Source organism: Molothrus ater, chromosome 14 (assembly GCF_012460135.2).
Source record: "Molothrus ater isolate BHLD 08-10-18 breed brown headed cowbird chromosome 14, BPBGC_Mater_1.1, whole genome shotgun sequence".
NCBI classification, from domain to species: Eukaryota; Metazoa; Chordata; class Aves; order Passeriformes; family Icteridae; genus Molothrus; species Molothrus ater.
Genome location: NC_050491.2, coordinates 3777192 through 3847131, shown reverse-complemented (window position 1 = coordinate 3847131; position 69940 = coordinate 3777192). Strand labels below are relative to the sequence as shown.

General features: G+C 49.8%; 2 protein-coding genes across 2 annotated transcripts in view; one reads left to right on the top strand and one right to left on the bottom strand.

Annotated features, from left to right (window-relative positions):
- Positions 1-842, top strand: part of LOC118698741 (zona pellucida sperm-binding protein 3-like) — a 2875-nt gene extending 2033 nt beyond the window's left edge. The window contains exons 7-9 of the mRNA XM_036402234.1: positions 1-3; positions 415-534; positions 709-842. The exon at positions 1-3 is cut by the window's left edge and continues 143 nt beyond it. Of these exons, the coding sequence (XP_036258127.1) occupies positions 1-3; positions 415-534; positions 709-842 (257 nt within the window). The remainder of the gene's footprint in view (positions 4-414; positions 535-708) is intronic.
- Positions 843-27613: 26771 nt separating this feature from the next.
- Positions 27614-69240, bottom strand: LOC118698577 (gamma-aminobutyric acid receptor subunit gamma-4). Its single transcript, XM_036401971.2, has 9 exons — positions 69137-69240; positions 63097-63245; positions 62832-62899; positions 41325-41545; positions 40823-40905; positions 39101-39238; positions 37535-37687; positions 34274-34476; positions 27614-33223 (listed from the first exon to the last, which is right to left on the bottom strand). The coding sequence occupies exons 1-9, from the start codon at positions 69190-69192 to the stop codon at positions 32930-32932; spliced, it is 1365 nt and encodes a 454-aa protein (XP_036257864.1). The 5' UTR covers positions 69193-69240; the 3' UTR covers positions 27614-32929.
- Positions 69241-69940: the final 700 nt, after the last annotated feature.

The window sequence follows — 69940 nt, the reverse complement described above, 5'->3', positions numbered from 1 at the left end:
GAGGTGAGTCCCCAAGGTGTGTCCCCTCGGGACGGGGCAGCGGGGTTTTGGCACAGTTTAAGGACAATCCTCTCTGGTGTGTCCTTAGGGGAAGGGATTTTAAAAGGAAAGAGGAGAATTTTGGGGAAAAAATTCTGTGTGGGTGAGGAGGTCCTGGCACCGTTGGTCATCTCTGGAAGTGTCCCAGGCCAGGCTGGAGCCACCTGGGATAGTGGGAGGTGTCCCTGCCCATGGCACTGGATGGGCTTTGAGGCCCCTTCCATCCCAAACCATTCCATGATTCTATCCTGACTGTGTCCTTGCATTTTAAACCCCTGGAATTCTGCTCTTCTGGTGTCTATCTTCCTCTAATTCCCAAATTCTAGCCCAAGCAGGAATTCCCTCTCCTGGGTACTCATTCCCACCTTTTTCCAGGTGAGCCCTCAGGGCCAACTGAGGCTGATGTCTCCGTGGGACCCCTGCTAATCCTGGAGCCTGCTCAGGGATTCCTGAGCCCCTCTGGAAGTCCAGGAGCAGCTGGGAACACCCCCCAAGGTAAGGGGTCACTGTGGGTTCTTTGTGGGGTTGTGTCTCCAGGCTCACCCAGGGATTTCACAAAGGGATTTTCTGGAACAGTCCCCCAGACCTGCCCTGTGGGATCCTTCCCAAAGATTGGCTGGAGGCTGGGAAGGCGATGAACGAGTGCTGAGAGGGTTTTGTCCCTTCCAGATGCTGCTGGTGGAATTCCTGTGCTGATCCAGGGGCTCCTGCTGGCAGCAGCCACCCTGCTGAGCCTGACTGCCCTGGGCATGCTCCTGTGGATGTGCCGGAAAAGGCTCTGCCCTCCGGGAGTGTCCCAGTGATCCCAATAAAGAGAAGAAGCATTTGTCACCTCCTGGTCTTCTCTGTGGGGTGGGAGGTGCCCCAGGTGGCTTTGGGTGGGAGCCCATCCTCTGGGAAAGAGGTGGGATTGGGGATCTGGAGCTGTTGCCACCTGGAAGGGATTCCCAAACCTCCAAGCACTTGGGTTTGGGAAGTACAGGTGGATTTTCCAAAGGTTGTGTCATGGAAAGGAATCCTAAGCAAGGTGTGGCTCCTATTTTAGGGGTTTATTGGTGTTCTGAGGTTCTAGCTGATTTCCTGATTTTGGAGTTCCTGTTTTCCCTTCCTTAGCCAGTGGAATGTGGGAATTATGCTCCAAGATCCCTTGAAGGATGCAAGAGCAGCTGGAATTCTGGGATTTTGCTTAGTTGTAGTGCTGAGTTTGACTTCTCTACAGGGGAAATCTTGGAGGAACCTCAGGGATGGGAAAGGGCTGGATGGGAATGAATTCCATTGTTTTTATGGAATGTGAGAGCTCTGGGATGAGCACAGCAATGGAATTGCATTCCTGGGCCATGGTGGGAGCTGGGGACTCTTCCTGGGATGATCCCAAAGCTGGAGATCCCCTTCCAGGGCAGCTGCAGATGCTGTGGGTTCTGGGGATGTGTGGGGGGGGAGGAAAGAGCAGCCTTACTTGGGATGGGTGCCTTCCACACCTCTGCACTCCTCTTCCCCTGGGTTTTGTCTCCAGAGAGTTTCTGGGGACGTCCTGGACTCTTGCTGCCAGTGCAGTGCCAAACCTGGTTGGGAAAGCACGAAATCCTCCTGTCATGGTGCTGTGGTCATGGTCCAGCCTTTGAGGCTGTCTCTGCTCCATGCAGGTGGAAGGCAGGACTGAGATTTGTACACCTAAATCTGCTGGTTGGAACTCCATAAACTAACCACCAGCTCACATCCACCTGAGTGATCTCTGGCTCTTCTCCTGTGACGAAATTGCCACAGTCAGTAGAGTGGCAGATTCAATTACTGGCATGGAATAAGATCTTCTCAAAGACTTTATGAGGGTTGAACATCCAAAAATTGGCATAATTGGAGTAAAGATAGAAGGAACAGTGAAACTGCTTGAGAGAGAAACTGAAAAATGGTAAAGAAAAAGGAATAATATGCACGATGTTGTAAATGTGTTTGGAAGCAGCGTGCCATTGTAAGGACTACAAAGAAAAGGAAATGAGAATGTTGCAAGATGAGTTTGAACAAAGAAAGTGACAAAAAGAGCTGTTATCTCTGTGAATAGAACAATTGCAGAAACAACTGGGGTGGGGGGAAGGAAAAAGAGTGGAGGACAAATTAGAATTTATGATCTGATATATTAGGTTCCATAAAGATCCATTAGTTAATTGCATCCCCAGAAGATTGGGATGGAGATATATGGAAGGGAATCCTGACTGGGAATTTAGGGATGAGAGTAGTGAAGAGAGTGAAATGTAGTTTAAGGTGGCCCCTCTTATTAAAATTGAAGTGTCCCTTGGGCCCTAAGAGGGTAACCAAAGAAATACCACCAGAACCATTCTGTGGGACCTTCTTCAACTGAAAATTTGCAAGGACTATATGGCTAGAAGGTTGGCAGGAGTGGAATTGGGTATTTGTTGTGTTTCTTTGATTAGGGGAGATTATCTGAAACCCAAGGTGAAGCAGAGGTGGCTTTTGGGGACCAGGGGGGTTTTTTAACAGGGGAAGCAGATTCTAACAATGAATCACATTCTATCACACGCTGAACAGCTCACTGTGCAAGGGAAAAAACTTTTACAGAAAGGGTGATAAAGTTCTGGAATGCTCTGCCCAGAGAGGTGGTGGAGTCACCATCCCTGGGTGTATTTAACAAAGCCTGGATGTGGCACTGGGTGCCAGGGTTTGGTTGAGGGGTTGGGGCTGGGTTGGACTTGATCTTTAAGGTCTCTTCCAACCTGGTCATTCTGTGAATAGATCCTTGGGAATGAGACCAACAACTGCTGTCCCTGTACATTCACTGAACATTTTAACCCTGTCTCAGCTTCCACAGACCCCCAGGCCTTGAAGGTGGAACCCTTGCTCGTTTAAAACTCTATCCCATTATGAAAAGAGATCAACCAAAAGACAACAATGGAGTTAAACAGCACATTAATGTTGGGTGGATACACCTGAGCCACTCACTAGAAGGGGTAACCAGTTTGGAGTCTCCCCACTGAGACTTGTCCCATTTCCCCTTCCAGGACCCACACTGGGTTATACCAAAATCACAAAACCCAGCCCTTTTGACCCAGCTCTCGTTTATCCCTCAATAATCCTGGTGCATGGAGTGAAAACCCCCAGGTCTTTTATTTGTACGAATTGGTGTGGTAATGGTTGTAATCATGGTTAAGACTGAGTGCACTGCAATGACAATCACTAAAAAGCAAGCTGTAATCGTACAAATTCAGGAGTCCCACCCATTAACGTGGATTTGGCAGAGGGAAACGTAAGTGCACAGTATGTGAAAGACAACCCCCAAAAATGAAGTGGAAATTTACTTGTTTAGTTTTCAATGTGGTTCCTTTGAAAAGGGATACAGATCTAAGCAGACTGGTAGCTGTTTAATGAGTGTTACATAAGAGGAACACACAGGAAGAGACATAGTATCAGACATAATTTATCTGTTTATCTTGGAGATATAATTTAAATTAAACTAGGATTGTTCCTATCAACACGGCAAAAATCACCTTAACTCTCACAGTGTATCCTACTACCTCTTGGACCTGTTGCAATCTCCACAGATTTCTGAAATTGAGCCCAATGGTATTAAAAGACAAGCCAGCAACAAGTGATCCTTAATCCCTGATGAAGCCCCAGGCCTGTGGAACTGTCACTGCAGGTTAATATCTCTGCACTTAAACCTACTTGCTTATCATTCCTAAATACATCTGCCTGGGGCGGCTCACAGGGCTGCACAGTGAGCCCTCACCTCTCCAAAACGAGCCAGGAGAGCTGTGACTGGCATCCCAGGAACAGGATTAGGAGTATTAAATAAACAGCACAGATGCTGGAGTTCTGGCAAATAAATTAAGCCTGGCAACAAGTGATTTGTGTGAGCAAGAACACCAGTTAAAGTCTTCTTTGTTGGCATTAGGAACTGGTCAATGTCTCCTGGCTGGTATGTTGTCTAAATAGCAAAGAATTATTGAAAAGGACCCCCACCTAACTGTGAATGCACTTGGCATCACCCAGAATAATGTTTCCATAGCTCTCAGCTGTATCCAAGCTCAGTTGCAGGTGCAATCCACTACAGCAAAAAGGGAAGGTGATGAGGGCACCTTACCCACTGAGGTTCAAAAGGTGATTTGGGTAAATAATTTCTACTCACAGAGTATTTAAAATATTTATTTTAAATGACCACACCAGAAATAGGGCCACAGCTTTTATCCTAACTCTATGCAATGTTTAATGGTTGGACTTGATGATTTTTAGAGGTGTTTTCCAGCCTAAATGATTCTATAAACCCAATCATTGCATTGGGATTGAATCAGCATGGAATTGTACTCTGTTAGAGCCTGGAGTATGGGCCCAGCAAAATGGGAACAAATGGCAAACTGTCACTGCTGCCACATGTATTGTGCAGAAACAACAAGGATTTATTTGTGAGTGTAATACTCTAAAGACCCAAGACATTTGTCTTGACACTGAACACAATGTTTGTCATTTTGAAATACATCCCAGAGAGACCTCTGAGACTGTACTTGGGTGTGTTGGGAATGGCTGTATTTGCATGAGAGCCCTTTGTGATTCTCTATAAATAGAGAATATGCACAGTCCCTCAAATACCTGCATCTGTAATTTTATTAAAGTTATGGGATGCAGCTTTAACTATGCAGCCACAGCCCACCATGCCACAGCAAGAGTGAAGAAAGGTGGAAAACTTCACTGGAGAGAAAATCACTCAGGTGGTCACCAACAGCCACCAGAGCTATGAATTCCACCTAATTGTAGTCTTGTCAATCATTATAGTTTTGTGTTCATTGTTATACTTCTGTTTATATGTCCCATTACAGCTTATATCAAAGTATAATAGCTATGAGTGGATGTGTGGGTATTAAGGGATCAGCAAATCTGACATGTTATCTCATTTACCAGCCTATTACCCACTCAGTAAATTAACTTCCAGCTCAGCTCTGCCTCAGTGATCCCTGACTCTTCTGCTGCAGCACAGGGGGTGACATTCATTGAGTGGAAGCTGCACTGTGGGGTTTTAAGTCATCTTTTCTCCTGTTCTGCTCCATTTCCCCCCCTTGCTGAGAATCTCCATCCTCTGCTGGTTCATCTCACTTTCCAGCCTGCCATGAGTGGGATGGGGTGGGTTTGTGTTCAGTGGCTTTGGGGTCAGTGTTAGCTCACATCGAGCTGAGAGGGGACACTGAGACATGCCCAGCACTGAACCAGGGCAGGAATTGGCATTTCACTCATTCTACCTGGTGCCTTCTAGGTCTGGCGTGGGGGGAACAGGAGGGATGGGCTGTGAGGTGCAGAGCCACCTCCAGATGTGCTGGAGGTAGGGATGCTGTGGTTGTTGCTATTTGCAGCTGGGTTAGGGCATGAGCTGGCTGTGCAGAGCACCAAAGAGAGCCCAGAGCCACCTGGGTGGCCAGACTGGGAGTGCTTAATGTGTTTATATCCAAATTTCTACAAACTCTTTGCAGAAGAACAACCCGGATCCCATAAAAGTAATGAACTTTAAGTCCCTCAGTCCTTCTGGTGCCATTGAAGACTTCTGCCTGTGTTGCAAGTTTAAAGAAAAGCTGCCATTCTGGGGCTTAAAAGGGGCATCTAAGGGACAGTCATGAAGCATTCAGGGACAAACCCAAGGTTTAAACAGCTGCAAAGACAGCCAAGGGCTGGGAGCTGAGTGCTGCTGCCTGTGTGTGCAGATCAGCATTGGATTAGACAGTGGCCTGGCTTGTTTGCCTCTCTGATGATACCAGATGACTTCTTGGCCCACTGCATCATCTGGAGAAAAACAGCTGAACAAATGGAGATGTGCAGGTGAGCTGCAGTTCAGGGACTTGTTTTCTGTCTTGTGGGCTTTGGTATTTGTTTTGTTTTGTTTTTCTCTGCTGAGCTCTGAGGGGATTTGGATATTTGACTCTCCCCAGCCTGCTGGCCTTGGCAGGAAGGTTTCAACTTCTCAGCACTGAGTAAGGTAACTGTGAGAGGGTGAGTGCTTCAGCCAGCTCGAGGAGCTGATTTATTCCTCAATAGAGCCTTTGAGGGGCTGGAAATAGGATGTGATTTGTACTCAGGGCCGGTGCTGGCTTGCTGGGATGAATTCTGTTCAAACCATCACCTGTGAGTGCAGCCCTTGCCTCCACTGGGATCTCACTGCTGCTCCCCCATTTTCTTCTCCCTGCCCACACAGGATTAGCCAGCCCAGATATAATCTCTTCATCCCTCCCGAACCGCTGAGAAATCCTGTGCCAGCTGGTTTTGAGAGGGGGAAAAAGAAAAGAAATAAAGGAAAAAAAAAAAAAAAGGCAGCTCTTTTCCGATTTACAAACCTTAGAGAAGGGGGAGGGAGGAAATGGGGGAGAATAATTGGGCAATTCCCGGCATCCTCGATGGCAGCTCTTAGGCAATTCCGGGGACTCGGCAGCACCCTTATCGCAGTTCTGGGAGATGATCCGTCTGCTCAGCCGGCAATTAGAGCTGGGAATGGGAAGCTGCCACTTAGCCCTGCCTTTGTAGGGCTGTTGGCACTTCTGCTCTGGAGGCAGGATTATTGTGAGCTGCCTTTGCCGTGCTGGGACAGAGCCTTGCGGGCAGGGTGGCTGCCAGGGAATAAAGGCTCTGCTCTGTTTTCTTTCACAGTTTTTTCTGTCAAACTGGAAAGTGTAAGCTGCTCCCTGCTCCCGTTTCATCCTGGTCTAACTTTCCTTCCATCTTTCTGTGGAACTTGGCTTGCTGGTGCCATCTGTGAAGGTGCCAGTGCTGTGTGTTTATGTGCACAGGAAAAATGCTGAGCTGAGAGAGATATTTGTCTCTGCCTGGGCCATGGACCTCCTGTAGGAGCCTGCTTAGGTCAGCAGGGTGCATTTTGGGGTGTCTGTGCTACTGCAGAGCTTAATGAACCTTCCTACATCCTTGCTGTGGTGCATCCCTGGTTTTTCCACATCCCACAGCACTTGAATGATGAAATATCCTTGATCCTCAGCTGCTTTGGTGACTGCTGCTGCTTTGTGCAGACACACCGGCCCAACTGGGAGGGTGGCAAGCCCTGGTCTCTGGCCCCCACAGAGCTCTGTGGGGTTTGGTGCTGCCCCAAGGCAGTGCAGGGATGTTTGCCCAGCTCCTCTGTTGGTGTTTGGGGTCTCAGATAATGACAAGGCAAGGAAAGGACTGGAACATGGAGGCAAAGACAGGTCCCTGCAGGTCCCTTCAGCCCTGCTTGCATCCCCCAGGCACCGGAGGCTTGGCCAGGCCAGGCTGGTGAGGGTTGGGCAGCCAGCCCTGTCCTGCCCAGCAGGTCCCCTGCTCCTGGGGACAGCCAGCTGCTCTCCATGGCTCTAGCCCTGCTGCTGGGAAGGGCTTGGTGCTTTTCCAGCTTTCAGAGGTGGGGCAACTGAGAGGTGTTTTAAAAGATTTTATTCCATTATCAATCTCAATGATGGGTAAGACCTAAGAGATGTAAAACTCAATGCCATTCCATCAGAAGTTAACCTATTTCCTGGTTACAATACCTTAGAAATGTTTTTCAGCCTATTAGCTTTTGCCACACAGAGCTGCTAATACTTCTAACACCAATCACCTGTATTTTTACCCCATGTGGTCCTGCTACAATGCATCTTTCACAGCTCTAAGTCTCTAAAATATCTGGTCTTTTGGCAAGGCCATATTTTGAAACTCATTGAAACTTGTTTCTGGTTCAACCTCCCTCTCACCAATGCCATCTCTATTCCATGGCCTTCCTAAGCCAGCACACCTTATCTCAGTGTTTGCATACACATGTACAGAACAATGTAAACTTTCTATCAGATTTGAAAAATCCCTTTCAAATCCATTTCTCACAGGCTGGGGCAGTGCCCACTGTGGCTGTGCTGGCCACAGGAGTGCTTGGCACTGTGCTGGTGTTCACAGGGGTCCCAGGAGGAGGGAAGAGATGAGGATCTGACTCTGTGTTTCAGAAGGCTGATTTATTATTTTATTATATACATTATATTAAAAGAAAATTATATATTAAAACTATACTAAAAGAATAGAAGAAAGGATTTCATCAGAAGGTTAGCAAGGAAAGGAAAGGAATGATAATAAAATCTTGTGATTGACCAGACAGTCTGAGCCAGCTGACTGTGATTGGCCATTAATTAAAAACAACCACATGAGACCAGTCCCAGATGCACCTGTTGCATTCCACAGCAGCAGATAACCATTGCTTACATTTTGTTTCTCAGGTCTCTCAGCTTCTTGGGAGAAAAAATCCTAAGGACAGGATTTTAAAATGTGTCTGTGACATGGCAGCAGGGATGAGGTGGGTGCCACCAGGTGCCTCTCTCCTGTGGGCTCAGCAGGAACCTCACGCTTTGGAATTAATTTCGGGATTTATTTTCCCCCCCCCCCTTGCTGATTTATCTCTCGAGTTTTCTAGGCCAGCTGTCCTCCTTTATTATCCTCACGCTACCTATTTATCTCGCCTGTCCCCTCTGCTCCCCGCTTCCCTCCCCTTGCTTTGCCTGGCCCTGGCTCAGCTCCTGCCCGCCAGCAAAAACAAACCAGGCTGGCAGAGCAGCGTGACAGCTCCCGTGGAGCCACATCACCCCGACAGCCGAGTCAGCAGAGTCCCCTCTGCTGTCGCCCGGTGCGGCACAAAGGTGCCCCAGCCCCCTGGACAGCGCTGGCCGTGCTGCTCCGGAGGAGCGGGAGGGAGGCGGTGACATCCCCGAGCTGTGTGCTGGGCTCAGGACAGCCCTGTCCCCACCCCTGCTGCCACCCATCCTCCTCTGACACCCCCGGGCAGAGCCAGGGCAGGGCTGGCCCCAGCAGCCGCTGCAGAGCGTCCTCTCCGAATGCCCCGGCTGTGGGCACCGCGCCTCTGCACGGGGCTGGGGCGGGGACAGAGCAACCTGCTTGCTCCAAATGGTAATAATTATAACATAAATTGTATTATAAATGTATCATATTATAAATTATATTATAAGTAAATAGATTATATACATTTAATATATATTATATAGAAATATATTATATATAATATATAAAATTATATTATAAATAAATTAAATATAAATATGAAATCAGTAATAATAACATTTTGCAGTTCTGTCTTCTGTTCTGGGCATTGTCTGTTCAGAGAGGTGGGTGGGATGGAGGAGATGGAAGTCCTGGCCAAGAGTGGCTGTGGATACAGGGCAGAGCCCAGGGGCTGATATAGGGACAACCAACAGCAATGACAAAAAAAACCCCAAACAAACAAAAAAACCCTCCCAAAAAAACCCCAAAACAAAAAACCCACCCCAAAACAAAGGAAAAAAACCCCAAACCCAAAAGCCAAATCAAACCAACCAAAAAAAACCCACCCAAAAAACCCAACAACAAAAACCCAAACCCAGCCAAAAATAATAATAAAAATAAAAAAAACCCCAAACCAAAAAACAAACAAACAAAAAACCCCAAACAAACAAACAAAACCCAAAAAACCCCCAAACCACCAAAACCTCAGTCTCTTGTAGCTGCAGGTATTACAAACCCAGCCTTTGCAGCGCCCTGCTTTAATTTAGCCCTTGCTTCCCCTTCTGCTGCCCTGCAGCCTCTGTGCCCAGCCATGAGCAAACCAGATGGAGCCTTCAGTCAGAGGAGGACAATGGGAGTAGGTGTAGGAAACCCTGCACCAAAATACTCTGTGTATAATTTTATTCCCTCTTATCCCACATGCCAGCTCTATCCCACAGCAGAGCTCTCATCTGAAATCAGGCACGCTGAGCAGAAATAGCCTGATGCTTCAGAGATGTGCCTTCAGAGCCTGCAGAGAAGCTAACCCTTCATTGCCCACAGCTGCAGGACACAGATGTGCCTCAGCCTGGCCTTTTCCAGATCATGGTGTGCCTGTTTCAGAGCTTCTGGGGAGCTCCAGGCTGGCGTGTGTGCTGTGTGCCAAGGCAGCAGCACACACAGGTGGAGGGAAGGGCCACGGGGCTGCTGTGGGTGAGATGGTGCAGCCCAGCTGAGCTACAAGCTCCAGGCCTCTGGGGCAGGGCTGTGCAAAGCCACAGCTCAGCCTCCAGACGTGCAGAACACCACCCAGCCCTCTGGCAAGGGGAGCAGGGAGGAAATTGAGATTGAACTGCATTTTCCCAGTCACACTGACTCCTTCTCCATTATTCTGGCACTGTTAAGCCATGTCATGATCCTCCTGACAGGATTTTGGGGTAAAGGCAAGGAAAAGCAAGGAGTCAAATTTCTTTGAACTTCTGGAAGCAACAGGAAGGTGGCAGAGCCTTTTATGCCTTGCTCAGCTTAGTAGGCAGAGATGTTCCAATGGAGAGCTGGAGAGCTTTGTGAGCCACATGTGGCGTGTTCAGGGTGCCCACAAAGGGCTGTGGGCAGTGTCCCACCTGCTTGAAGGCTTAGACAGGGACAGGAGGCTTAATCAGCATGAATCCCACTGGGGGAAAAAAAAATCAACAAAAGCTGCTTGGCAAAGGCCCTGCCTGATGGTTTGAAAGTGTGGATGCCTGCCTTGGATGGGCAGGGAGGGCATGGGAACTCCTGCAGCATTTGGAGATATGAATTGTCCACCAGGAAATTAGAAAGACCTGGAGGGGAAGGCAACCTTGTGCTGCTGAGCTTAAATCTGCTGGGCTGGTGGAAGTAAACAGGGTAACTGTGCTCCTGCCTCCCAAAATAGAAGCAAATTTGGGGCCTGGAGGGAGAGAGAAAGAGAGCTGGAGAGGCATTTCTGACAAGGAATACCCTTAAGCTGAAGGAAGGTAGATTTAAATCAAATATTGGGAAGAAATTCTTCCCTGTGAGGGTGAGGAAACCCTGGCACAGGTTACCCAAAAAAGCTGTGGCTGCCCCTGGACCCCTGGAAGTGTCCAAGGCCAGGTTGGATGGGGCTTGGAGCAACCTGGGATAGTGGAAAGTGTCCCTGCCTGTGGCAGGGAAGTTTGATCAAATGGCCTTTAAGGTTCCTTCCAAGCCAAACCATTCTGTGATTCTCTAAATCCATAGGTTAGTCTGTGCAATTGCAGTGAACCATTCCAGTGGGCAAATTATTCCCTGTTCTTGTGGGACCTGATCTTATCTGGGATGCTCCACAGGAGAGACAAAAGCTCAGGAGAAAAGAGTCAATGGAAAGTGGCTCATGCAGTGCAGAAAGCAGGACCTGCATCTTTTGTTTGATGGAGGAAGGTGCCTCCATCCCTGTCCTCAAACTCTAATTCCATCTCCACAAAACAGGCTGAGTGCACCAATGAAGACATCATTTTTCAGGACCCTTGCACACGATGGCCTGGTAAAATTGCTATTTTTAAGACAGCCAAATTTTGGAGAGAGAGATAGCAAATTTTATATTAGCAGGGGACTGCAGAGGCTGTGAGTGCCTGCACTGTTTGATGCTATTGTGCTGGGCTCGGGGCTGAAAGGGGCTGGTAACCTCCAGAAGGATTAGAGGCAACATGGAAAGGAAAACCCTGAATTTGGATTAAAGATGTTTTAAAGTCTCTTGTATCAGCAAGCTCTTTTCTCAGGGAGAGATTAGGAGCGCAGTTTCTCTCGACAGCTCTGTTAATCTGGTCTCCATGGAAACAGGATGATGTTAGTGGTGACACACTCCCCTAAATGGCTTCCCAGCACCACTGTTAAGGGGGAGACTGGCTTTGGTTTGTCACCCAGATCTGGGTAGTTTGTCCCCTGTCCCTCCCTGCTGCTGGGGGTTTTTTGCTGCTGGTTTTGTGCTGGTGTGACCTGCAGCAGTGCCCCCTCTCTGCAGGGATTTTACTGGAGAATTCCCAGGCTCAAGCCCCCACACCGAGCCCAACCAGCCCAGAAAAAGCCCCAGACTTTCACACAATCCCATTTTTGCTGTGCTCCTGAACAGGGCAGGCTGTGGCTGTTTTACAAATGTGTCCCACCCCCTTACACTGCAGGGTGACCAAGTGACCTCCTTGTGGTGAGGGGACATCTCTGGGCTCTGCTGCAGTGACCATCCTGAACCCATACATGGACAAGGCACTGAGCAAGGAGTTGGGAATGTTCCCATGTTTTAAAGCAAGCCCAGCCTTGCAATGCCCAGCCAGCAGTGACCACTGAGGCAGAGCTGTGCTCTGTGCCTGACTGTGCAGGGGACAGAAGAAAAGCCTGTCCCAGGGATTTGGCTCCAAATTGGACGTGCTAATGTGGCCATCCAGGCTGGGGGTGAAAGGGTGGGTGGCTTGTAAACGTTCCCTGCATCTTTCTAAATCCCTTTTCATCCTGAGTCACACGCAGAAGAGCGTGGGTGAGCGTGAGTAGGCAGAGGGAGAGGGGTGGTGGGGCTGCATGAATTTGGATATGCACATCAGCTATCAAACACAGTGCAAAATTGCTGTGAAAGCAATGAAAAAAGATAAATTTCGTGTCACAGTATTCAGATGATGAGCTACTGCTGCTACTGCTTTCTGTGTTAGTGGAGTTAAAGTGGGACTTGCTTGTTGAGATTAGCAAGGAGTCTTCTCCACCTCTTCTTCTCTTCTCTTCTCTTCTCTTCTCTTCTCTTCTCTTCTCTTCTCTTCTCTTCTCTTCTCTTCTCTTCTCTTCTCTTCTCTTCTCTTCTCTTCTCTTCTCTTCTCTTCTCTTCTCTTCTCTTCTCTTCTCTTCTCTTCTCTTCTCTTCTCTTCTCTTCTCTTCTCTTCTCTCTTCTCTTCCCTCTTCCCTCTTCCCTCTTCCCTCTTCCCTCTTCCCTCTTCCCTCTTCCCTCTTTCTCTCCCCAGTGCTCCACAGTTGCATTTCCCAGTGGATCAGCCAGGTGTGTGGGACTGCTGCTGCTGCTGCCTCAAGTCCTTTCAGATCAGTCATGGGTTTGGCTAAAGAAAGTTGAAACAAAGAAAACAAGACCTAGATGACCTTTATGTCTGTCTGACTCCAGCTCATGCTTCAAAAACATTTTATGGCATCAGCTAATTCCACCTAGAGCTGGAACTGTGTGCTTAAAAACATCAGGAAACAGAAGAATCGAGGGAGAGACTTTAGCAGTGGTCCTGTTGGCCTCACTGTGAGCTCAGCCCTAAATCAGACCTCAGGGATTTTCATCCCAGAAACTCCACAGCAATCCCAGCTTCCCTGGCAGAGCAGCTCAGTGGCTTTCCTGGGGCCACCTGGAATTGCACCAGAGCCAGTCCCTGGCTGTTCCCTGTAAATCCCGTTGATTTTCCAGCCTATGTGACAGTTTTCACAGAAAACAAGTCTAGTCCAAAGAGCCACTTCAGATTTAATCTATGAATGATGACTTGAATTAAAAACCAGCTCCAGCAGCCCAGCTAACACCAGGAAGCCTGTGAAAGCCCTGGCCTGGCAGTGAGAGACAGGGCTCTGCACACCTGCCCAGGGAGCCCTTTCCCAGCTAGAGAGCCCTGGGGAGGAGCCCTGCAGCCTCATGGATCATGTAAAGAGTCATTCCATTCCAGACAGCAGCAGCAGCTCCCGTGTGGGCTATACCTCAGCAGTCATAATTCGTCCCAGTTTATAAATAAGATGCTTTTCCTGGACTGCCAGGTCCCAGTGACATCTACAAGGCAAGCTGTGATCTCTGTGGCCTGTGAATCATCTCTGATAATGGAGATCCTGCTGCCTGACTCCTACTTTGTCAGCTGTACAGAGTTTGTGGATGCACCCAGAGAGAGCTCCCTGGCGCTATGGCAAAGGAAATGATTTATTCCCTCTGGAGCAGAGCCCTGGTGGAGATCACCTGGGAGGGATGCTCTTAAGGTCAGAACAAGCTGGTACTGTTCACTTTTGCTTCCCTTGAGAGGTTTTCCTACCTCTCTGACCCAGCCTGGGGAAGATTCAGCCTTTTCCTTCCTCTCACCTCACTTTCATGCCTTTCCTAGCACCAAGGCCATATTAAGTCTGAATTTTCCCCTCCCTTGCCCTTGGAACTGTTCAATGCCTGGCCCGTGTGCAATAGCCTCCAGCAATAAGGGGAAAACTTTGGGTCTCAGCATCTATTGCTGCTTCTCCCTCTGGAACATCAGCACCTTGGCCTCCATCCCTGGAATCAGTTCAGAGCCCAGATAAATCTGCTCTGTGCACCACTGTGCTCTTTACTGTGGTCACAGGAGTGTTGCCCTTTGTCAAAGTGAAGATGGCATCAAAACCCAATGGGGAATTAGTAATTCCCACTAAAAACAGTGGGAATTAGTAGTGGACATGAGCTACACCCTGGAGGGTGAGAGCCTTTGCTGGGAGCAGCTGCCAGTGATGGTGCTGGAGGCACTGGCTGGTGGGTGAAGTGTCTGGGGTGCTCTGCCTGCCTCCACCCGTCTGGCACAGCTGCCAGGGTGCTGCTTCCTCACTCTGCATCTCCTTTGCACCAGGATAGCAACACCTTGTGGGGGTGAGGGTGGATGTTCTTTGGCATTTGTCATCCACTCGCCTGCGAGCGCCCTGGGGAGCCCTATAAATAAGTGAGGGGCTGTGATTCAGCAGCCACTGGAGGAGAAGCAGCTGCCACCGTGGCCATTTCATGATCAAAAGCCTCGAGACTTTATTTGATTTGTGGTTTTGCATGACATTTGCAAGAGCCCCCTCCAAGGTGCCCTGCCGGGAGGGGGGGAGGATGCTGTGGAAGGAGCCCCGTGGTGACACTGCAGCCCTGGCAGTGATTGCAGGCTCCAGCCTCCCTCCTCATTGATGTGCACCTGCTTTCATGAGTCTCTCCCCTTCTGTTTGCTCTGGTGGGTTTTCCTGATGCCTGTTATTGCTGGGCAGAGAGAGGCAGTAAAAGAAATTGTTCAGGCAGGGCTTGTGGAGAAACAAGCAGGTGTCTGGCTGTGTCATCAAGGTAACAACACTTTTGCATCTCAGTGATGGGACTAAAATGAGACTGAGTGATCAGAGCAAAAAGCACAACTGTGTTCACCTCGAGGCTCTGAGCAGCAAAACTGCAGCTTGGATTTAGGTTCAGGTTGCTGAGCTGAACTTTACTCATTTAATTCACCCAGTGCTTTGGGGCTTTATTGGTTTTGTGGGGCTGTGTGGGACTGCCCCTGCAGGGACATGCTGAGGTGAAGCTCCTTTCCTGTGTGTGTATGAATTCTGGATGAAAGTACAGAACTGAAGCAGCTCTGTTTGCTGCAGGATTTCTGTGGTCTGCCCTCTGCTAAAATAGCCCTGATGGAGGCCGTGGCTCTGTCTCTGTGTGGGAGGGAGGGTGTTTGTCTGTCCCCTGTGTCAGGGTGGGTTACCATGTGCTGAGCAGGGCTGTCCATTTCCACACTGATGCTCCGTGGCAAGGGGAATCAGCTGGCCCACAGGGTGGTGAACAGTGGCCCCAGGAGCACGGCTGCCCTAGGAGATCCCACTGACTCCATGTCAGAGCTCCACTGCTGGCTCAGAGCCACCTGAATGTCAGTTCTGTGACGTGTCTGCAGCTCAGTGGGTGACAGCCCCCTGTGTGCCCTGAGTGTGAGTGTGGGAACAGCCACAGAGGCACCACAGGCTGCTTCTGAAGCACAGCCAGGGTGCAGGGAAGATCCCTGAGCCAGCTCACCCTGCAGCTCTCCCTGTTTCTAATGAAGCCTCCTTCCTGATGGCCACTCAGCCCCTTCTGCTTTCAAGTCAACAAATTAAAAAAAAAGTAAAAAAAAAAAAAAAAGAAAAAGTAAAAAGCAAAGAGGAGGAGAAAAAGACAGAATGATATATTTTTGTTCACTCTCCCTCTCCTTCTTCATTCCTTTGAGCCATTTTTAACCCAAGCTAATTCAGCTGGAAATATTAATAACCCCAGAAGGACGCCACCTCCTTGTAATGAAGTGTAAAGGTCACTTCTGCTCAAATCACACAACTCTTTCATTTTGTTCTCTGCAAGGAACAGCTCTTCTCTTTAATTATTCAGTTTGCTTTTATATTGCAGCCGCTGCTCTCTTGTCTCTAATCTCTGACACCTCCCCATTATGCAAGTCCCCATGAGGCTGGGCAGTGTCACCTGCTGGTCACCCCCAGGGCCTGGATGCTGGGACCTGCCTGCTGGGGGGAGAGGGGCTGGATGTGGAGAAGAAGAAGAGCTGAATCTTGGGTTTTGGTGCTGTTTCTTTGCTGGTGTGAGTTGGCTGGTGTTTCCTCAGGGTGTGGGCATTGTGAAATGTGTTAATTTCTGGTGCAGTTGAACCCTTGTGCATGAGGTGCCAGTTGATGGGATGGATAGGAGAGGGGCTGGAGGGGGTTTTGGGCATTCCTGTCCTCCCGATTTACCTAATGGTGGATGGAGGTAGGGGCTGTGGGATGGGATGGGGCCTCTGTGTGGTCACTCCTCATGAGGAAGGTTACTGCTTGTGAAGCCCTAAGGTGAAACAAAACCTCTCAGAGCAGTGCAATGCCCTCTGTTCTCAGATGTTCTTGGGCCGTGATGTCCACAGCCAGGGGGAAGAGAGGGAGAAATCACAGAGGGAGAAACCACAGAGGGAGAAATCACAGCATCCTGCTGCAAGTGTGAGCACTCCTGGGACAGCCCATGGGGGTCACCAGCACAGAAATGGGCAGTGGATTTGGGGGAATCCATCCTCTAGGGATGAATTTGGGGTCTCATGGAGGTTCTCCCTGGACAGAGAGAGGGCTGGGGAACAGGGCAGTAGGACCACACTGGTCAGCCTGGAGAAGGGAAGGCTCAAGGGAGACTAAAGGGGCTCCAAAAGAGCTTGAGAGGGAATTTGGGCAAGGATTTTTAGTGATGGAACAAGGGGTAATGGCTTTAAACTGACAGAGGGCAGGTTTAGATTAGATTTGAGGAAGAAATTGTTCCCTGTGAGGGTGGGGAGGCCCTGGCAGAGGTTGTCCAGAGCAGCTGTGGCTGCCCCTGGATCCCTGGAAGTGCCCAGGGCCAGGCTGGATGGGGCTTGGAGCAGCCTGGTCTGGTAAAAAACATCTCTGCCCATGGCAGTGGGGTTGGACAAGATTGTCTTTAAGGTCCCTCCCAAACCAAATAATTCTGTGATTCTACAGTTTCAGTAGCTAAGGTGATTATTGCACTAATTATTACTTATTTATGTAACATCATAAATAATTAATAACCATAATTAATTGTATGGACCTAAGAGAGCAGAAACAACTTTTGTGGTGGCTGTAACCCCTCCCTCCCTCGAGCACTGCTCACTCCAGACCCTCTCTGCAGTGTTTTATCTCCCTGAATGTTTAAATGACTGGAGCAATTTGGGGTTTCCTCTCTTTGCCCATGGGATCCTCCCTCTCTGCTCTATTTCTGACACCACAGCAGCTGGTAATGCCCACAAACAAACACAGCTCCTCAGTAGCTGCAAGGAGTTCAGGTTTATATAATCATGGGAAGATTTGAGAGCTGAAAAGCCTTTCTCTGTGCGCTGCATTAATCATTTAAAAGGAGCCTGACTGATGATTTTTGCATGTGTGTGTGGTTTCCTTTTTTCCCCTGTGGAGTCCAGCTGTTGCTGGCTATACATGGTGTGCTCAGCACCAACCAAACCATTGCCAGAGCCACCATGGCCTCTGAAAACTCCTGCTCATTATAAGTTGTGAATATTTTACTAATAAGTTATAAAATGCCCTTTAACTTCATTATAAGGTTTTTAAGGTTAAATTATTTAATTAAAAATGATACTTAAGTGATTTTTATTTTTAGTTTAATAATTAATTACTCAAAGTTTGTAATGTAGACTTTTTTTGTTTAATTACAAAAAAACCCTTAAAATTATGATGAAGAAGGATTAGTTACTGCTTTAAAAGTTTTATTTTAGTTTTATATATATTATTATATTCTAAAACTAAGATTTAGGTGTTTATTATTTTTATCATAAGTTGTGAGTTTTATAGTATTTTACTAATATGTTATAAAACGTTTTACTATTTTTATCTGTTTTTTAAGGTTAAATTATTTAAGAAATGATACTTAAATTATATTTATTTTTAATTTAATAATAAATTACTCAAAGTTTATAATCTGGATTTTTTTGTTTAATTACAGGAAATTACTTAAACTTATGAAAAAGAAGGTGAAGAGGAAGGGTTAGTTACTGCTTTAAAACTTTTATTTTAGTTATATATATTATTATACTCTAAAACTTTAAACTTTGAGTTTTCTACTTTGTGATATTACACACTTTTAATTAACTACACACTTGTAATCTTAGTGTTATTAATTAATTTTGGAAGTTTTCTCTATGGTGTTAGGTTAAATGTGGTGTTTTCTTGGGAGTTGGGGTTTGTTAGCATAGAAAGTCTAAAACTCTCAACACCCAGAACTCCATTCTCAACATCCATTCTCAACACCCAGAACTCCAACATCACAGGACTGACAGGGTCATTTCCAAATTACAGCTGGCAAATGCAGCACAGAGACATGGGAGGTGTAATCAGGAGCACAGCACTGATCAGCTCTTTGGCCAAGCATGGAGAAATGCTTTTCCAAGCTGAGCTCGTGCCAGGGGTTTTCCCTCTCACTGCCCCTCTTGGACATGCTTTGGTGTGAAAACCCCCCCCGAGGATCCCCTGATGGGGAGACCCCTAAATAGTTCTGTGCCAGGATTGAGAAACAAACAGACTTTTAGTTTTTTTTGGTCTTCAGGTTGTTGTTTATTTTTCTCTCATCAACAGTTCAGCACAGGGTCTGCACGTCAGACTTAGCACACAAAGAGAAAGGCACCAAAAGTCACAAGACACACAGGTTCAAGGTCGTTTAAAACTATTTTGTCCAATTAACTCTTAGAACAAATTTTATTTCTACCTTTCCAACAATAACTAATTATTTGTCTGTTCACACAACATCTGCATTGGGGCTCTTTCTAACCAATCCCCCTGTGGCACCAACACTGCAGAAAATGGAGCAGATGAAGAGCAAGAAGGAGATCAGACAATGCCCCAAATCCTCCATCTTGTCTCCCATCTACCTCCATACTAAAACCCCAAAACTCAAAAGTTTTTCACCCTGTGGTAAACTGCACCACTATCTATTTCACACACTTGTAGATTCCAGTTCATCCCAAAGCCTTGGCAGCTTTCTCCATCTGTGAACGTTAAAAGCAGTGTTCTCCTGGGGGTCAGGACATCTCAGGACAGGCAGAGGAACATTCCCTGTGCCCTGGGTTCCAGCACTTTGGAAACAATGGTGCTGGGGGTAGCTATTGCCAATTCCTCGACTTCTGGGTCTCAGGCTGGGCCCTCCCTGGAGGCTCCCCTGTCTGGGGAGACCCTCCTGGAGTGGTTTTGTGTCAGGAAAGAGAGATGCACTGGATTTTTTTGGTCTTCGGTTCTTGTTTGTTATTATCTTATCTAGCGTTTTGCACACTGTCCACACCAGGCTCAGCACACTGAAAAAGCACCACAGAAATGGCCAACAATCTCTTGTTACGAGGTCTTTTAAGATTAAACCATCCAATTAAGAACTGACACCTGGATTATTTTCCCTTTTAACCCAATAACCGATCCCAAAGAGCCCCCAATGGGCACTTTTCTGCCCAATTACAAAATGCCACCCAAACCCATGAAGAAGAAGGAACAAGCAGCATGAAGAAGAAACCCAGGACAGCACCCTGTGCCCTCCATCTTGCTTCCATCCACAACACACTAAAAATCCCCAAACCTCAATTTCTCACCAAGTGACACACCTGCACTACTCTCGATAATCTATTTCACACTTTTGTGGGTTCCAGTCTATCTTGAAGTCTGGGAAACTTTCTCCATGAATGAGGGTCAGAGTCAGTGCTGCCCTGCGGGTCAGGGCACCCCAGAGCAGGCAGAGAAATATTCCCAGTGCCCTGGATTTGCCCACAATGGTATCATGGTGAAATCAAGATACCAATTTCAGCTTTGAAGCTGTTTGCTCTGATGTTTGCCTGAACACTGGGCAGCCATCCCTCCCACAAGTGGCTCCAGAAGGAAACTGCTGTCCACAGTTTCTGTGCCAGCATCATCCCTCCCTCCCTCCTTCCCTCCCTTCTGTCCCTTCTCCCTCCCCTGCACTCCAGTGGATCATTAGCAGCAGTGGCACAGTTTGCTCTGTGTGCAGCCACAGTTGTAGCTTGGTTCCAGCTGACAGGCTTATATGACCTCATATCTATAAAACCTGATCTTAAAACATTCATTTGAAAAGCTCACACGGACATAAAACCCAGAGTTCAAAAGCTGCAAGTTTTCAGACACAGGGGAGGGAAAAAAATAGCTGTGAGGTTTTAGGTTAAAAAGCAGAAACATTGGGCTGTGGTTTTGCAGACGTGATTTCCATGCTGCCACCATCAGTGGTGGGGACAGTTCAGCACCTCTACTGCCACCATCCTCCTTCCAAGCCCCTAAGCATGGCTCAAAGTAATGACATTTAAGGATGTGAGAAAGTTCTGGAAGAGCTAAGGAAAGACAATCAGGGCTAGTGTGCTGACAATGAGGGAAGGGGCTGAAAGTGGCAGGGGGCTATGGACTGGGTGGTTGAAATTTGTGAAAAATGCCAATCACTTGTTTTTAAAATTTTAAAAGTTTAATAGTAATAAAATGGTTATAAAAATAGTAATATAATTAGAGTAATAATAATTTGGACAATTTGAATAGGACAATATGAGACAATAAAACCAAAGAGTTATGGACAGTCCGGGTACCTCTTTCTGGGCAAAATAGCCCTGAAAAGGACCCACGTTAACAGAGGATTAACCCTTAAAAGCAGCAGCCTGTTGCATATTCATACACCTCACACATGATGCATAAATTCCATTCAAACACAGGATTCTGTCTGGGCAGTGTCAACTTCTTCCTCTGAATCCTGACAGCGCCTTCAAGGCAGAAAGAAGTTAATTTCTTCTGATAAGGGAGCAATAAATTCTTTTCTCTGAAAGATTCGGGTGTCCTGTGGCTGCTATCTCAGTGCGAGTCCTTTCTTTAAAAAAATATCCTACACAGCATAGTTTCTATTTTAACATTTGTTATAACCTAAAACTATATTTAACACACTACTTAAGAGAATTACTACAGCATGACTATCTAACACAATACATATAATATTCATTTTAATATTTGCGAAAAGCCAATCATAAATACATGCATTCTTCACAAAATTCCACTTTCCAAAGGAATTAAGGCAAATCAAGTCTTCTGGCTGAAGATGTGGCTGTTTTAATGATTAGAAAGAGGAGCTAAGACCGGGAGGATTGCTCAGGCCTATAGGCAGCAGTGCTGTGGGTGGTTCCTGTCCCAGACCTGTTTATTTGAGAGCATATCTGCAGATCCCAGCAGGAGCTCATCATTGACCAGGCATGCTTGAGCCTTCTGCCCCCAGGCAAAGGCACTGCAATTAAGGAAAATAAATGCCAGAAGTTTCTCCTGGCCTTCCTGAGCCCCCCAGGTGCCTGGAGCAGGCTGTCCTGCCCTGTGGTGGGTGGTGTGTGCTGCTCAGGGCCAGCCCTCACCTGGGAGCCGGCACTGAGCTCTCTGCAGCCCGGGGAACAGATGGCTCCCCTGACAAATGCACCCTTTCCCGCACTTCCCTGCTCCTTTCCTCTGCAAATTGAGGCCTTAAAAAGGATTGATGGTGCTAACAACAACCTCATCTAGGAGCACTTCGGGAGGGATTAATGAGGAATCGCTGGGGAAAGGTTTAATGGTGCAAAGAGATCAGCAGTCTCAAGCCAGTTTATTAATCAGCTCAGGCCATTACCACTTAAAGGCTTAGCCTGGAGGAGGAGGTGGTGAGGGGTGGCAGTGATCCATCTCTGCAGAGAAACAGCCAGAGAATGCGAGGAGATCCCTGGAATCCAGTGCACAACCTGGTCTTCATTTGGTGTGGACTGGGATTTAGCAAGGAAATGCAAAGAGGGAAGGGAGTGATGGCCTTGCTTCATTTATTTCTGATAACTGCACCCATCTCATGCTCCTGAGCAAGCCCAGGGGCTTCCAGCCAGCTCTGTCTCCAGCAGTGGCTACCACACACCCCTAGATCCTGTTCTGTGACCTGGGCAGTTGAGGACCACTGTGGTGAGAGGAAATTTATTTCTAACACCTTGTTCAGAGATCATTTTTTCTGCCCTGGAGCGTGAAAACTGAGGTTCTTATTATTTTTATCACAGCAAGTCAAAGTGCAGAAGCTATTCTTATTCATATAAATGTCTAATCCTACTCTGATTCCTTCTGAGCTGTTGCATTTGCCTTGATTACTTTTTCCAGTTTTAGCTAAGATAAAATTTGCACTAGAATAATCTGCCCATGCAATGAGCCATCCCTGAGATGGGGAGATGAGGGTCCTGCCAGGGACCCTCTCCCATTTCAGGGTGCAGGAAGAGCTTGGCTGTGTCCCGGCTGCCCTGGGTTGTATGGAGGAAAAGCAAAGTTCCTCTGTTTTATTTATTTCCTCTTCACTTGAGACCCCTTGGGGGTCATCTGAGTGCAGCATGGCTATAATGTCATTTTCTGGGGCCCGGTGAGGGAGAGCAGTAGGATTTCTGGGGAAGGAGACAATTTTCACCTGTCTCCATGCAGTGGGACTGTGTAGGGCCAGGCTGGGTCTGGGAAGTGTTACAGCAAGCTGCCGTGGGTGGCTGGGGGTCAGGAGGCTTTTTAATTGCTTGAAAGTGAGGTCCTTGTGCTTTATCCTCACAGAGGCTGTTTTAGGCCACCAACAAAGAGCCTGATCTTCTGAGGGGAGCTCTGGCTTTGGTCTAGAATCTGATCACAGTGAGAAGTTGTTTCTGTTCCGATGCATTTTTAGGTGGCCGAAAATCTATATTATTTTTGGATTTTTTTCTTTCTTTTTTTTTTTTTTTTAATTTTTTTTATTTTATTTTGCCCTCTGTGCTCGTTCCATCCAAAGTCATGAACTACCTGTGAGGTCAGGTGACTTACCTGAGTAAAAACCTCTTCTGCTTTTGGAGTAAAAGCTCTTCCAAAGTCACATCCTGCTTTTCTTCTTTCTTCCTGCAAACTCACATATCAGCCCAATGGATTGCTGCTCCTGGAGAGCCTGGAGCTCTGGCTGGCCCAGAGTGGTAAAAGCCAGCATGGTCCATACACTCCAGAGCTCCAGCATGCCAGGTCTCTTCTCTTGGCTTGGTATTTTCAAGAGGCAGCAGAAAAACCAACCCCCCTGGAGAGGAGCTGGGACAATCAGCAGGTGAAAGAGGACTGGGTGTCAAAAAGTGTTTCTGTGTGTGGATGTGGCTTAGGGAACAAACAGGGTGAGCAGCCTCCTGTGCGTTGGGATGGGCTTTGCACATCACTTAATACAGATTTTCCAGTTTGCAAGGGCAGCAGCCTCAGTGTAGGGAGGCACAGAGCAGAAAGGAGGTGGCAGACACCAGGGATGAGCTGAGCACATGGTGTTCCCTTCCCAGACCTCACTTCTCTCCATCCCCCTTTTCACAGGTGAGATGGTGTATGTGGACCCAATTTTCTGCACTTTTGGATTCCAAGAGTTCCAAACTAGCTATTTCTATTGCTTTAGCTAATGAAAGATGGGGATGGTTTTTCAACCTGCCAAGTTTTCCCCTAATAGATACATATACACTGGTAGTGAATTTGAATTCAGGTCCTAAACACTGTAGGAATGTTGGCCACCTATAGGTCCACAAGGAATGGTGACCCTATCACCCCTAAACCCAGCAACATTTATTAATGGCTTATCTAAAGTCTCTGGAGCAAACATTTCAGTCCCTTCAGCCAGGGAGAAGTGGGCTACTTTGTGAATATCAATGCAGATCAAATAAAAAGTATCTCAAGGACAAATGTATTTGTTCTGAAAATTTGGCCAAAGAAATCAGAAATGGTTTTTTAAAATACAGCAGCCTAGAGCAAGTTTTTATCTTCCTTTTTGAGCAGTGAAAGTTGATGATCAAGCTATATATTGGAATATGTGGAAGGATACAGCAAAACCAATGCCACTGAAATTGCCTTGCAGTTTGAACACACAGATCTGAGGATTTGACAAAAGCATTTTCTTTGTTCTACAGACATGAGACCATTTTCCTTCCTTTTATGTGTAGCACCCCTGGATTGTTCTGCATTGATCACAATTGCTCTGGTGTTCTCTTTGATGAATCCGTTTGTTTGGGTTTGTTTCTTTTGTTGGTTTGGTGTTCCTTTTTTGGGGATGGTGGGTGGGTAAGAACTTATTGGGCATGGTGGGAAAGGGACCAAAGGGAAAGGGAAAAGTTAATTTATGTCATGGATTTGGCATAACTGGGCCATCAGTCTCAGCAGAGCATGTACAGGATGTCTGAAATAGAGACAGAGATCCAATTGCTGCTTTCTTCCTTTTCTTATGTGAAATGAAAGCCAGAAGAGAGCAGGAATGGTACCTTCTGGTTCCAGGCTTCATGGAGCAATCCTGGGGCTATCAGCAATGCTGAAAAGGGAGAGGGGAAGGAGGGAAGATGATGACTCACAAGAAGTTTCCCTGTCTGTTATGATTTTGCTTCGTCGTTTTGTGTTCTCTGGATGACTTAGGGAGAGACGCCGTTCCCTCATCTCTAATTTGCTGCCAGATGAATATATTGAGAGGCAGGATATTGAGAAGTCATGGGAAACTAATGAGAAATGCCTGAATGAACTCAGCATGTTCTAACACTCGGCTGTTAGGCTTTAATATCCCAGTGGTGCTGGGCAGAGGGGGCACAGGGGCGGTGCAGCTCCTTTTGCTCTTTGGTTCAGGGCCAAAATGGGACAAGGAATAATGGTTTTAAACTAAAAGATGGTGAGTTCAGACTAGACACAAGGACAATTTTTTTTTTTTTTAATAATGAGAGTGGTGAAAACCTGGCATGGGCTGCTCAGGTAGAAGCCCCATCTCTGAGAACATCCAAGGTCAGGTTCTGAGGCTCTGAGCAACCTGATCTAGATGAACATTTCCCTGCTCATTGCAGGGAGGTTGGATTAGATTGAATTGAAAGATTCCTCCTAACCCAAACTATTCTTCAGTTCTGTGTTTCTACCTTTTTAGCCAATGTATGATCTTACTCAGACATTCAGTCACCTAGAATTGTTATTGTACCTGTTATTTTGAGGTGTGACAGTTCTGGCTGACTAAAAATCTTTACTACAGCTTTTCCTTCTCACACATTGTCTTGACTTCCTTCCCTGAGCTCCTGATCTCTGTGGGATGCTGGGGGGGCCTGGCTGTGACAGAAGGTGAAGGATGTTCCTCATGGAATGTCCTCATGGCAAGGACCACAGCAGACACTGAGCATTTTCAAGGTGCTGACAGTAAACTCTTGGGCAGGGATTCCCTGTCTTTCTGGCCTGGTGGGGTTCTGCTGCTATATATAATTTTTTTGAGGTTACTGTGGCTAGAATGGGAGGAGACTATAGGACCCTTTGCGCCTTAAAATGTGTTTCAGAGCTGCCTGAACCTGGCCCAGCAGTCAATATGGCAAAGGACTTTTTCCTTTGTGATGGGCACAGCTGAGAGCATGGCTGCCAGCAGGCCTGCACTGCATGATCTTCAAAACCAGATTGCAGTGTGAAGGACTGAATTGCTGCCATGGGTATTTTTTGACCAGACCTAAAGTTATTTCTCCAGGAAAAGTGATCTATACCAGGAAACTTGTACTCCAGTCCCAGATGGGCAGCTCAGCCTGCAGCTCATCTCTGATTCAGGTAGTGTTTTACCCTGAGGAGGTGAAAACACCCAGAGAAGCAGAATAATGTGAGGGAGACATCTGTGTTTCACCACACATTTGGCAAGGGGAGGTGGCAGCAAAAGTTCCCGAGGAGGTTTGTCAGGGTCAGTAACACTCCAGAGATGCAAATCAGCCCAATGGCAGCCTGGCAGTGACTCAACCTTTCCCTGCAGCCTTATTTTTGCCCATGTGTGTGATACAGGCTGCTGCAAGGATGGGTTTCATTTTTACAGACTTATCACCTTCCTTGGGCCTTTCATGCAGCAGAATGATGAAAGGCAGGAACCTTATGGCAGCTGAATAAAAGTCATATCCCAGGAGCTGTGAAAATGCCCCTGCCTTGTTTTTCCAAGGAGTCCAAGAAAGAGCATGGTGACACCTCCTGTCCACAGTGGCTGCTTTCTCTTGGGGCTCTTTAGACATCCATGGCACATGAATCATCCCAAAACCTCACCCAGGGGCACCCAGCATGTGCCCTGTGGGTTTCACACCCTCTGTGGGTTTCACACCCCGTGCAGTTTGTGTTGACGAGATGGGTCTGTGCCTCCTGAGCCCAGGAAAGTGTGGTGTGAACACAGGAGAGGGGCTGCAGAGCCACTCAGCAGCCAGAGTGGGGCCCTTCCCTCAAAGATGGCTCTGCCATCTGATTTCAAAGTTGTCAGCCTGGTATGCTGTACCTTGTGAAGGAGGCAGTCAAGAGCCTTGAGTTCTCTTAGATAAATGGCTCAGCTCAGAGCACTGTGGCTTGATGTTCCTGAAGCTGCTAATCCTAATTAACAGGCTTTTTCTGAGTCCCTTTTATACCACTCCAGCAGCCCAAGTGGGCTTTAAAGGGAATGGAAATTACCCCATGGAGTGCTCTCCCTGGAGATGTTGCTATGCCTACCTGCTCAGAGCAGCTATTGAGCCTTCCCAGCTCCTCTCCATCCTGCGTTCTTCTGACTCTCACCGAGGCTCAGATGGTGCCAGAAGTGTGGCTGAGACAGAGAGGGCCCAGACTCTATTATTTACTTTTTCTGGAAGATGCGGGTAGAAGGGGAAAAAAGCAAGTAGAGAGGGGTAAAATCGTGTCAAGCATCAACAACCACAAAAAACCAACCTGAAAGACCTGAGAGTCCTTCAGAGAGAAAATTGAGTCAATTTTCTCATGCACAGTCCTTAAAAAAAACAAAAAAAAAAAAAATAGAAGTTCTGCAGGCAATGGTGCATTTCCCCTGGGTTCTTGGGTTTCCTCACCCACTCTGATGGCAACACTGGGAGCAAGGTGTGTTCTACCCCAGCCCTTCACAGCAGGTGCCTCCTGCCCTTCATGGGCTGCCAGAGGTTGTGTTGGGTGATGGGGCCATTTCTCCATGAGGGAAGCCAGTTCCCATCCCATCCCATCCCATCCCATCCCATCCCATCCCATCCCATCCCATCCAGAAGGAATGTTTGTGTCTCCTCCCTTACCCTGAGGCACACAGCTTGGAACATTTTTGGCCACTCTCATTCTCCTTAAATTCAATCTTCCCAAGGCCTACAACTCTCAGGCATTAAGAGGAAGACAAATTATAATGAATGTATATCAGGAATAAAAAAAGTAACGACTTAATATAACTTTCTCTTCTCCCCTTCCCTCCCCCTTCGTGACCTCATGTTTTTAACATTTTGGGAACTGCTGAATCCTGGAGGGATGCACAGTGTGCCAGGGAGAGGTAGAGGTGCTCCATTTGTGGGCTGGGGGTCTCTGCCCTAGGGCACTCAGAAAGCAGCACCTTCTCTCCCTGTGCCTCAGTGCTAAATAACAGCACCTCCCCTGGCACTCAAAAGTGGGGAAGAAAGGGGGATAAAATGATTAAAAGGTTAAAGTGACACAGATGTGGCTGTGTGGGCCGAGGGACAAGAGGGTGGCTGTTGGGTGAGGCCTCCTCAGAGCTGGGGCTGTCCTTTGGGTTGTGGTTGCTCCAAAAGTCACCAGCATGAATGGAAATAGAGAAAGGCTGAAATAAAGTCCACCAAATATCACTGCCAAACCCCCTCCACCCCAAGACACTGGGGGAAGCATCAGTTATTTTATTTACAATGGCAACAGAGTGAGGGGGACAAGCAAGGCCTTCTCCTGCTTTACAAAGAATGACTTTGAATGGCTGAGACTGCTCCTGAGCAGTGCTGACTTGAGGCAACTTCTGCCTTTCCTAAAGCAAAACAACAAACCCAAAAATATCCACCACCCATCAAAAACATCAGTGACATTTTTCCCTGCTTTCCAACAAGATCGTTTTCTCTGGACATAAATTCATTAACCAGCTCCAGTAACCCCATCAGGAGGGGGCCAGGGGACAATTTTTACCCCTCTTACAAGGTGTAGATAGACAGTGGTAAGGATGGGCACGGTATAATGTTGTTTATTATGTATAATAAGAAGCATCAAGAAATCTCAGTTAAGGACCAAGCCCCAGAGTGCCAGCCCCTGTACGAACACACAGTAACAGAATCCCTGTCCTGAAGAGCATACAGGCTAAAAATGGTTCCTTATGTGGCACAGTTTGGAGGGGAAGAATAGGAATTGGAGGCAGAGAAATGAAAAATCAACCTTCTTCCTGATTTCCTTTTATATTCCAAAGAAAGGCCACAAGACATGAATGCTGAGACCATAATTTCCAGTCCCCATCATTAGGTATGAGGCTAGTAGAGTGATAGAATCACAGAATCACTTAGGTTGGAAAAGACCTTTTATGATCATTGTGTCCAAATGTAAATCTAACACTGCCAAGAGCTCCATTAAACCATCTCCTCAGGTGCCACATCTCCACATCTTTTAAACACTTCCAGGGACTACACCACTTCCCTGGGCAGCCTGTTCCACAGCCTGACCACCCTTCCAATGAAGAATTTTTCCCTAATATCCAACCTAAACCTGCACTGGCACAACTAGAGTATGTTTTCTCTTATCCTGTTTCTTGTTATGTGTGAGAAGTGACTGACCCACCCCTCATCACATCCTCCTGTCAGGGAGCTGTGGAGAGCAAAAAGGTCTCTCCTGAGCCTCCTTTTCTCCAGGCTGCGCGCCCCCAGATCCCTCAGCTTCCGCTGTCCTGGATTGCCAAGCGAATTGTATTCTGTTTGCCATCTGCATGGCAGCTGGCTTCTGTTCAGTGGGCAGCTTTCCTTATCTCTTCCACACCCACTTCTCCTTCAGGGAGACACCTGCTGATAACAGCCATTGAATGTCACTGCATGGCTGATAAGAACTGCAGCATCCCATTGGGAGATGTGAGCCCAGAGGGAGGAGCCAAGCATTCCTACCTGGATATAATCTGGAGATTCTGGATTAACTGCATGACTTTTCCACTGGATTCCCCAGAGGAACAGCAGCTGCCTCTCCTTCCCCTGGATCTTCAGAGGAAGAATCCACCCTTCTCTACAGGATCCCTGTGCCAGCAGAGCCACTCCTGACACTGCAGGAGGGCTGAGCCACAATTCCAATGGCACTGCTGCCAGCACCCTGACCCACAGGGTGTCAGGCTGGGTTCTGACTCTGGCAGTGTTGTTCCAGTGTACTGCATTGTTTATTTTATATTTTTTATTTTCTTCCCTAATAAAGACCTGTTATTCCTGCTCCCATATTTTTGCCTGAGAGCCCCTTAATTTAAAATTTACAGCAATTCAGAGGGGTGGGGAGGGTTTACATTCTCCATTTCAGGGGAGGCTCCTGCCTTCCTTAGCAGACTCCTGTCTTTCCAAACCAAGACATCCCCTCATAAGGCTTGTGCTCCAGACCTTTCCAAAACTGACCTGGGGAGCTGAGGTGTGGCCTCACCATGCCCAGCACACAGGGACAGGTCACTGCCCTGCTCCTGCTGCCCTGGGTGCGTTTGTCTTCACCATGGCAGGGGTGGGAATGGGACTGGCTGCTCCCTGGGAAGGGGAGGCAGGAGGTGAGGGAAGCCCAGTGCCCACTTGGCTGTGAGGCTGACAGCTCCTCCACCAAATATCTGGGAAGGGGAGAATGGTGAAACCTCCATGAGAGGAGGAGGCAGCACAGCCATGCAGGTGTTTGAAGCAAACTGAGAGCTTTGCAGCAGCCCTGGTGCCTCTGTCCTCCCTGCCCAGAGCAGCACAGCTCAGCCTTAGGGCTTTGGTCTGTGTCTAATGCCAGCCTAGGAGGGCACAGAGAGGCTCAACTCCAGGGCCAAGCTGAGCTGGGCAACTCACAGCTACTGGATGTCTCTGTGCCCTGGGTCCCCTCCTGATAGCTGGAAAAAACTATTCTATAAGGAAACTGGAGCCTTGCAAAGTCATTCCAAAAGAATGGCAGATTTTTCTTTTTGGCTTTTCTTAGCTTTCCTTTTTTTTTCCTTTTTTTTTTTTGATACTATAGAAAATTAAAAACATGATTGAGTTTGTGCATGCCTTTATTTATTGTGCTATGGATGATGGGCACAGACTTCCCTAAGCCAAAAAGCCCCCTCCCTCCTCCTTCCCCAGCCTTAGTAATCAGCTTCCTTGTGCTCCAGCCCACGCTAGACTATTTTCCTCTGTCAAATCCTCCATCATTGGTTCAATTACCTAGGTGTGTGTTGGCTTTATCTTTTTTTGGTGAAATCTTACAATCTTTCAAGTCTACTTTGTCCTCTTAGGTTTTTGTACACCCCATTTCTCTCCTGGCTGATTTTGTAAAAGGTCTAATTTCAACAAGTTGCTGCTCTCAGGACTGAGGTCTGTTCTCCAGTGCCCATGACAATCATTTGTGTTCACCAAGAGCTTCGAACCCACAGCAAATTGCAGCTGTTCGGGCTCTGTTGCACAGGGCTGTTAATTTTTCCTTTCCACACTTTGCTCCCTGTGCTCAGTGCAGCCTCCAGTGCCTGCACACCGTTCAAGCCACCATCCTGTTGGGGAGGGATCTGGCACAGACCCTGGTTTGTCGCCGGGGCGTCCCCTCCCACACAGCCCCGACAGCTGCCTGCCCAAAGGCGAGGAGGACGTGCTTCACTCAGAGCCTGGCGTGTGAGCCACTTTCAATCCAGGATGCTCTTTCCTTTTGGCTCCCCAAAGAGATCACAGGACCCTGTTTAATCCAGCTCCCTGTCGGTGTAGGGCTGAGTCATAGGAGGTTTTTCTGTTGCTACATCTAATAACGCTTTGCTACTGGGAGCAGAACATCATCCAGCTTGGCTGGGAGTCGGCACTGTCACCCAGCAGCTTCCCTTGTCTGCAAGTTGTTTTGATTCTTTTCTTAGACTTCTCCCTCTCTGTGTCTTTCTCTCTAAAACATTAATTTCCTCTAATTAGAGCCTCCTTAACAATTCTTTTTTCCCCCCTCTCCTCAGTTAATTTCCTCTAATTAGAACCTCCTTAATAATTCTTTTGCTAAATCAATTTCCTCAGTTAGAACCGCCCGCCACAATTTCTTTCCTCCCTTTCAAAAGCTGTCGGAGTAGCTAAGCAAATTATGCTTCTGAGTAACCTTTATCTCTTCCTTGGTATTTTAAAAGAACTGTAACAGGTTAGACAGGCACAATTTCCCCTTTCAGAGCTCTGCTGGTCTGACCCCATTAGGTTATACTTAGCTGAGTGTTGTACTATTGTATACTTAATAAGATGCTCTAGCTGTTCATCTGGAACCCAGGTAAGGCTGCATTTGTGAATGAATTAAACATGACACTTCATTATTCAGATCAGATTTAACAGCGTCAAAATCCGTCTTTAAACCAGACCAAATTGCTCTCCAAGAATATCTAAAACCTCCTGCCCCTGTTAGCTGTCCTGTGAGCCAGCCTTTCCTAACTTTTCCTCTGCAGCCATGCTGGCTTCCTTCTCCTGACAAGCCTTTTAAGTCCTAATTTTTTTTCTAAAACATGCTGTTTTTAAAAAAGATCTTTTTGTTTCTAATTTACACAGTAAGTAACTATTAACAGCCCACTGCTTCTCACAATCATGCTGTGGGCCACATCAGCAGCTGGTGTAAATGGGGAGGCAGCCAGTTGACACATTATGGACCTTGGGCCTCAGTTTCCTCTTCTTTATTATGCAGTTTCTCCCCCAGCTGAAACTGTGTAATGCATTTCTCCATCTCTTTAAGATGGGACCATCTCACTACGCTTGTCCTTCTTAAAATCCATCACGGACAACTCACTCCATTTCCTGATCCTATGAGGAAACAGGCCAAGTGATGATGGCAACTGGGAGGAGCCATCCAGTTAGAGTGAAAACTCCTGTTTTATGCAATTATGAAAAAAAAAAAAAAAAGAAGGGAACACATCTGAGCTGCAGGAATGCACTGAAAGCTGTGTTCCCTTTCCTATACCCCTTCCTCAGGTTGGCACTGACCACCCAGCACAGATCTGATGGCATCAGCGAGTGTCCCTGCCAGGACAGCACTGCCCCTCTGTGATTCACAGCCCATGTGAGACAGCCCAGAGAGAACTACCTCACTGCAGGCTCAGGAGGCTTCTTCTGGCCCTTCTCACAAGGACTTCCCCCCTCTTTTGGCTATGCCCAACTGCAGAGCCTGCTCTGAGTCCTGGTCACACAGCAGAAATGTCACTGTGGGCCCTGAAGAGCCTGCTCCAGTAAGGCAGGTGGGCCCTTCCAGCTTGGAAATGCTTTCCATCACCGTGGGGTGGGAATGAGCAGTGCCTCAGTGGGAGGGTGTCCTGGAGTGATCTGTGAGGAATGCTTCAGAGATGCTCTGCGGGGAGATGGGGGAGGCTTGCAGCAACTCCATCCTCGTCAGTGCCACCATCAGATGTCTGGGCAGGCCCAAAACGTTTCAGCCAAGCCCAGCTACTGTGGGAGAGCTGCACTGCTGTCCTTGTCCACACTATTTCCTCCTGACCTTTCTGAGCTTCAGGCACCCCACAAAATATGTTCTGGTGGAAGTGGTGCAGAAGTTGTAAGATGTATTTTATTTCCTTTGCAGTCTTAATAACTATGCAGAAAACTCCATTTGCCATCACTTGCCTTGAAATTTCGGAGTAGGATTGGATGGAAAAATGAAATGCATTAAGGTTTTTTTGTATTTGACAAAATCCCTAATGCTTGAGATGGGAATAGGATGTTTTTGGGTAATCTTACAAGGAGTACAATGCTGGTGGTGTTGGAGAGAGGGCTGTCTGGGGAAGGGTAGATTCTCTAAAAAGATATGTTAGAAGGCTAAAAAAAAAAAAAGCTGTTTGGTTCTTCTCAGAAGAGATGAGAGAGCAGGAAGAGGGAATCACCAGGTCGGGTTGCTCAGACTGACAGCTGACTACAACAGGAGAGATGCTGTTCTCTATGCTCCTCGAGAAGCCCCTCTTGCTGGTGCCCTGCCCGTTCCAGCTGAGGACAAAGGAGGGCTAGAGATAGAGATAGGCAATCCAGTAGACGATGTTGAAGAGCAGGAAGGCAGTGGGGAAGAAGACGCGGGAGTAGGAGTCCAGGCGGGATATGTGGATGCGGACCCGTCCCTCCCGCCACATCCCCGTCTGACAGTCCTCGATGCAGCAGAAGAACCTCTCACACTCCTTCCCCTCCAGGCACGGGGAGCCGGGCTCGTCATCCTCATCCTCCTCTATCTCCGGGGGCCAGTGCATGATGTGGTTGATGTTGATGGCGGTGAAGGTCGGCATCACCTGTGCGCCCGCAGGTGGCTGTGAGGGGGGCAGGCAGGCAGGTTAAAGGGGAGGAAAAGGCAGCAAAATGTGTTCTGGACACCAACCCCCACCCAGCTGGCAACAGATCAGATCATCATGGGTGCAGTTCAGTGGAGGGGGATGACTGATCATCCCCAGTCTCTGCACCTGGCTGTGAATCACCACGTTTGGGGAGCTGGCAGCTCCCTGCGTGACTGTGAGCGTTCTCCCGGCACCCCAGGGCACAGCCCGACTCAGCAAAGGCCTGATTGCACTGATTGCCCATCTGTGCCAGTAACAGTCAGTGCAGGAACACGACCTGTTCGATCTGTTCTGGCCTCTTCCCTCATTTCCCTGAGCTCAGCTGCCTCTGAAGACACAGCACACAGCCCAGATGTGTCTGCTGGTTGCTGCCTGCTACTGGAGAAAAGCTGGGGAAAGGCTGTGTGTGACTCCTCTGGGCCCATCGGGAGCCTCACAGAAGAGCTCTGTCCACCCTGGGATAGGAGGATGGGATATCAGGGGTATGAGGGAAATGAGCCTGGCCCCGTAGAGATATGTATTTTTTGTTTCAGTTCTGCCCAGGTCAGAGGCCTCTTTCAGTTCATGTGCCAGAAATACCTGCCATGAGCTAGGGCAGATCTCATGATAGAGGATGAGGATGAAGGGAATGATGATCACCATGGGCTCACTATCCTCACACTCAGGAGAAGACACAAAGAAAAGTCAGTTTCTGCATCTCTGTGACCTGAGATACCTCTCTAATCCAGAGATCAAACTGATACAGGAGTCTTAGAGTGTCATTTACATTCAGTCATGTGAGTCATTCTAAACTGTTCTGATGAGCTCTCCAGCAATTCTGAAGAGGGCACAGCATACCTGGCTCTGACAGGGGCTTCCTTGTTTTAAGGGAGCCTCAGCTGCTTTCTCTGGCTGTGTCTCTCTCCCCTCTCAGACCCACTGGGTGAACTCAGTATGGGTCAGGCCCTAAACCACATCAGCAGTTTCCAATGCAGGCTCAGGAAGGATATTTTTAAATAGCTTGGGGTTGTAGCAGCATCCACCTACCAGCCTGGCTTTCCTGTGGCTGTGCTCCAGGGGTTTCTTGTTTCCCACCAGGTAGTTGAGCGTGGCGTACTCCATGAGAGCGGCGAAGACGAAGATGAAGCACACGGAGACAAAGAGGTCCATGGCAGTGATGTAGGAAACACGGGGCAGGTGCTTGCGGGAGATGGTGCTCAGGGTGGTCATGGTGAGCACAGTCGTGATCCCTGAGAGAGAAAACAGCTGGCTAAGTACTGACAAGGAGTACATCTGTCTTCTATACACATCCACCCCTCAGAACACCCCCATTTCCCCTCTGCTCTGGTTGTCTGGTCCCATTTTGGCTCTGCTCAGCCAGGCTCTGGTCTTGAGGAACCCTCTGACAATGCTCTATGAGAAAGAATGATGCTCAAAACTCAGGTATCACACAGACCATCAGTGTGGACTGGTAAATGAGCGGGAAAATCAGACTCTGCATGAGGCTGGGGTGGTCAGGCAGGGCTTGCCCTCACCTCCTGTCCTCCATGTGCCTCAGTACAGCTTCTAGAAGGATCCACAATCTTCCCAGGCACAGAGGGGAGGCTGACAGGTCTGTAGTTCCTGGGGCCCTCCTTTCTACCCTTTGAAAAAATGGGTGCAATATTTCCCTTTTTCTGGTTACTACCCTGACTTTTCAAGGGTCACAGAGTGGTTTGGAAACCAAATCAGCCATGCATTGGGATGTATCTTGTCAGGTCCCATAGATTTATGGATGTTCAGGTTCTTCAGGTGGTCTCAAAGCTGATCTTGCAGTGAGAGGGACTTTGCTGCTCCTCTCCCTGTCTTGCAGCCCACCCACTGTGGAATGTGGGGAGAGAGGCTGCCAGTGGCGACTGAAGCAAAAAAGAAACCTCAGCCTCCTTCTCATCCATTTTTACCAGTTTGCCAGCTGTATTCAACTTGCTTTGACCTTCCTTTTCTGGTTGACAAACCTGGGGAAGCCTGTGTTAGTATCCTCTGCATCCCTAACCCCATCCCTACACAACTGGCAGTGTCCCTGCACTCCTTCCAGGATACCTGGCCCTGCTTCCACTGCCTGTGCATTTCCTTCTCACCCTTTAGTCTGACCAGGAGCTCCTGGCACATCCATGCTGGTCTCTTGCCTTCCTTTCCTGATTTCTTACACCTGGGAATTGAGGGCCCTTGTGCTCTTTGGAAAATGTCCTGAAAAATCTGCCAGTGCTGTTCTGCTCCCTGCTCATCAGGCTGCCCTGTAGTAGATACAGGTTCCCTTTATTGCCTTGGTCTGATTCCATAAATTTCCAATCTGCTCCTGGCTATTCTTCAGAGACAGCTCTTCACAATCTATCCATCCCCTGATGCAGAGGGCAAGTGTGTAGGAGGTGATAAGGAATTTCTTTTGACATGAGTGGGGCTTGGAATCGTTTTTGCAGGAGCAGCAGCGCTCACGTTTCTGCTTCCAGAGATGAAGTGTCAGGAGCCAACAAAGGATCAGCTACAGGAGCTGGTCCTGTGATCTCATCCACTGATTTTCAGGATGTGGGGAAGAAGCAGGAAGTCCACCTGTTCCTCCTTCTCTAGCATCCACCTACATCCACCTGGCACCCTTCCCTGAGGTCACCTCAGTGGCTCTGGGGGTGAGCATGGCCAAAGATTTTCATGTTTTCCTGCTGTACTTGCAATAGCAGATGTGATGTGACTTCCCATGTTTTTGCAGTGCCAGTGGAACTGATCCAGTTTACATCTCCCCTCATGTAGGCTGGCAGGCTCAAAATGTGCTGGGGATCATTTGTGTAAAGTACAACAGGGGCTGTGGAGAGAATACATTATTCTTCATGGGCTGTAGTCCCTTCCCATAGAGAGGGGCCCCTCTCCTGGGGAAACATGCATTTGTTTTTTGAGACAGTCACTAGAGCTGTGCACATTTTCCTCTTGCTGTTCATTCCTTTACCAGCCACAGACTACAGCACAGCCTCACCTTCATTGGGAATGACACCCTCCTCCTCCTCCCCCCTCCAGGAGCACCAAAGTAATTAATTTTGAGAGGGAGGTGGGGAGACATGGCCATCATGGATGGGCTCTGAATAGCTGATGGCCCCTCCTCTCCTCTCCATGCCCACAGAGACCTGCAGGCAGGGCTGGGAATGCTGCCTCCAATTAAAGGCAAAGTCAGCAGGGCTGATAGGAAGGACAGCACTGGGAATCACAGCTTGCTGCAAAATGCAGATACAGCCAAAACCTACTGAAAACTGCAAAGATGTCCCCAGCACCTATCAGAGCAGCATTCAATCAACAGAAGCATTTCTCCTGCCTCAAGGAGCCACTGCAGTTTGCTGAGAGAATCTCAACAACAGGCAGAGCTGTTGTCCCTCCCTGGGTCCTGTGGGGTGACTGACACAAAAAGGTTGTACCTACAGAGCTTCCAGCTCCTGCCAGAGCCTGGGGCTCTGTGGATGCAGCCAAGCAACTTTGCCCATTAACCCTACAACCTTCCTGTCAGCAGCCCTGCACAGAGGCCTTGAGAAGTAGTGAGGAAATGTGGAAAACGTGCCTGTGACAGGAGCCCTTTGGGCAGCGCTGCAATGCCACAGCTCAGCCATTTTCTCTCCCTTTTGGTGCATGAGAAGATCCCACTGTCAGCTTGGAAAAGTGTTGCAATGTAATTGCAAGTGTGCACCAGCCAAGCTACTTCTAAGATTGTTATCAAAACCTCATGAATTCATCAAGACTATTAGAACAGAAATTGTGCTAAATTAAGAAGGAAGAGGCTGAGAAACCAAATACCAAGACCACAAGAACTAGATAACAGAAGACTGTAAAACACCTAGACTGTAACCAATCATATACTCCAAGAAATACAAACAGAAAATGAGTGAACAAGACAAAAGCACCAATCAAAAAGTGTGTACTTAGTAGTTTAGAAAAATCTATAAATATATGTATAATGTAAACAATAATCAGCTTCTACTGATTACTATTAATCAATTGTTCAAAAGTCCTAGATTTCCCCCAGAAAAGGCTGTGCTTGGGTTTCACATGAAGCCATAAGAGAAGAGTGAGGTGCTCTCCTGAGATAATCCAGCAGCCCAAGCCAGCACACCTGGAGATTTGGTTGAGCTGTGGAGTGTTACACACAGGAAGCTGAAAGAGTGGAATATTCTCTGGTAAGCTCAAAAATGCCAGAAAATGGCAAAGTGCTTCAGGAGATTTTGTAGTCCAACACTGCCAGTCTGCTTGCCTGGCAGGGTTTGACAAGCATCAGACATGCATCATCCTGTCTCTTACCCAGAGATGTCCTGGCTGGCGTAGAGTCTCTCTTGATCCAGAAGGAAACCCAGGAAAGAACAACAGTCAGGATGCAGGGAATGTAGGTCTGAATGGCAAAGTAACCCATACGTCTGCTTAGGTCAAAAGAAACTGTCATCACCATGTACTCCCCTAGGAAAAAGCAACAGACATTGGCATCACAACATGAGGCTTCCTAAACCAGAAAAATCAGCAAAGTTTCAGAATTTGGAGTTTCTGATGAGGCTTTTTTGTTGCTTTAAGTGCCTGTCCATCTGGTTTTGTAGCTGCCCAGACTGTTAACTTCACGTGGCTGGCTGAGCAGGTTTGGTGACTCTGTGGTTTTGTTGCTAGTGGATTCTGTGGCTACATGGCTGGCTCTGTAGCTGCCTTTGTGACTAATTTAGGAGCTGACTTTGTGGTTGCCCAACTGGCTCTTTGCCTGGCTGTCCATATGGCCACCAAGCTGCATTCATACTGGCCTGGCTAAGGACAGTGAAAAGCACACAGTCTGGAAAAGTTTCAGGGAAGGAGCTGCAGAGAGCATTTATCTTCAGCTGATTGCTGCAAGGGTTTCTTTTCTACAGAAGCTCTTTGGCTGTAACAGGCCTGGCTGGCTAACGAACTACCTGAGCTGTGACAAAGGAGGTGTCCTTCAATCACTTCCACTGAGAGTCTGCTCCTGCCTCTGGAAAAGGCATGTGGTGCTGTACATCCTAATTGCTCATTTGGCAACTTACAGTGGTGGCTCTTCCTTTTTTCAGAGGCTCACAGTGAGTATTGGAAAAAAGCCGCCTGACAGCTCTGGGGTTAAGATGGAGCTTGCAAGCAATTACCAAAAAAAAGAGAATTACAAGCATCAGAGGGCCACTGGTGCATTCAAGACACTTTCACTTCTTGTCCCAGTCTGTGCTGCCTTTCTACCCTGGCTGCCACTGTTGAGAGCAGCAGCTTCCTGCAGAGTGGGAGAAGCTCCTGGCTGTTTCAGAGGGCTGAAAAGTATGAGCTCAGCCCACCTTCAGCAATCCAGAGGCTTCCCTCAGCTGGCTCTGGGAAGGAAAGGGGATGTGAGCTATTATGAGGAGGAGGAGCTGAAGGGCTTCCATTATTTAGTTTCTTCACACATGCAGCCTTGTCCCTGTCTCTTAAAGCACAGTTCAGGTGTTCATCAGCCTGACATGAGTTTACAGAAGGAAAGATCGAGGCCTGCAAGTTCTGATTCTTCCAGCCCCGTTCCAATCATAAGCATCACCCAGAGATTACACAGCATGCACACACTGCAACAAAAGGGGATTGAAGCTCCCTCTTCTCTCCCTCCTGACCCTTCAGTTAGGGATAGCTTCATTCACACCAGCACTGTCACCCCACAGTTCACAGATGTGAGTGGTTCTGGTTTCTCCTTGCACCCTTCATCCCTATCACTTCTGCTCCCTCAAGCCAAGCTCCATCTTTTAATTTTTCTCTTTTTTCTCTGACCATGCTGTTGTAACCTCCCTTCCCCACTGCTTTGCCTCCCCCCAAAGCACAGCACAGTGGTGCCCCATGGGCTGCCTCCCCTTGGCTCACCTGCCCCAGTCCTGAGGACCTCTGAGGTGTTCCTCAGCCCCGTGAAGTCGAACTGGTAGAGCCTCCAGGTGCGCTGGTCAGACACCTCGATGGAGTAGCGTCTCCAGCGGTAGACGATCTCCTCCCGAGGGTATCCATCTGGGAAAAGCCATCAGAGCAACACAATGCCACCCAGGCCCACCCTGGGCACCCCCCTGACTGCAGAAACACGGGCATCTCACCAGAGCTGCTCTGCAAACGGCAGCCCTTCAGCAGGTCTTTCTGGTGCCTTTTGTTTAGATTCCCTGAGGCATTCCCAAATGGAATGGGAGTAGGGGCTGAACCTCCCCTCGTGGGCTGCTTCAGATCCTGGGGATGGGGAAGGCACTGCCAGAAACAAGGCACTGCCAGAAACAGAGCCTTTCTAAGGACTGCAGTGCCTGGAATGAGATGTGGGTTGGTCCAAGAGGACCCTGCTGGTTTGAGGAAGAACTTCATTGAGGGTGGCAGAGCAATGGAACAGTGTGCCCAGTGAGGTTGTGGAGTCTTCCTCCCATGATTCTGGAGTCAAAATTCTGGATTCAAACCCCACCTGGCTGCATTCCTGTGTAAGCTGCTCTAGGTGATGCTGCCTGCCAGTGGGACTGTTCTAGAAGATCTCCAAAGGCCCCTTCCAGCCCTGACTCTTCTGCAATTCTGTGACTCCACCAGCCTGAAGTCTTTAAGGGTTTTATCTCCCTGGGGCAGCTGGCACCTCATGAGTGCCATCCCAGCCATGAGTACATCAGGAATACAAAGCTGCCAGCATGGCTCTGGCTGCTCTGTGTGCTCCCTGTACCTCTTGCCCTGGCAGCTGATCTATGGAAAAGAAGGGATGCACTCTCCATGGAGAAGAAACCCTGGCCCTGCAGGCTGCAGCACAGCTTCTCCTGCCTCTGGCTTTCTTGCTAAAGAAACAAGCCTGCAGTGAAGCTGGGACCTGGGAGAAAGTCCCTAGGAGGAGGATGGAGTAAAAGCTTGGCAGCTAACTAACAGTGTGCTTCTAATTATCAAGCATGTACAGCATGCACCACTAATTAGCAAAGATGAGGGGTGGTGGGAGATGAAGGGATGAGATCTCCTCAGCATGCTGCCTCCTTCTGAAGCACCTCAGAGCTCTGAGCTGCATCTCTTCAGTGGCAGGGGAAGCAGGAGAACCCGAGCTCAGATGATTAAATCACATTTCCCACCCACGTACGAGGACAGGGATCTCTTGGTGCAGAGAGGCTCCCTGCAAAATTACCAGAGGAGATGTGATAACATCAGAAGACTTCTCTGCTGAAGAGTCTGGATGAGTAGTGCCTGGGAGGAGAGGTCTGAGTAACCCTCCTTTGGAGCAGAATGTTTCCAGACCTCACTCAGAGAGTGGGAGAAGATGCAAGGCAGGACAGGTGCCATTTGTCCACCAGAATATATCCATGTTCTGTCTGGAGTGACCAGAAGGTCAGTGAAACAATCTCCTCCAACCATCCACCCAAATTAAGGAGAAACTCAGAGATGTTGTGATTCTGTTGCTGATGATCTCTGCTAGCCCAGGAGTGGAAGGATGCTTCAGGCCATGAAGGGTAATGGGCCAGGAAGGGTGCCATAGAAATTAGGTGAAAAAATGTAGCTAAAAGGGAGGGTGGCTTCCCCAGAAAAGAAACCTCCACTGAGGTTTCTCTGCTTGCCTTCTAAAGATATCTTTGAAATATGTATACTCACAACTGGAAAAAACCAAAGGGCAGGAGTGAGTGTCCATTGGGAAATTCTGCAGCTGGAGCAGACATTCAGCCTCAATTGTCAGCCTGAGACAAGGGGAGAGAGAGACAGAGACTTGAGCTGGTGAAGATGGTTTGATTCCAGCACCTAAATGTGACAGAGGCATTCTCACTTCCTTGAGAACTAATTTGCTGAAGATCAGTCTGTTTGCAGGAACATTCCAAACCAGAAATACATGTTTGGATATTTTCAAGGTGAGGAAAAACATGTAAATTTCACCTTCAAAAAGCCCTTCTGTTTAGTGAACTTTTCAGCTCCGTTTATGAGAGTGGGAAGTTATGGGAACAAAGAGCCAAATTCTCTTTTTATTTATCTATCAAACATTTATTCTGTTTATTAACAGAATAAAACAGCTGGACTGACCAAGTCAACATTTTAAAGGATTTTAGTTTAGGGAACCACTTGACCATCTCTTTGTCATCAGACCAGAGCCTGCTGGATGTACCTGAGAGTGTAGAGCACTTTCCCATCATTCCAGATGCGGAGGAGCTGATTGGGAGTGGTTATCCAGTGGGAATCAGCCCGTTTGGAGTTCCTGAAGAAGGTGTCAGGGATCCAGATGCGGCTCACCATGTTGGTGTTCAGCGTCAGAGCCTTCAGCGTGCTGTTGAACCGCAGGCGCCGGTCGTACCACGTCTGGGCAAAGAAGATGTCAATGGTGTATTCCTGGGGACAACAGGGAAGAATGGGATGCTCTGAGAGGGATTCAGGCCAAGCAGAGCCTGCTCCTCTGGTCTGCAGGCTGAACATTGATTTTCTCAGTCTGGGAGCAGGCGTTGGTGGCCTCTGACACCTTTCCAAGCTCACCAGTAGCTCACAGCCAGGACATCCATGGTGTAGCCACACATTTCTCTTCACAGAGAAAAGCAAGGCACGATTCTTCCCAAGAATATTTCTGGGTTTCACATTCTCTGAACCTCAGAGAAAGGAAACACAATTCTTATCTTATTTGCTGTGGCTGTGTTTGTGTAAAAGTAGAATGCAATGTGGAGATTGTTTACCCACAGTGATGGTGTTTTGTTTCCTTGGCCTGTCAGGGCCAGGTGTGTGTATGTGTGTGTCAGGACTGTCAGCTGACACTCTCAAGATCCTGGGCAGTGCAGAGCAGTTGTGTGCAGGGTTGAGTGCTTGGCAGATCCAGTTTTAGATGTACAGAATAGTATAGTATAATAAAGTAATTAATTAGCCCTCACAGCATTGCTATACCGTGGCACACTCAGGAAGAGCCAGAGACTCTGTGTTCACTGCTGGGCTGAGCCTGGCCCTTGCCTGGAAAACCAGGACCATACAAACAAGACCTTGGGCTTCCTCTTGGCAGACAACTCAATACTCCTTTTAAGCTCAGGCATGAAGGGGAAGTGTGGACATTGGCTGAATCCAACCTTAAGTTCAGCTCCCCCTTTCAATCACAGGCAGGGAAAGCTGCTCCCCAGCTAGGCAGAGAAGGCAAGCAGACAGCTCTTTCTGTTATTTACTGGGGGACAGCCCAGCCCTGTTCCACACTCCTCATTTGTACAGAGAACGATGGTAGTGCTAAAAAAAGTTTATAAAAATGTAAAAAATAAAAAAAAATGTAAATAAATCTAGTGGTAATCCACCCCTTGCTACAGGACTGAAAAGGGATTATCTGAAAACTCAGAGCACTCTGGGTCCTTGGGTGGATACCCCTTGCTGGAGATTAGAAAAGAAAGCTGGGCCTGCATGGTCCCAGCTCTGAGTGAAACCAGTTAAAAATCCTGAGTCTTTCACTGAAAAGAGATTTTCCACTATAATAAGGACCTCCAGTTTTGGTAAGGGAGTGTGTCCTAGCTTTGGATAACTGGCAGATGTGAGAGGCAGCTCCTGCCTGGATTGGACTGGCAGTAGCCCACACCATTAGCCCACCACTCTGCTGCTCGCTGCCGCAGCTCAGTGTGCTCCTTAAACTCCTTTTCAGCCTGCCTGAGAAGGTGCTAATTAATGCCATGCAGGAACAAGTCTGGCACTCAGCAGCTGTCTGAACCAGACCCAGATCCAGTCCCACCAGTGCATGCTGCAGTCAGTCACCTGCTCCCGGGAGCTCCTGACGTGACTTTTGGTCCCTTTCACTGCTGTTGAACCCGCACGACCCCCACTGCCTCCCTCTCTTTTGTGTGCAGAGATGAAGAAAGTCTGACTTTGCCATCCCTCCCTCTCACTCTCCTCCTCCCTCTATTGATTTCTCTCGGTGGAATTTTTATGACTGCAGCACATCCTCCCCTGGCTGCCGGTTCAGAGGCGGCTCCTCCAGCCCTGCTGCTGGAATAGCTGCAGCACTCCCTGGGACAGCGCGTCCTGCGGGGGGCAGCCAGGGCCCTGCTCCATCCTCCTCCCCTGGCAGCCAGCAGAGAGGAGTCATGGGTGCCCTGCATGTCCCTTTTACAGGAATGAGATGGTGAGGGAAGAGATTTTGCCATCAGTCGCTCTCCAGGCTGATGCTCCACCCTGGTTAGGCACAGGGATGAGCAAAGGGGACAGGGACCCAAAGGATGCCCAAGGGGGGAGAATGGGGACAGGTGCAGCATGTTCAGAGGGGTGGCTTTGCTTCCACAGTTCATTCAAAGCAGACACAGAGTTAAGGACAGCAGCAGCTCTCACAGCCAAGTGCACAGAGCCAGGGGCTGGGGGAGCCCATCCCAGCACCTGAATGTGCTGGATCATGTAGGAAATGCAGGGCAACCCCAGCAAGGGGAGGAATGATGCATCTGACTCCACGGATATCAGAAGCCTAATTAATTACTTTATTATACTGTATTATTCTATACTATATTACACTATATTACACTGAATCTGCACAAGCACCCAACTCAACTCAGCTGCCCAGAATCCTGTCACTGTCTGCTGACCCATAGTCTGCACACACACCTGGGCCTGACAGGCCAAGGAAACAAAACACCATCACTTTGGGCAAACAATCTCCACATTGCATTCTACTTTGGCACAAACACAGGCACAGCAAATGAGATAAGAATTGTGTTTTCTTTCTCTGAGGTTCCTCGCTGCGATTCCCAGAAAATCCTTGGGAAGTTGAGCCTTGCTTTTCTCTGTGAAGAGAAATGTGGCCACAGGATCACACCGGGTACTGCTTGGGTATAGAGTATGTGGTGATGGAGACATGGAAAAATGTGAAATAAAAGCAGCATTGTTGCAGCGTTGGGGCCAAAATAGCACAATATTTGACAAATTCTCCCCCATTACTGCACACCCTGTTTGAGTTCATGTGAGTTTACATAGCTCCTCCTAAGTAATATCTCCAGTGTAGGAGAAAGCAACCAAAACTGCAGTGATAAATTAATGTTTGATGTCACTATCAGTGTTTAACTCCCAACTGGAGTCACTGGTGACATCTCACTTCTGGGCTGTCTGCTCAGTTGTGTCCTGCCTTAAAGTTCAGCACTCAAGTCTGGGATAATCAATGCTAACACTCTGCAAGAGTGGAGGGTCAGCTATCCCAGGGGCTTAGCATTTGTTGTCAAGCTCAGATTTTCAGGAGGGATCAGCATTAAAGAGCTCCTCCTGTGCCATTCATAGCCAGCCTTTGCAAAAGGTGTGGTGCACAAGTCATTCAGCTCTTGTAAAGCATCTGAGCTGTTATTGTCACTGTCCTGTGGTTTGATCTCATTTCAGTGGCTATTATTAGCACAGCTACTCACGAGGCAGAACTTAGGAGCTGAGCTGGCTCCCTTGCCTCCCTGTAGGGAGCCCATTGGGAGTTTTTGGCATTTACAAATGTATTTTCTTTCAGAATTATCCGAGGCAAGATATATACAAAAGTGCTGTGGCCTTTAGGAGGACTTTTACCCTTCCAGCTTCCTCCCCCATGCTGCTGTGTGAGTGAGCATTGTGTGGCCCCACTGGGGCTAAACCACAACAGCTCCTGAAGAATTCAGCACCCATTCCCACCAGGAACCCTCAGTGATGCTGAGGAGCCTTGCATGGCTGGGGTTTTGCACTGATCAGCTGTGGGATGGTGCTCAGACCCCTCTCTGGGTGTTATTGAGATCCCACTTAGCTGCAGGCATCTGCCAAGGTGATTAAAACTGGAGGTGCTTGACCATGGAGTTCCTACAGCTTTTAGGGACTGCTGGTGGGGGATCTCAACGTGAAGCAGTCCAAGTTGTGTTATGGAAATACCTCTTAATAATATATTAAGAATAAACTCTTCCTGACCTTGGGAGAGTCAAAGACCAAAGCTGAGTGGCTGGAGTTTGGCAGGATGAGCTCAGCCCATAAAACTCAGGGCACTGTTTCTCCATCTCCTGCACCCCTGTAGGTTTTCTCTGCCCCTGACACTCAGCCATCAGAAAGAGACTTCTCAATGCCTCGATTTCCCCATGTGGAAAAGGGTTATTGTAAAATACGCCCCCACCATTACTGCACCATCTGCTGTGCAGCACATGGAGGTTGTTAACTCCTCTGTGAAGGCACAGGCATTTTTAGTGGTTTTAACAGAAGGAGCTAACGAAGGAAGGAGGAATTGCTTTAACAGTTTGGCCACACCATTTGGATCACACACGTGGGGTAGCACACACATGTTGGCACGCATGCAATATTCCATCCAATTTCAGTCATGGAATAACAAATCCAACTCCCCATGAGGCAAACCCAGAGGGCTGCCTGCCCTAAATGCTGTCACATGAGTTTATCCTGTGCTAAGGGATGCCCTGCAGCGTGTCCTCTGCTGGCTGAGTGTGCTCCAGCCCAGCCTTGCTGGCCCTTGGGCACTGTCATCACCTGGTACTGCTGCACACCCCTGAGCAGCCCTGGTTGTCCTCATGTGGGCAGCACAGATGCTGGTGGAAACACAGTTCCAGAGAATGGCATGACCTGCAAACATTCAATGGAAAGAATGGTGTTCGGTAAAAGAACATTTGTGAGAAATAAAAGGATGGGGAGCTGATGGGGGTGTTTCATATTGGAAGAAAAAATAACAACAAAAAGATTTTATTGTGTTCTCAAAGCCTTTCAGTTTTCAAAAGCTATGATTTTGCTGTGTGAAAAGTAATTTCTAAGAAAACTCCAAACATTTTCAATCCAAAAGAAAAGAGACCTGTTCAGAAATCAGCCTGTCCCCAGCACAGAGGAGCTGGGAGCTGGCCTGGTGTGCTATGCTACCCTGAGGGCAGCTCCTTGGGTTATCTCTGCTCCCTGCGTTATCTCTGCTCCTCTACCCTCAGAGATGGGGAATCAGCCCACATTCCCAGGCAGATCTGGCTTTAGGAACTCTGCTCTGGACCAAGTTCCACCCTGGGTTCAGAGCAAATGTAATTTAGGGGCTGCTGAGTTTCAGAACAGCTTAAACTCACAGGGTTTGCATGACAAGATTTGAAGTGAACAGTGTGTGTTTTCAGGTTACCTTACACACCAAACAAACACAGCTGGGCTCTGCCAAAGCACCCTTTCCAAATGGCTTTTATCAAGTTTGTGTGCTCAGTTCAGCTGACCCCTCTCAAGAGTGCAATAAGTGGGAACCAGAGGGGCTGGGACCCTGTGGTTCCTCTGTTCCATTTATGAGCTTTTTTTTTCTGTGTTAAGAACTCAGCTTTCTGCCAAGTGCCAAAGAGAGGAGGAAAGCCATGAGACGAACATGTCATAGATGGCCTCCTAAATTAGGATAAAATGAAGCATTTAAATGTGGTTTTTGAAACTTCACTTGTATTCAACAGCAACAAGAAAAGCTCTGAACAGAGGGCTCAGAGACCTGGAAACACCTTCCTCAATTTTCCTCTGCTGGAGAGATAGTTTAGTCTCTTCCAACTCAGAATACTCTGTGAAAAACCCTAAATAACAGAGGGGCTGAGAGATTAATCTCCTAGACAGTCACTTTCTAGCTTTCATTGTTCTGATATTTGTTTTTACTCACAGAGCTCCCTTCCCTCTTCACCTCCAAGCAAATCCCTTGCTGCAGTCCAATAAAGCAGGGACAGCATTTCTGGTGCTCTGACGTGGGTGTGATGTGGCCATGCTGCCAATCACACAGCCAAGCAAAGCAAATGTCACAGGCATCTCAGGGATGCTGCAATTCAGGGAATTCTCAGAAGTTCTTTCTTAGAGGACACGCAGGAATGGGATGGTTTCTTTCAAGGGCTGGTAGGACACTCTGTGCTCACTCTGTCCACACCCCCACAGCCCTGCCCAGGTGAGCATTTTCCTCTCCAGGACAACCCAAACACTTTTCCAGCCTGCAAACATCTCAGACAAATCCTGGCTTGCACCACACATGTGTCTCCACATCCCAGAGAACACATTCTACAATAGTAAAAAGTCTGGAGATGCCTTCAAGACTAAATAAACAACCTAAATAAGAGAACTGTATGTTGAAGATTGCAATGCAAGGTGTTTTCAATTACCATCTGTATGGCAGATTATCTTTTGTCAAGTGGGCAGTTTGCCTTATCTCTCTCTCTGAGTGACCACAGTCACTCCTCCCTGGGAGGGGACATCTGCTGATAACAGCCATGGAATGTCACTGCATGGCTGATAAGAGCTACAGCATCCCATTGGGAGATGTGAGCCCAGGGGGAGGAGCCAAGCATTCCTACCTGGATATAATCTGGAGATTCTGGAACACCAGCACAGCTTCTGCACTGGATTCCCCAGAGGAACAGCAGCTGCCTCTCCTTCCCCTGGATCTTCAGAGGCAGAATCCATCCTTCTCTACAGGATCCCTGCTCCAGCAGAGCCACCCCTGGCACTGCAGGAGGGCTGAGCCACAATTCCAATGGCACTGCTGCCAGCACCCTGACCCACAGGGTGTCAGGCTGGGTTCTGACACTGTCAGTGTGTTCTAGTGTCCTGCATTGTTTATTTTATCCTTTTATTTTTTTCTTCCCTATTAAAGAACTGTTATTTCCTGCTCCCGTATTTTTTTCCCTGAGAGCCCCTTAATTTAAAATTTACAGCAATTCAGAGGGGTGGGGAGGGTTTACATTCTCCATTTCAGGGGAGGGCTCCTGCCTTCCTTAGCAGACTCCTGTCTTTCCAAACCAAGACACTGTATTTTAGAATAATCTTGATATTTGAATGCACCACTTCTTGTCCCTCCAGCTGGTGGGCAGGGATGTGCTGCTGGGCATGACATGTGTGGGCAGCCAGCAGAGGGAACAGGCACCAAAAGCACATGCTGTGCCCAACACTGACCACTTCAGGGACTGCCTGGGCAGTGCCAGGCTCCTCCCAGCTCTGCCATTAGTAGTGTGGGACACCTCACTTGTGGCCACCTCCATGGCCCTGCTCTCGATGAGATCTGTCTCTCCAACACAACGACCAAAAGAATGAGAATATAAGTTTAATTCCACCTCCAAGGTCCTCTTCCCTTGAAATCAGACCCCAGAGAGATTTCTGGACATGGTGCTGGAGTGGCTGGGGGAGCTCTCAAGGACAGCAGGAGCAGAGCTGTGGTGATCTGTGCTTTCAAGGTGACACACTGAACTTCCCATCTGTTTCACTTCTGCAGCAGCACCAGCAGTGCTGTCCTTGCCTGAATGTCTTTTGCCTCTGTCCAGGGAATCTCAGTTGAAAGAGAGTTCTTTTTTTAATACAAACATGCTATTAAAAACCATCTCCATGTCCTGTGCTCGTGCCAGGAGCTGTCAAACAAGTCATGCTATAAATGCTGCTCTGTCAGTTGCAAACTCCCCCAGTCACGGCTTGCTCACCCCTAGAGCTGGCAGATGGGAACTGGACAGGGCTTTCAAACCTGTGCTGCCTTCTGAGAGCCCCATCTGCCTGCTCCCTGCAACTCTGCTCCTTCCTGCTGCCGTGGATGTGCAGGGGGGGGACATCTAAAAGGCAGGTTTTACACTCCTGACAGCCAACCACCCCAAATCCTTCCTTCAGAGATGTTCCCCTCCTGCCCTGCAGTGATGTTATCTCACCCCAGGGTGCCCATTCCTCTTTCCTTGGGCTCTCCCTGTGAGCCCCAGGGGCACAAGACCTGCACGTGTGTGTTTTAGCATCTGTTAGCAGCCATCACCCAGAGGACTGAGGAAAGTCCTTGAGGCCAGACATGACATCAGCCAGACTCTGCTCTGCAGAAGCACAAGTCTGTCTGCACTGTCCCTGATGAGGTTATCACTGAAAAGGCAGAGGTGTGGACACAGGATGCTCAGATGGGGCAGAATTGATTAAAGGGGAAGGTACTGAACACTGAAATATTATGCAAAGCATCTCAGGGAAGGAGCCACCTCCTTTTATCTTGATTTTTTTTTCCTCCACTCTCAGGAGAGGACCTGCTCTGGGTGCAAAGTCACATGAAATTCTGATGCAGATAAGATGCAGCCCAGTTTCCACAATCTCTGCAAAATACCTGGGCAAGGCAAAGCTAGGTTTGTCCAAAGTCTTGTCTTCATGTCACACCTCACTGCTAAATGCTTAACTGCTCCCTACAATGTCAAAGGAACTTTGTGCAGAAGAAGAAAGCAGGTGGGGAAAGAGAAGAGGTGAGGATGGAAGATGTGAGGGCAGAGCAGCAGAGATAACATAGGATAATTGGAGGAGATATTTTACACTTTGGGCAGGTGCTGTTGTTCATCTGTCCTTCTGGCTCACGGGGTGTTTGAGGAGACAAAAGGAAATTTCCTTGGGAAGGGCTGGAGCACAAACCTTCTCACTGCATACAATTAACTCCCCGGGATTGCTCCCCCAGAACAGCTTGACAAGATTCAGATGAGAAGCTGGAATTTCTTTAATTGTATTTCCCATTCCCGTGCCACCCACTGTGACTAAAATGAAACCCTGGGATGAGCAGTGCAGAACTGCCCAGGACTGGGGAGCAGCTGCTGCAGCCCTGCTCTGTGAGAAACACTCACTCACTCCCAACAAACACTGACGTAGGATTGACGGGGGTAGCACGGTCGGGACGGGTGGAGACGAGAGATCTCTGCAGCCAGGGCTGGAACTTGGGGTTCATTGCAAAGGGCCTGGGGGCAGGGCCCTGCTGGGAGCTGCCAGGCACAGCTCAGAGCAGGACTGAGGGAGAGAGGGGGAGAGAGGATGGGAGGGGAAGAGAGTAAAAGATAAGAGAGTAAAAGGGGTAAGAGAGTAAAAGCCAAGAGCTAAGAGACAAGAAGTAAGAGTGCAAAGTTCTCGTTACAATACAATAAATCTTCTGTGTTGAATATTCTGATTCTCACTAACCAATCTAGTACAATATACAATCCTATAGCATTTACATACAGCCTATAAGAATCATTACATTACCACACTGTGTTACATTTTAAACCCTACAAACTCCTCTTTGGGCCCCTTCTGCCAAGCTGGCAGGGTCTGCTCTGACCCTTGGGCCTCTCTGCAAGCAGAGGGTGTTGTTCCATCAAAAGGGGATCACCTTCAGCTGGCCATGCCATTGTTTCCAGTTGTTCAGTAACTGAGGGATCTCAAAGCTTGCTTTCATTTCAATCTCGCTTATAGTTTCCATATTCTCAAAATCTTTTGCCAGGCAATCACATTTATAAGGCTTTCCTGTTCCATCTTCCCCAACACACTGAGCTCTGGCAAACCACCTCTGCTGGCAGCACATTGAGAGGATCCAGCAGAGCCCAGACCTGGGCTGAGAAAGGACAGTGCACCCAAGTCCCTGGGATGCCACCCACGCTATGGAAATGCCTGCACTGGCCAGGAGAAAAACCACCTGTATAAATCCCTGTCTGATTGTCACCCTCAAGGTAAAAAAAGGACATTCAAAACATCTGAGAAAGTTCTGTTTTCACAAAAGGGGAGCAGTTTGTGCCCTCTGCAGAGATCCTCACTGCTGACCCTGTTCTCTCCTGGCCCCGGGTGAAGGAGGAGATGGGAACAGTGCTCTGCTTCACCAACTCTTTCAAGGAAATCTGTTTCATGTTGTCTCTCATGCTCCCTTGCTGTGCTTACCACCTCTCTCTTCCTGCCCTGCCAGTTCCTTGATATTCCTTCTCTCTGCCTCATTTTGTTTTTCCTTCTGCAGTTCTTTTCAAGCCACCACACAATCACAGCCCAGCCCTAATGAGATTTGAAGGGAGCACCAGGCTGTGGAAAGCAGCTGGGAGAAACTAATCAGGTTACAAAAAAAGAACAATTTCTCTCTGCCTCCCCTGTTGGGCACTGGGATGGCGAAGCAGCAGGAGAGCAGTTGCAGAAGGGTTACCAGGGCAGCTGATTCCCCTCTCTGGGCACAAATCCACACTTCAGGCCAAGTGGGGAGGCCATCTGGCACTCAGGTCACCAGCCCTGGGCCAGCAGGACCTGCTGAGCTCTGCTCCTGAGGGCTGCTCACTTCCCATGGCACCTGGTGGGTGCAAACCACTCTCCTCAGAAATGAGGGATTGATATTCCCAGCCTTTATTTTTCCTTCTCCCAACTGTTTTGTACAGTCTCTGCCTGCTGTAGATGCCTCCTTTGAGACTCAACCACTTGACCTTCCCCAGCTCCCCTCAATGACTTCAGAACATCTTTGGGAAGTGGTGACAAAGATAAAGGCTCTGTTTTCTATTCAGTGGTGTAAGAAATACTCTGGCAGATCTTGTATATCCAGAATCACACACAGAAAGAAACCAAACAATGTGGGATCTTTGGGTTAGTCCAAAGTTCCTGGGAGGTGGACAGCACATCTTTAACTGCTCCTTACCAAATTCCAGCACCTGGACTTGGCTTTGGCTTTCTGTGAGAGCAGAAATAGGGATGTATTTTCATCTTGCTGATCCAGAGAGAGGAACCAGGGTCCATTGTGCCTCCTCACAAGGTACAGAGTCATGTGCAAGACTAAGGCTGCAGTCCCTGGACATGCCAGCCCATGGAGGGAAATGGCTCATCCTGAATGTCACAGGTTTCTCTGCCCACAGCTTTTCTTTCCAAGAACCAAATGAAGATCACCCAGTTATCATCTTAACTTCACCCCTATGGCTGTAGGAACAACCAACCCAACTCCCTGAAGCTTTTCCCACTCCTCTACCCTGCTGCTCTGCTTCCTCTGCTTGCCTTTACAACACTGCTGAGGTGGCTCTGGGTGACTGTGGAGGAGAACGACAGACTAAAGGCCACACTCTGCTGTGGGAGGCAGCACAGGTGGCAAATTTGGAGGGAGAGAGAAGCTGATTGAGGGGAACTGTCAGAAACAAAGCTCCCAGCATTTGGAGAATCCCCACTGTGACCTCCCCTGCTCCCCAGCCACATGGAGACAAGGTGTTCCCCTGCCCACACTCCCGAGTGTTTTGGTTCACACCTCCCACGGGCATCTGCCTTTAGGGGGGAGCCTTTAGCACCACCTGCAATTCCCCTGTTGAACAAAGATGATCAGATGGCTGGAGCCATTCCTGGTCAGGGAACAAACACACAAATTCCAGCTGCAGGTCGGGGAACAAACACACAAATCCTCACCACGGAGTTCTCTGGAGCGGAGATGGACACACAAAGCTTTTGCCAGGGTCTCCAGCCATCATGCCCCTTTATTCCCCCACCCACAGTGCCCCAGGCAGCCAGCAGGATCCCTGCAAAGCTGCAGACTGGGAGTTGGTGGGGCAGTGCTGGTGTGACATGGCTGCAGTGTCCACCTGCCCAGCCACTGACCAAATCTCACCAAGCTGGAGCCACAGAGACACCAAGGCAATTTGAAAAGATGTGAGGAGCAGCAAAGCCCCAGGAAGGCTCATGCTGGCTTCTCACTTCCAATTTGTACCACGGGCAATTAAACCTTTCCTGTGCATGGAGATGGGATGCAATAATCAGAATATTCTGCTTTTAGCACCGAGGCATGAAGAGGTCCTTGAAGCATATTGATTGTGGTCACCCACAACTACTGAATTCTGAGAAATGGTCTCCATTTTGTGACACATTTATAGCAGGCAGATTTCACAACAGCCTTTTAAGGGAAATGGTAGGATGGCTTCATCTGGGAATGCATGGAAATAAATAGAACTGATTTCTACTGGAAAAAAAAAAAAAGGTGTTTTGCTCAAAATAAATTAAAATTGTCAAACCCTAAAATGAATTACCTCAACCTTATAATTTCATTCAAAAACTTCTTTTTCTTCAGCAAGCTAACAAAATATTTCGTTTTACCCTTATCTAGTTGATGCACTTCACTTTGACGTTTATTTCCAAATACTCATTTTCTTGCTTTACTTATGCAGGACAGAATTTATCACCATATGAAGAGCAAATCAAAACAATCTGATGAAACCAAATGTAAATGTTTTGATTGTCCCTGAACCCATTTCTCCTTGGAAATGCTGAAGAATTCTGGCTATTTGTCCCAAGTGGGAGGGGAGAATGAGCCTATCTCTCCTATGATGCTGCCGTTTGCCCTAGACCAGAAACCTTGGCCTCAAACCCTGGCCTCTGACCAGCTCTGGGCTTGATTCTCACACACCTGAAATATCCCATCCTCTCCTGCAGAGACATCTAAGGCCTTCAGTTCAGATAAATCAACTCTGCCTAAAAATCATTCAGCCCAGCGAGTGACAACTATTGGTACAGCTCACAGTCCATATATCTGTCAAATTTGACACAGCAGAGCTCTCCCTTTGACTTGGAAGAATCAATTTAATGAGGGTCAGAGCACAGATCAGTAGCTGGATCACACACAGCCTCCTGCCCTGTCCACGAGCACAGCCTGGGGATCTGCAGGGCAGCTCCTTTGGGTGGCTGAGGTGGAACCAGTGCTTTGCATCCCCTGCAGTGCAGTGGGCACAGCTCTGTGCCCACCCTGCAGCAATGCAGCCTCTGCATCACAGCAGAGCCTCTTTGAATGGCCTGCCAAGCTGAGAGCCAGCAGCAGGACAGACCCCAGCAAGGACACTGCCCTGGTCACTGAGAAGTGGCCCTGTGGCTCTTTACCAAGCAGGAAGCCCCATTGCTGGCAGAAACATCTGGAAAGGGGGACTGGGTGCAGCTGCTGTGACCCCAGACTGTAGGAAAGGTTTCCTGTGGGTAAGGGTGAGGAGGCTTTTCAGCCTTTGCTGTCCTTCTTCGCCTCTGAATCTGTTGCATCACTACTGGAGAATGTTCAGTTTCCCCTGGATGTTAAAGAGACCATCTTTCTGGTATTTAATCTGGTGAGCTTCCCCTATACAGGCTGCAGCTTCTCTAGAATGAAGGCTGAGATTTCTAGAGGGGCTGATGAGACCCCTGACCCAGGAGTAGACCCAGGCATGGAAAATCCTGAGTGGTGTGGGAAATGGGAGGGTATGGGCCAAATCCTGCAGGAATTCTCTGACCCCATAGCCATTATGCTCTGGGGTCAGGCACAGAGAGCACAGCAGCTCCTCGGGTGCCACTGGTGCATCCCTCCCAGGCTGCCTGCAAAGGTTCAGGGCCAGCACATCCCTTCTGCTGCATTCAGCCCAGCTGAAGAGATGCGAGCTTTCTCCCGAGGCTGGCACGGAATGAATGAGGGATTGAGTCATTGCTGCCAGCAGAAGGGCGGAAATGGGATCCGTGAAGGAATTTACAAGAGCCGATTACTTCATTATGGATGTTGATTTATCCCGCTGCCCCAGGGCCAGAGGCTGCCCCGCCTGTGGCTGCGGGAGGCACCTGTGTGCCAGCACTGATGCTGCAGTTTAAGAAACCTTTAAGTACAGCCACATTCCCCATTTAGCACCAGGCTGCGAGCACAGATGTTAATTAACTTTAGGGCTTTGCTCTCCAGAAATGTCTCCGAGGAAAAGAGGAAAAGCTCTTTCCCTGCCCCCAGGAGGCCACTGTCCAGATTTTCAGGTTTTATTTAGCTCCAAATTTCAGATGCAAACCTCCAGCTTTTCACTGATAACAGACTCCTTGAGTTTTCTGCACAGCCTGTAAATAAAATACCAACATGGATGTCACACAGAAAATATCTGGAGGGGATTAGTGTATGTTCTGGATAATAAAAGGAGCTGGCTGAATTATTCATAGTGAATAAATCAGCTCTTTTCCGTTTTGGAAGCAAACTTTGACAATTCTGGAAGCTCTTGGGATATGTTTAGGGTGGGAGCAGCTTATTTATTTCATTAGACCTTTAGCTGCAGCCCGTGGTTTGTCCCACATTGTCCCACACAAGTCACACGTGGTTGGTGTCATTTCTCAGTGGCCCGAGGGGGGTTTGTAGGGAAAGGCAAACTTTTCATGAGGAGAGCTGCTGCCCTTCTGTACCTGACCTCAGTGCTGTGTGAACACCTGCATGAGGGGCAGTGCCTGCTCCTGAACATCAAGGAACCAGGAGATGTGAGCCCTCTCCAAGCACAGGAGGGTTTGTGAAGACACAATAAATGCGGCACAGCTCCGAGCCATCACTCAGGCACTGAACACAACAGCCAGAAAAAGCACTGGGGCTGTTAGAGAACAACACCACCTCCAAACACTTTAAATTTCTGTGATCCACGTTGTTTTCAGGGACCAGGCTAGCCCATGAGTGTGTCCTGCAGAAGCCCAGCAGGTTCATGCTGATGGCCAACCCTTGGCACAGCACTGCAGTGTGCTTTAGGCACTGCAATCCACCCTAAAGTGGGTGCATCTGGGCTATTGCCTCCCAGACAGATGATTTGTGAAGGATTTTTAAGTCCTTTCAGTTGAGAAGTGCTGTGCAACTGCTGGAACCTATTATTATCAGGGAAGGAGGGGGGAGGTAGCAAATTTCCTTTACCTATAGGCTTATCTTGTGCTCCAGAGCAACACAGTGGAGCATTTTAAACAGCATGCCATTTTCAATTCATTTCCTTCCTACTTATTCCAAAGCAGCCAAAGCTAAGTATAATCAAGACTTAAGTGTTCCTCAGAGCCATACAATTATTACTGGTCTTGGTTTCCCTGTCTTTTAGGGAGAAAGGAAGGAATTAACCCAAGCCTTGCAGCGGGACAGTGGGGCTGCTTTAACAGAGCACTTTTTGGGATGTGGCTCAGCTTCCCCAGCCTCCAGCTGCTCCAGGGCTCTCTGCAAGGCTGGCTTAGCTCCTGTAGAGCCCTGCTCCCCTCTCGGGGGTCTCTGGGGGAGCTCAGCCCTTCCCGAGCAGCTGCTGCCTCGCTGCTTTCTCTGATCAGGCAGGGATTGCGATCCGCAGCTCCGAGGGGAGCAGCAATCCTCGGAGAGGGGCTCTGCAAACACCCAGTGCCTTCCTGGCCCGCTCAGCCATCTCCCCACGAGCCGGGATGAAGTGCCCCAGGTCCCCAAGCTCTCTCTGTCACATCATCCCCTTCCCAAGCACCAGCCCTTGTCAGCTTTAACTTTGAAAGCCAAGCCTCCCTCCCTGCCTCCTCGGGATTTACATGAAAGGGGTCAGTGGGGGGTTCTCTTCATTCATGCTGGGCTTATACTTCTAAATTATAAAGTGTGTCAAATGAGGATTTAATTTATATTTAACAAGACAATGTTTGTAAATTAATTATTCATCAGCTGATAAGGAATAAACTTTTCCCTCCCTCCTCCTTTTTCACAGCATCTCCACGAATGCACCCTATGTGCAAATCTATTAAATGCTTTCTGCAGTACTCCAGATGTGGGAAAATATGTTTTTCACCCTCAATTTCGTGAGTGTGTTGCACGGTAACTAATGTAGAAAAGCAGAGCATTATGAATTTAACAGTGTGCAGCTTCTCCTTCCTAGAGAGGCAAGGGGGAAAAGCCAACGCTTGTATTTGGACATATCACCTTCTTCAGGTGCCAGCCCCCCACTCACAGGCAGAGATAAGAAAACAATTTGCTGTAACAATGGAGATAGGAGCTCAGAAACCCCCCTGGAAATCACAGGCACTTCCGAGGCAGCAGAACCTGTGCCCCTGGTGAATGATGGAGGCCAATTTTGCTCTTTCCATCTTTATTATCATTAAGTAATGAGATTGAGGTGGTGTACAACACCAGCAGAAGGGCTGTCATTCTGTTTTGCTACAAAATTTGGCACACAAGGGCATCTCCTCCTCACACACAGCAAACAAAGGAGTCCTCAGCACCCCAACCAGCCCTTAGTGCAGTGCCTCTGATCCCAGACACCTGAGGCAGGTAACCAAGGATGACTGAAATGTCTCCATTCACCTTTGCCAGGAGGCTGCCACAGTGTCTGGACCATGCTCTCAGTCTGGCTCCTCGAGCCTCATGCCCTGTTTTGTGTAAGAAAGGAAGAAAAGGACATTCAGCTCTGGCCTCTGGGAAGAATCTGAGAAGTTCTGAGCAAGACTTGCTCCATCCCCAGGCTCAGAAGAGAAGCACTTCCCCCCCTCTCACTCATGCTGTCCCTCATGGACACGTCAGGGACGTCCTCAGGACTGAGAGACACTCAGCCCCAATAGCTGGCACCTGCTTTACTTTCATTTCCTGAGAGTTAAGCATCCCTAAAGGAAGGTGATCCAGAGCTCTAGGTGCCCTTGACACCAGTTAAAGCTATAATCTATAGGAAGAAAGCCATTACAAAACAAAACCAGGAACAAATCCCTCCAGCAAACAACCAGTCAGCGAAAAATTTGAACCCAAAGTCTCCTCCCTGGCACCTCTTCCCACAAACATGCTCAGAGAACGAAGGCAGGGCTTTGCATCAGGCTGAGCTTCTGATAAGCCAGGGACACCTCAGCACTGTGTCAATGGGAATCTAATTGGGCATCCAGCTCCAGCCAGGGCTTGGGAAGCTGCAGCACCACGGGTGATAACTCATTTGGCTCCGGGGGCTGCTGGCCAGTGCTCAGTGGCAGCAGAGCTCTGGAGGGGCTCGTGGCCCAGTGCATCCTTCCCCTGATGGTGTAAACACAGCTTCACACCACCCTGAGAGGTGCTGAGTGCTCCAATCCCACCCAAAGATTCGCGGGGTTGGGGAGGAAATCCCAGCCCACGAAGTGATTGGGGTAAAGAGCTGTGGGACCTGATGGTGCCACTTTTCCCCCTGTCCCACCTCCTGTCCTTGAACCATCTTCTAGCTCTGCTTCTGGTCACTGCCACATTGATCTTGGACCCCACCTTCTGAGGGTCCTTTCCCTCAGAAAGAGGGAATACAATCTGAATAGGATATTCTGAATATTTTTCAGAATAAAATCTGCTCAGCCACCTAAACTGGAGACAAGACTGCTGTTCTGGTGTACAAAAGATATCAGGAAATCGCTTTACATTTCTTCCTGCTCCAAAGCTGCCCACCTTCTGCTGACTCCTGAATGTTAATGTTATTTATGACAAGTGATTGATGAGGGAATGCAGAATTCACACCCAGCACAGGGCATTTTCAAATCACCTATTCATTTTTAAGGACCGGAATCAGTTTTGTATCCTGACGTGATTTATCATTTGGAGGCTGGGCAGTGGCTATGGAGGACCAGCTTCCAATCCCTGCCAGAGCACCAGCAGGATGAAGACAGCAGTGAGGCATTAACCCTTTGAGGGTGAGCATCACAGGAGACCAGGATTTAAACCAGATTGCTGAAGTTGGAACCTTCTACTCCATCCTGTAGCCTCCAGCTGCAGATTTATAGGCCACAGTGGTCCAGGCTAACAGCCACAGCAATGCTGCTGTATCTCTGAAAAGCAGAACTTGGTTTTTTGTCTTCCACACAGCCTATGTGAGAGAGAAATATTTACATAAGGCACTGTCATGGCAATGCACGTAAAAGAGATCAATGGGACATTTCCCCTGCAGTGGCCCTTCCAGCCTACACAAGCCTCTCTGTCTGTGGCACAGTGAAATGTCACCATGGGCTCAAGAGAGATCGAGCTCTGAGACAAATTCTAGCTCCCTTCCCTTGGAAATGTGCATTTCCTCAGGTTGTGCAGGGGGAAAAGGCAAGAGGAGGCACTTGGGAGAGGGCACAGCTTCTCAGGTTGGGAGCAGCTGTACCAACGGGGACAGGGTGGGAATGACGTGTCCCCAGCACAGACCATCCATCATGTGTTTGATGCCAGCCTGCCAGGGGCTGGCAGGACCCACAGAATGACTTAATTCACTGCATCAGCATGGGAAAGCTAACAAACACCAAACAACTGGGTGAAGCAGCCAAGTCTAGAGGTGACACCGTGGCAGCTTTGTCACTGCCCTTTCCTCTTGCTTCAGGAGACCATGGAGCAGGACACAGCCTCTCCCAAGGGCAGGGGGAAGCACACAGGGTACAGATAGCAGAAATCTGAGGCTTTGAGACCTGGCTCTAGCTGCTCTCAGTACCTTTAATATCACCTCAGTCTTGTGGGAAAAGGTTTCACAGTTCAAGGGCATCACAGGTTCAAGCTTAAGAGGTTACCTAAGGGAACAAGGAAGGAGAGATATCCCTGGAGAGTCTACCTGGGCTGTCATATGGAGGTTTCTCAAGACCACAGGTGAATTCTGGGACCCTGTGGGGACCTCTGGACTGGCAGCACCAGGGCACTTCAGAGGCACAGCACAGCCCCTTGTGACTGATGCAACAAAACCCCTCAAAACTGTCCACACTGAGCACTTTCCTCCCTGCCTGAGCAGCTCCTGGCCATGCCCACAAGGAGCAATCCCTTCCTCAGGTGGGAAGGCTGCAGAGGGGTGCAGCAGCCCCATGGCAGCAGTTTGCCCAGCACAGCCCTGCAGATGCTGGCAGTTCCAGGGGTCCTGTGCACTTGTGGAGCCCCATTTCACAAAGAGAAAAAGCTTCTTCTGACTCTCTCAGAAAGAGCTGAACACATGGGTTGAGCTCTCCCACATGATTTCCTGGTCTCTAGTAAGGGCTGAGTTCACACAACAGCTTTTCCCCTTGCTGGGGGTGGCTGTTATCATTGCCTGGAATCTTGTTTCCCCAAAAATACCAGAGATACTGAATGTGCCTGAAGCTGCTGTACCTGCAGCCATTTCTGGCTGGTGCTAGCCCAGCAGATCCAAAATCCTGCAAGCCTGGGATGGACGTACGCACGTTCCCACATCCCCATCACCATGGCAGAAGCTGTGTTTCTTAGGAAACCAGCCTAGCAGCAGCTTCCCTGTTTAGGAGGAGAGATGAACTCTGGATGCAGAGTGGATTTTAGAAACCACTCTCTGCTGCTAGCACCTGCCTGGCTCTGCAGTGCTCCCATGGCAGAGAGGGCTGGAAAAGGGTGGTGAGGGAAGGATGAGAGGGAAAGGGAAGGATGAGGATCTGCTCTGGGTTTTGTGTGGGTTTCTTGGCACATCCTTGGGCAGTGCAAAGCAGGTAGAGCAGCCAGCTGTGAGATGACCCTTGTGCTCTACCTGCAGGCTCACCTGGAGGGGTGAGCACAGCCAGCCCCTGCACTGCTGCTCGTGTGCCACCTTGGCCCCACACCCCCAGGGGCTGCAGGGGCTTGTGCCAGGGTGTTGGAACCCAGGACATCCCTCTGGCTGTCCTGGGTGGCTCAAGCCCCAGCCAGGGGGCTCAGAGACCCTGGCACAGAACCCAAGATGCCTGAGACTTCGATTATGACCCATGGAAAAAATTACCAGCCTTATGTCAGGATCTGCAAGCCACAAAAGTTTAGGTAGAATAATAGTTTGTCACACGGTGAAAAATAGATTTTTGGGGTTTCTGGAATGGGGGTTCAGGGGGCAAGATGGAAGGGACTGGGTGTGTCCTGCCTTTCTCCTTCTTCTTTTTGGCCTCCATCTCTGCTGTGATGTTGGCACTTTGGGATTGGTTTAGAGTAGAAGTTCAGTGTCTGACATAGATGATAGGTATTGGGAAGTTATGGTAAATGATGTACACAGAGTTTTTAGTATAAAAGATAACACCACCCCGAGGTAGTCAGAGTGCCTCTGTCTGTCCTGCTGAACAGACCTTGGCAGGCCAGAGAAAGAATTTTATAGATAAGAAACCATAAACAACCTTGAGAACAAGAATGGAAGAGTTCTGACTCCTTCTTCGACTGCTGGGCTGGGAAAAGAGCCTCTCTGACACACCTTGGAGAGATGTGGGGTGACATTCCACATGATGATGAGAGCAGGGGGTGACACCCACCCAGCTCAGGCTGTGGTCCTGCCCCTCGAGCTGGGCATGCTGGAGCAATGCAAGGAAATTCTGAGCCTCGAGGCCGTCCCTGCTGGGCCTCCTGATGGTGCCCTCATGGTGTGAGCTGGTGCCCAGCCAGTGCCCATCTGGATGTGCCAGGGGCACATCCTTGGTGGTGGCAGCCACAAGGGCTGCTTCAAAATGCTCCTTGGAGTGGAACTGGTACCTCAGCTACTGTACCATCCCTCCATCCCCAGAGGGGTTTGTTCCTTGGAAATGTACTTTGGAAAGTAAAAATAACTTGCCCATCCTGGGAACTCGGTTTTTTGTGTTGGTTTTTTTTGGTTTTTCTTAGTTTAAGTGGGCTGGGTTTGTTCCTGCTCTGTTTTGCATTGGGAGAAATAAAAAAACCAAATTGTCCTTGCTGTATCTTGCTTTTGTCCCCTCGACCTCACTGCCCAATGGACTGGAGAAGTCTTTCAAAACCTGACAGCAGTCAGGTTTCTTCCTTGCTGTAAAAAGGAAAAAGGATGACTTTGCAGGGAAAATAATTATAGTAATAAAGGAAGTTTCCTGTGAAAATTAAATAGCCAACAGTTGCTCTCCTGATCAAAGAGTGTCTCTGCTAAGTGTTTTCACAGCTTTTGGTACAGCTGGGTCCTGAGCCATAAGGAGAAATTGTCACAGTCCTGGTGGCATCTCTCTAAGGTGCTACACTATGAAGAAGAACCATTGGAGCTGAGGCCCCTCAGCACCACTGGCCAGGCCTGGGCACCTGAAGTTTCACACTGCCATAGAAACCATGGGAACCATCTCCAGGTACCTCTCAGCCCTCCTGGGACACACTGCCCTGGTGCCACCTTGCCCTAAACATCCTGGTGCCCACACACTTCCCAGGGAGGAGAGGGCAAAGCCACCAGGCAGGAGCGTCTGCCACCCCTTGCCAGCAGAGACCAGAGACAGCACCGTCCCGCACTGGAAGGGCTGTGAGCTCCCTGAGGCCACTCGAGAGCCTTGCTCCCCACCAGGGGTGGTGCTCAGGGCTCTCCAGCTCCCAGCAGGTCAGAGCAGCCTCACCAAGGGAAAGGAAACCTCCTCTCATGCCAACACCACCTTCACACTGCCACGGGGAGGGGACACAGTGCCCTGCAGGCACTGCGGGGAGGGGACACTGTGCCCTGCAATCACCATCAATGGTGCTCAGGTCTCTCCAGCTCCCAGCAGGTCAGAGCACCCTGACCAAGGGAAAGGAAACCTCGTCTCATGCCAACACCACCTTCACACCACATCTAGCCAGCATGACACAAACTGCCCCAGTGCTGGGCCAGCCCTGGCAGGGAGGGGACACCGTGCCCTGCAGGCACACGAGCAATCACCATCGATGGTGCTCAGATCTTTCCAGCTCCAGCTCCCAGCAGGTCAGAGCACCCTCACCAAGGGAAAGGAAACCTCCTCTCATGCCAACACCACCTTCACACCATGTCTAGGCATCAGGACAGAAGCTGCCCCAGCTGGGCCAGCCCTGGCAGGGAGGGGACACCGTGCCCTGCAGGCACACAAGCAATCACCATCGATGGTGTTCACTTCTCTCCAGCTCCCAGCAGGTCAGAGCACCCTGACCAAGGGATAGGAAACCTCCTCTCATGTCAACACCACCTTCACACTGCCACGGGGAGGGGACACTGTAGGCAGGCACTGCGGAGAGGGGACATCGTGCCCTGAAGGCACAGGAGCAATCACCATTGATGGTGCTCAGATCTTTCCAGCTCCAGCTCCCAGCAGGTCTGAGCACCTCTCACTAAGGGAAAGGAAATCTCCTCTCATGCCAACACCACCTTCACACCACATCTAGCCAGCATGACACAAGCTGCCCCAGTGCTAGGCCAGCCCTGCCAGGGAGCGGACACATGAGCAATCACCATCGATGGTGCTCAGGGCTCTCCAGCTCCCAGCAGGTCAGAGCACCCTGACCAAGGGCAAGGAAACCTCCTCTCATGTCAACACCACCTTCACACTGCCACAGGGAGGGGACACGGTGCCCTGCAGGCACTGTGGGGAGGGGACACCGGTGCCCTGCAGGCACACGAGCACTCACCATCTGGATGACAGACACCGGCCCGATGCTGTTCACGTAGATATCCACATCAATGAAGGTGGGCTTGACTGGAAAGACAAGAAAACAGGCACCATCAGCTGGGGCCAGGAGCAGTGGCAGGGGGATCAGACAAGGAATGATCCCATCTGGGATGAGCTTGGCTCTACCACAACAAAAATCCCAGCTACAGCAGGCACCAAAGCACGGGAAACACAAGACATGGCCAGGCCAGGTGTGGCCACAGGGAGCTTCAGGGGACACTTACTGCCAATGTCAGGCCTCAGCTTGTTGTCATAGTTCTTGAGCAGTGAGTTGAGGATCTGCGTGGCATCGGTCTCCTGTGCCTTGGGCGTGAGGACCCAGGTTTTATTGATGCTGAGGTAATCGTAATCGTATTCCTCTGTGCTCTCACACCTGGAGAGGAGAGACAGAGGGCAGGGACACTCAGGGCTGTAAGAGCTCTCTGGCACTCCCTGGGAGCAGGGGCATAGCTGTGTTTCAGAGATACCAAAGGAGGAGGATGTAGTGCAGCTAAAAGGCAGAGCATGAGGAGCTCAGGGATCTCCTCTCAGCCACCCTGCTAAGAAGGCACAACTCGCCTGGCACCTCTGCTCACTTCAGGGTCACCAGACATGCAGGGGCCTTGCCACCAGCGGGAAAGACTAGCATGGAGTGCTTCACCTCCTCCTCAGCTCCCTTTGGAGGCACACTGCTCATCCCCGAGGTGTGGGAGGCAGTCCCTGCTTTCCCTGCCTTCCTGCTCATCCCACCCAGCAGCTCCTGCTGCCAGAGCTGCCTGTTCACCTCAAATACCTCCACTACTCTGCCTGCTGCTGACACCTGAAGCAGGCTTCCTCTGAGGAGACAGTGACAAAGCAGTGGTTTTGGGGAGCAAGACATTTGCAATGAATGCATTTCAGAGAAAAGAGGTCCTAATCTACCACGCAGGCGTCCTGCATGCCAGGAAGCCAGCCATCTGCCCTGCACGGATCCCTGGAAATTAAAGCCTTATGCAAACTCCTCTGCCTCCAGGCCAGGACCTGCCACAACCCATTCCCTGCACTCACCAACCCTTCCTCCCCAGCCTGTGGCGTGAGCTCCCATTTAAGGATGCCCCATCTTCCCAATCTCCCAGCTCCAAGCCAGGCAAGGAAAGCCCATATCCATCCTCCTTTGGACAACATCCACTTAGCAACAGCTTCTCTTGCTGCCTTTCAACCCTGCCCTCTCTAAACCTTTCACACTCCTCCCTTTTCCTAGAGGAGTTTTCCTAAACCGTCTGATTAGATTAGGTCCACATGGTCACCCGTGAAATTGTAACCACCTGCCACTGCTCAGGGCAGCTCATCCACATGGAATGCCACAGCCATACGTGGGAGAGGATGCCAGCACAGCCCCCTCCATGTCTGCCAGGGCAGTGTGGTACCTGCTCCAGCGACAGCAAGGGTCTCTCAGCAGGAGCTGTCACCGCGCTGACACTTCCCAGCTGGAGCCTTGCAGCTCCGAGGTGCAACCAGGCACCACGGGTCTGTTAAAAATAGCTTAGGAACTGTTGTAAAATAGTTGATAGATCGTTAAGCATGTGCTGTTAGTTTGGATGTTATATTGTAAAAGGGGTTAAAAGGGTAGTTATAAGAAATCCGGTACTCAAGGTACCAGAACACACCTCAGTAAAGTGCACCACGAGCCAGCCTGGACAGAACTGTCATGGCCAATCGAGCACCTTAAACCTTCATGCAAATGAAGGATCCAAAAAGAAACCAATCCAAAGGGACAAAAAAGAGGATCAAAAGGGGCTTCTGACCCACTGAATCTGTGCTGCTCCATCTGGGCCATCGGGGCCATCGCTGCTGAGCAGCCCCAGCACCGGCGCTGCAGAACCCTCGACGGGAACGCTCCTGCTCGGCCCGGGGCCCCCTTGCTTTGGGCCTTTCCTTTTCTTACAAGAAATGCTGAAATCACCTTAGCACCGGGAGCCTGCTCTCGGTTTTAACAGATCCCATCTCCCTCCAGCGCCTGGGGAGGCTCAGCCCGGTCGATGTGCTCGGAGGGGGCAGAAAAGCATTAAATTGACACGTTGCGGCCGATTTGTCAGATGCTCCTCTTCCAAAACCCCAGCCAAAACTCGCTTTCACGATCGCTTTAGAACTCTTTGCATCCCTGCAGCTCTGGGACGCGTCCCCCGGCCGGGCCGGGCAGCGCAGCTGGCTGCCTGCCGCCGCGCATTAGGTGTTGCTACATCAGCGCATTGTTTCCCGTCTGATTGCGCCGCACTTTCCAACCACGCTGAAGGAGTGTTAAACAGCGCTGGCAGGATGCTCTTCCCCATCCCAGCAGCGCTCTGGCCCGGCTCTCGCCGTGATGTTGGCTCCCAAAGGCGGGCGGGCAGGGAGCTCCGAGCAGCCAGCCAGCTGCAGGGGCACGGGGCACACTGCCAGGGTGGCACAGGGGACACTGCCAGGGTGGCACAGGGGACACTGCCAGCCCAGCCCAGGGTGGCACAGGGGACACTGCCACCAGCCCAGAGGGGCACAGGGGACACTGCCAGCCCAGCCCAGAGGGGTACAGGGCACACTGCCAGCCCAACCCAGGGTGGCACAGGGCTCACATAAGGGGCTGGTCCCGCTCCTTCCAGGGACATGTGCCCACAGCACAGCTCAGGGTGAGGGAAAGTCATCAGAAATGCAATTGGAAATGCAATCTGAAATGCAATCCAAACTGTTTCCCTTCTGCCAAAGCTTTGGGTGATGGAGGCTGCCTCCTGCACCAAGACGTTTTCTCCGTGTTCCCTTGACCTTACTTGAGTCACCTGCCAGCACTGAACTCTGCACGTCCCCCTGCCCTGCCAAAAATCCTCGTTCTCTGAGAAACTCTCAGGCTACAGCAGAAATTAAAACATCCCTCTGAGGGCTGAGCAAACCCAGTCTGAGCTTGCCCTGCTCTCACGCTTCTGGTTTCCCCCCATTTAGTGTCACTGATGAACACACCAAGGCTTGGGGTAGCATTTCCAGGGAGTCACATCTCTATTACAGATGCAGGGACACTACCAAAAATATGCTTTTTGCTAATGCAGCTAATCCCAGTCAACTAAACCATATTAAGCCATCTTAGCATAAGCAAGCCAGTTTTTGCTGGAGAAAATATGCTTTTTCTGAGTGCCTGTTCACACATAGACACACATCAGCCCTTGCTGGTCAAGAGTGTAACTCTCATGCCACCCCATTGCAAGCCACTGCCTCCTCTCTGGTTTCTTTTCTTGGTGGCCCCACTTTAACTGAGAAGGGAAGAGCCCAAGATCTATTGCAGAGAAGAGGTGTTAAGGTGACATGTGCATCCCCCCTCCAGCTGCTAATGGAAATGTCACGCTGCAGACCTGAGAGATCCCCAACGTGCTGTGAACACTGCCTGGCCTGGCAGCTCCGTCTCCAGGCACAAAGCAGCTGGCTTGGTGACAGGGGACAGCCACTTCTCATATGTCTCTGTGCAGCCAGGGGGAAAGGCAGAGCTGTGTTTCCTCACCTCTGTGTGTGGAGATGCCAGAACACCCTCCTCAGAGCAGGGCCATGGGCTGGGACACAGCCACGGTGTGGGCAGGGGGTGACAGCAGGGCAGAACTGGGGGCATTGCAAGGAAATCCCTGGTCCTGACAGAGGAGCTGGGGCCATGGCAGCTCCTGCTGGTGCCCCGAGCAGGAGGCTGGCACGGCAGGGAGGTGTCCTTTTGGATGTGCTCACATGTATGGATGAGGTTGGACAATCCTCCCTGGGCAGCCCTTGGCATTACAGCAGGGCAGAGCCGTGCCTCACTCCCTAATTCCCTTTTACTCAAGCAGACACCTGTTTGGCTGGGGCTTCCAAACACACACTGCTGGGCAAAGTCACCTGAGGGGCTGAGCCTGGCTCCCTCCCCCCGTGCCCAAGCTGTGTGCCAAGGTGTTCCCTTGGCAGGAGGAAGGGAAGAACAGGCAAGAGCCACGGGCCCTTGAAGAAACTTCTGCTCCCTGCCTGCTGGGGCAGCTGGTGGTGCTTGGCTGGGCTGCACAGCCACTGTTACTCACTGCTGCTGGTGGCCCTGAGGCAGGAGCCTCCCAGCACAGATGCAGATCCCCGGGCTGTATCCAGCCCTGCTGCAAGCACAGCTGAAAGCCTTCCCTGCTCCCAGGGAAAAGAGAGCAGCAAATGCAACAAAAAGCACTGTGGTCAATTCTAATTACCACATGCTAATGTGTCCTTACTCACCCATCCCAATGCCTCCTAGGGTTGTAGGCACAGGGGTGAGGACTCTGAATTAGAAGCAGGCAGAGGATTTAAGGATGGGGGGCTCTAACTGCCCCCTACCCATCTCACGTCTCCTCCTACCTCTGACAACACACTCCATGAAACCCCAGTGGTCCAATCTGCACAGTTTGAGCCACCTGCCCAGCCCAGCATCTGATTGATGCTGTGCAGGGATCCTGCCCTCAGGGCTCCGAGTTGGCTGTCCTGGTCCCAGCCGAGGCAGTGCCCTGGGAGAGGCTGGTGAATGAGCCTCTGTGCTGGGGGCACCCTCTGGGGAGTGCTGGATCACCTGGCAAAAAGCATCCAGCCCCTCCAGAGCCAGGGGAAGGGTCTTGCTGCTTGTACCAGAGGGAAAGAGCTCACATACACAGCTCTGTTCACAGAGCTCCTCACCCCAGCACCCACCATGAGGAACAGGGAAGAGGAGATTTTAAACCCTCCACAACTGCACCCAGGAAAAACGCAGCAAATGCAGAGCAAGACCCTGCTGTAACTTGCTCTTTTTTCTCCTCTCACAGGATTCCTCTCCCACTCCATCATGCCCACCCCCCAAGCTCCACAGCCACTGCTCCTGGCAAAGCAGGGCTCAGGGCAGGGCTTGAGGCACTGGGCAGAAGAGAGGCTGGGCCAGCTGTGGGGTGAGCGTTCCTGCTCAAGGGGATGTGAATACATTAATACAATACATGTAATTACTCCTCTGTGTGATCCTGCAGCTCACAACTCACCCTCTGGAGATGCAGGGCTTGTGGCAATGCACTGCAGGGACAGTGGGGCACAGATCCACCCCCTCTCAGCCCTCCAGTGCCCCTGGCACCTGCAGGGATCTCCTCCCGGGAGGTTGTGTGCCAGGGCACGGCAGAGGATGGGTGTCAGGGCATGAGCAGTGGGGCAGCTCCTGCTCCTCGGCCCTGGGAAGGCCAAACCACGCAGGACCATGGCAGGGATGGAGTCTGTGCCCACCCCCGGGGTCGGGAAGCATTGGCAGGGCAGACCATTAGTAGCAGGATTCATGCTCCCTGTCCCTGGCTGCATCTGTAATGGGATTTGATCGGCTTTAAGGCGGCTTATTCTGCCAATTAGCTTCAGCCAGTAAAATCCCTCTTCCCCCAAGCCCTGGGGGTAACAATCTGCTGACAACATGTTCTTTCCCCATCTAGCCATTAAACTCATCAGCAGGGATAGGAATCGTAAAAAAAAAAAAAAAAAAAAAAAAAAAAAAAAAAAAAAAAAAGAAAAAAAAAAGGAAAGAGAAACTTGAAACCCCCTTGTGCGTGGGCCCTTTCATCGCTGTTTACAGAAAAGCGCTACGAAGGGCTGGCCCTGGGAGAGCACTGCCACCTGCCCGCCCCTGCCTCCGCTTGCCTCCTTGGGGCCACCGGGCTGGCACCGGGCTGGCACCGGGCACCCAGAGCCGCGACCTGCGGCCAACCTGTAGAGCAGGGCAGGGCAGGAGCCCGCGCTGCCCTCCGCTGCCAAGCTGCACACCCTGCAGGGGCTTCGGGGTCCCGGGATGGAGTGCGAGGAGGGGGACCCAAGCTCCTTCCCAGCCAGCCCGACTTCACGTGGGAATGCCCCGGTGGTGGATGGAGCTCCCGGAGGTGCGCAGCTCGCTCCGGTCCTGCTCCGGGCACCCCCGAAGGGGCTCGGCCCCCGGCAGGGTCAGCCAGGGGGTGATGGCAGGGTCCCCGGCAAGGTCCCCCGGCAGGGTCAGCCAGGGGGTGATGGCAGGGTCCCCGGCAGGGTCCCCCGGCAGGGTCAGCCAGCGGAGCGATGGCAGGGTGGAAAGCGGGATGCCCTCTCCATTCCGGCATGCGGAGCGGGAGCCCGGGGTGCGGAGGACATGCAGGCACTCGGTGCTGCCGCGACGGGACCCGCTGGAAGGGACAGCCGGGGGCACGGAGGTGCCAAATCCCCGCTGGAGCCGGGCTGGCGAGCTTGGGGAGAGGCTCTGCCACTGCAACCCCCTCCCCTCGCATTGCCCGGACGGGTAAACTGAGGCAGGGAGGGGGCGTGGGGGGCGGCACTCACCTGGCGCGCAGGACCGGCCCGAGGGCCAGGCAGAGCAGCAGCACCGTCCGGGGCATCTCTGCGAGGCGAGCGGCGGCCCCGGGGGGCGGCGCGGGGCCGTGCGGGGCTCAGCGCGGGGCCGGGCCGGGGGCGGCGACGGGGCCCCCCCGCTGCCCGCAGCGCCGCGCTCCGGCCCCGCCGCCGCCCCCCCCGCTCCGGCCGCGCTCCGCAAACTTGGGCATCGCTCCTGCTCCGGGCGGCGGCGGGGAGGGGCTGGCGGCGGCTCCTGCCTCCCCGCAACGGGGCCGGCCTCCCCCGCAGCCCCGGGGCTGAGCGCCGCCGCCGGGGGGGCTGAGCAGCACCGGGAGGCGCATCTGCCGCCGAGCGAGCATCGTCAGCTGCTGCGAGCAGCGCCCGCTCCCCCTCTGCGGAACGAGGCGTTTGATTTCTCTTAATACTCGCCCTTTTTTTTTTTTTTTCCCTTTTCCATGTACAACAGTTAGGGTGTTTGTCTAAAAAAAGAAAGAGTGGGTAATTATTGCTCAATTACGCAAGGCGGCAGGCCCCGCTGGGCTGAGGTGCAGCCCGGAGAGGGTCCTTTCCCACCTGTTGGGGCTGCTGCCCCGCAAAACCGGCCGGGAGGGTGTGTGGGGAGGAGCTGTGGGACAGCTGGGGATCTTTCCTGGGGATCTGTCGCTCTTTGCCTTCAGGGCTTGCCAAGCTGCACTGGGGCATTCCTTTACTGACATCCGAGTGGCAAACAGGAGGAGCAGATTCCTTCCTGGGGAGCCGTGGGCGAGAGTTGCTCAGAGCAAAGTTTGTCAG

What these genes read in the sequence shown, in the direction of transcription:
- LOC118698577 (XM_036401971.2), bottom strand. Translation starts at nt 69,192, where the DNA reads ATGCCCCGGACGGTGCTGCTGCTCTGCCTGGCCCTCGGGCCGGTCCTG. An exon ending in GGGCCGGTCCTGCGCGCCAG is followed by an intron (nt 63,246 to 69,136) that starts GTGAGTGCCGCC and finishes TCTCCTCTCCAG; the next exon opens with GTGTGAGAGCACAGAGGAAT. An exon ending in AAAGTGCTCTACACTCTCAG is followed by an intron (nt 40,906 to 41,324) that starts GTACATCCAGCA and finishes CCCTTGTCTCAG; the next exon opens with GCTGACAATTGAGGCTGAAT.